Source organism: Chenopodium quinoa, unplaced genomic scaffold, assembly GCF_001683475.1.
Source record: "Chenopodium quinoa cultivar QQ74 unplaced genomic scaffold, ASM168347v1, whole genome shotgun sequence".
In the NCBI taxonomy this organism is placed as follows: Eukaryota; Viridiplantae; Streptophyta; class Magnoliopsida; order Caryophyllales; family Amaranthaceae; genus Chenopodium; species Chenopodium quinoa.
In genome coordinates, this window is record NW_018742309.1 from 1,365,369 (window position 1) to 1,437,457 (window position 72,089).

At 36.4% G+C, this 72,089-nt stretch overlaps 3 protein-coding genes across 4 annotated transcripts; 2 read left to right on the plus strand and 1 right to left on the minus strand.

The window, feature by feature from the left end:
• The first annotated feature begins 935 nt into the window (after positions 1–935).
• Positions 936–17,530, plus strand: LOC110687943 (dynamin-2B-like). Its single transcript, XM_021864596.1, has 23 exons — positions 936–1,128; positions 1,234–1,405; positions 3,608–3,658; positions 3,770–3,890; positions 4,017–4,109; positions 4,444–4,505; positions 4,633–4,750; positions 4,846–5,185; positions 5,598–5,745; positions 5,885–5,986; positions 6,092–6,211; positions 6,522–6,605; positions 6,745–6,872; positions 7,526–7,610; positions 7,765–7,918; positions 9,971–10,047; positions 10,691–10,747; positions 12,706–12,847; positions 12,952–13,100; positions 13,523–13,636; positions 13,721–13,788; positions 15,811–15,977; positions 16,973–17,530. The coding sequence occupies exons 2-23, from the start codon at positions 1,253–1,255 to the stop codon at positions 17,191–17,193; spliced, it is 2,754 nt and encodes a 917-aa protein (XP_021720288.1). The 5' UTR covers positions 936–1,128; positions 1,234–1,252; the 3' UTR covers positions 17,194–17,530.
• Positions 17,531–22,015: 4,485 nt separating this feature from the next.
• Positions 22,016–59,269, minus strand: LOC110687953. 2 transcript variants are annotated; one of them, XM_021864608.1, is made up of 12 exons: positions 59,099–59,269; positions 56,416–56,562; positions 56,099–56,281; positions 55,033–55,115; positions 54,735–54,933; positions 52,487–52,608; positions 50,790–50,856; positions 36,107–36,157; positions 28,504–28,556; positions 28,151–28,361; positions 25,004–25,174; positions 22,016–22,435 (listed from the first exon to the last, which is right to left on the minus strand). In XM_021864608.1, exons 1-12 carry the CDS (start codon positions 59,171–59,173, stop codon positions 22,361–22,363), a joined length of 1,437 nt encoding a protein of 478 aa, XP_021720300.1. In that variant the 5' UTR covers positions 59,174–59,269; the 3' UTR covers positions 22,016–22,360. The 2 variants fall into 2 exon arrangements, with proteins under 2 accessions (XP_021720300.1, XP_021720308.1); XM_021864616.1 differs by lacking the exon at positions 59,099–59,269 and having other exon boundaries at positions 56,429–56,521.
• Positions 59,270–68,444: 9,175 nt separating this feature from the next.
• LOC110687552 lies at positions 68,445–68,951 on the plus strand. Its single transcript, XM_021864213.1, has one exon. It carries the CDS (start codon positions 68,445–68,447, stop codon positions 68,949–68,951), a length of 507 nt encoding a protein of 168 aa, XP_021719905.1.
• Positions 68,952–72,089: the final 3,138 nt, after the last annotated feature.

Genomic DNA, 72,089 nt, shown 5'->3' on the forward strand with positions numbered 1-72,089 from the left:
GAAAGCTCATATCACCGGAAGCCTAGCTGGCAATGTCCATAGGGGTAGAGGGATGAAATTTGTGCCTGATGAGAATCAAGCCTCAAACCTCAAGGATGCGAGGTGACCTTTGGGCCACTGCTCCAAGAGGTCCTTCTCAAAAGCTAGTTAACTTTATATTTCTCCAATGTACTAATTTGCGATGAACATAGTGTTATTTTTTTTTAATAGTAAGATTAATTCATTAATAAATTATCATACGACATCTACAAAGGAGAATTGATTTTACAAATATATAAGATATTGAACTAAATAAAAAACTCCTTCATAAAACTACGATTGTCGAGTATATATTGCACTGTGGTGTATCTCCTGCTTATATCACTGGGAAATACAACATTGTTGGAGAGACAATCTAACGATCTTTTGTAGCCGTGAGGATGTTTTTCTTCTGATTCATTCAATTGTATTCGAAAACTTGATAACCTTTGCGATCTTGCAAAATTTTTTACCAATGAAATATTTTCATGACAATCCATTAGATCTATTATCATGGATTCAAAACTAAGAAATATCTCCCTCGAAAAGAGGAGATAAACCTTGTCTTTCGAAGGAGGTCGAAAAACCCTTGTCTTTCGAAGGAGATCGGGAACCCTTTCTTTTGAGGGAGAAAAGTTCCTCTCAAAAAGAAGAAGCATTATTATAAACCTAAAAGAACGAAAAAGAAACGAAACAAGAATTGGGGCTTTCCAACCGGTTAAAACCAATTTACCGGTTAAAATCGATGGAAGCCCCTCCAAAATTAACAATGGAGGCTAGGGTTTAGAAGAGAAGAAAGAGGTGAAGGGAGAGAGGAAATTTACTAGTTTGAATAATAAGTTGAAAATATGAACATAGTGTTATTAGAAATACAAGTGTTATTTTCACGCGGCTAAGTTACCTAAACATAATTAGCAAACCTGTAAAATAAAATCCGCTCCGTCAGCAACTTGGTGTTGTTGTTGGGTATATTTTCATCACAACCACCGCACCTCAAAACTCTTCCCCACTCCTTCAATCTGACTGAAAAGCTTCAAAAAAGTTTGAAATTCCAAAACCCCCAATTTGAATTTTCTCTCTGCCGATCTCCTCCTCCAAAATCAAATTAGGGTTTCTCTCTCTCCTCTCATTTCTGGATCTACTCTTTTCTTCGATCTCTTCCCCCTTTTTCTTGGATTCGATTTTTTTTAATTTTTTTTTTGTTTTAATTTGAAGAGGAAAGAAAGAAACTCAAATGGAGGCGATCGAAGATTTGTCGCAGCTTTCTGATGCGATGCGTCAAGCAGCTTCTGTGCTTGCTGATGAAGATGTCGATGATACTTCTGCTTCGGCATCGTCGTCTCGTCGGAACTCTACTTTCCTCAATGTTGTTGCGCTTGGCAATGTCGTAAGTTGCTATTCAATTTCTTCGATTTGGTGCTTTTAACCTCGCTGTTTAGTTGCTAAATGCTTGAGATCTAGCTCTTGATTTGCCTATTTGGATTCTGATTTGAAAAAAGTGTGATTTTGATGAATTAACTGTCAGTTTTTTGGATATTTTGATGATATGATCTATGATGATGCTGACACTATGATTTCGTGACTGAATTGCAAGTATTGAGATAGTGTCGGTGTTTATTGCATTTTGCAAATTGGTCAAGGATTGGTTGGCTGTCTTACAATTGATAGAGAATCGTAGTTAGGCCTTGCGTGCGTGCTTTATATCGTGTCTACTGCAAATCATTAGTAATGAATAGTAGGCGGCTTTATCGGCATTAGTGTTAATGAAGTTACTTCTGTTAGCTGAACACGAGCTTTAGTTTATAGTGATTCAGCTTATGATCAAAATTGCCTTCTCTATTAATTCATCAGAGCACTCTCTATTCTCTATACTAAAGAATTATAAAGTAGTTTATGATTTTGTTTCTGAAACATAGATCCACTCGGCCTAAAATTTGCAGTAACATAGGTGTCTATAATTTTTGGCATTTGTTATTAATAGCTTTTTTTTGTTTTTTGTTTAATCCTTTTTCCATTGTTTAATATCTGATTTAGGATTTCATTTAAAAAATGGGGTTATGATGAAATGAGGTGGAAAAGGCACATGTATGTAAGTGTTTTTTATATGTGCTACCTCCGTTCCATATTATGTGCATCATTTACTTAAAAACAGATGTTACACATTATGTGCAACAAATGTTTTCCTTCCTTTTTAAGTTGTCATTTATCTCTATCTCTCTCCTCATCACATACATCTATATCTTTCTCTCTCCATCTAACACTCACAAACAAATTTTGCCTAGGAGTCCGTGTCCGTGTAAATGCCTTTGTTGCGCATATGAAACAGAGGTAGTTTATTTCATTTTTTATAATTTTTTTTGGCAGTGTACAGAAGTATTTTAATATATTAATCTGGATCTGCCAGTAAATAAGATATTTAATATACCTCATAGAATGGATCATCTATGTTTCATCACTTAAGTAATGTTGATTTGCCCCTTTTGGCGAATTCGTATTCCTTCCCAAAGTTGATGGGCATTTCATGCAGATACGGCAGGAGATCATTGTAAAGACTAATTAATCCTCATTAAAGGGACATAGAACATTTGGTTGAGTGGTAGGTAAAAATTGGTATTTGTATCATCATGATGGTCTGACTGCATCTATATCCTTGAATATGAAGCTCAGAAATTTTTTGTAAAATATAGATAATTGTAGCAAAGGTTTAATTAAAAAGCGAGTGGCTTAACATGCATGGTTGATTTTACATGATTATTTTGAAACACTGCATGTATTTTATTTGAGGCACAATTAAACAATTTTATGGCTTCTAGCATTGAGCGTGAACATATGATATATGATGAAAATAAAAGAATCCATCACCTATTTTATTCGAATCACTAGCACTTGTTGCCTTAAGTTATTTATATTGTTCAGTTGCACCACCATACACTGGCTTCTACCACCTAATTTCATCACAAACTTTCACTAGTTCAGAATCATCTTCTTAAAACTCTATTAAAGTTTTTGCTTTTCACCTGTTAGTTTTTTAATTCTACTCAAGCTGATGCCTCTATAAGTGTAACTTGTTACAATATTTGCTATTTTGGGTCTCATGTTTTATGAGACTCTAGAATTTTAGGCATTTAAGCCTTCGATGCTGTTTTTAACATTTATGACAACTTGTCTTGCTCAATGGATTTCAGAAAGACCTCAAGTTTAGTGAGGACTGGAGTAACTTTGGACTTTAATCGAATGCTAATGACTCCTGTTAATTCTAAGTATTTTTCTTTGAGTATGAATGTTCCCGGAACGAGAAAATGAAATGAATGCAACAATTGAATTAGGAAACTCTGTATCGAGATTTCTATTTTATCATTCTGCACTGTGTGATAGAATAAAAAACTGTGATATTGTAAAATTTTCTTGAGAAACTTTTTTTTTTTTTTACTCGTGAACCACCATATATTAGATACCTTTTAATTATTTTTGGTGCCAAGATCACACATGATGATTTTGATGGTTAAATAGTTAAAGCTTGTTGCTGGTTTTTCCCTTTTCTTTTGGGTTTTCACTGAGTGCAGAGTTTTTCCTTCTTATAATTGTACAGGGTGCAGGTAAATCAGCAGTGTTGAATAGTCTGATAGGGCATCCGGTTTTGGTAAGAAATTTCAGTTAGAAGTGAATTTTTTTTCACTCAAAACTAAATGCATGTTTGTTGTATTTTTAATTAATTTTTTTAATCTTTATTTATATATTTATTTTTGGATAGCCAACTGGTGAAAATGGAGCTACACGGGCTCCCATAAGCATTGAATTAAATAGAGATGGCTCTTTAAGCAGCAAATCCATTGTTTTGCAAATTGACAATAAAACTCAGCAGGTGTCTGCAAGTAAGGCTACTCAACCAAATAAAATCTGATTGCTTACTCTAACTTATATTTTATAGTATATAAGTCATAATGATTAACAAAATTCTTGCAATTAACCTTTTTTTGTACCATATTGCTTCTTAACAGGTGCTCTTAGGCATTCTCTTCAGGATAGGCTCAGCAAGGGCTCATCAGGAAAGACTCGTGATGAGATTTACTTGAAGCTGCGTACAAGTACAGGTTATGTTTACCTTTGGCCTCTTCTTCTGGTTGGTATTGAATGCGTGTTTTGTTTCATGGCTTTTGTAATTTTTAGGCTACCAGTCTGGAATTGTTTTAGTATTTTAGTTTTCTGTTTCTTGGCTTTAGTCCTTGTCAAATTTGTGAAGGTGAATTTTATTCATGTGGTAATAGAGGCCCTAAATTATAATATATCCTTTGGGACTATGTTGCAAGTTCAAGAGACTGGACTTCTGAAGTACACAGAGATAAGACAATTTTGATGTCATGGAGATTGTCCTTTTGTTTTCTCTTGTTGGGCTGCCTTTTGACGATTTTGTATTTATTTGTTCAGCTCCACCTTTGAAATTGATTGATCTGCCTGGGTTGGATCAACGGATTGTGGACGATTCTATGGTGAGTCGTGTAATGTTTAAATTATGTGTTTGAGCCAATAATTAGTAGTACTATGTATCTTTTTCTAACTTACTTATTACTCTGTATTGGGTGAATGGTCTTAATCTCCTGATCTATCTCACATTAGGTCAGTGACTATGTGGCGCACAGCGATGCAATTTTGTTGGTGGTAATTCCTGCTTCTCAGGCACCAGAAGTATCTTCAGCAAGAGGTCTTAGACTTGCCAAGGAGCATGATTCGGAAGGCAAGTTTGAGAATAGTGCTGCATTAGACACTTGCCATTTGTGTTGGTCTTTCCTTGTTATATAGCTCAGTCTTTCAAATTTTAATTGTTTGTAGGAACGAGAACTATTGGTGTAATCAGCAAAATAGATCAAGCTGCCTCAGAGCCTAAAGCCCTTGCTGCTGTCCAGGCCTTGTTGTCGGGTCAGGGACCAAGAAGCACTGCTGATATGCCATGGGTTGCTTTAATTGGTCAGTCAGTGTCAATAGCTACCGCTTCTGGAACTGCTGGGTCCGAGAACTCCTTAGAAACTGCTTGGCGAGCTGAAACTGAGAGCCTTAAGTCTATCTTAACTGGGGCTCCCCAAGGCAAACTTGGTAGAATAGCTTTGGTAGAATCTTTGGCTGCACAAATACGCAACCGTATGAAAGTCAGGCTTCCTAGTATTCTTTCTGGGTATACTCTTTCAGCCATTGCTTATGGTCTCTTTGTTAAGGAAACAAACTAGTTTCCTAATTTTCCAATGCTAAGGGAGTGATAAGTTCAGTATAAAACATACCAAAACAGAATGTGAGTGCAATATATAGGAACTGAGAAAGTAATTAAATAGTTAAGTAGTTATAAAAAGCTGCTTTACCTCCTGAAAGTTGGCCTCTGTATGAGGGTAAAAAGCTAAGGGGGAATGTAGGCAGTTTTGTTGTTGAAAAATTTAGAAATGTTGATTACGGTGAGTACAAAGAGCAGTGAAGTTATCAAATAGTGCTCGTTAGAGCTGACTAGCAGTGGAGCGGTTCCATGCCTTAATTGACCCATTATTGTGTTTCTTAGTATCTACTTATTTATTATTGTGGTTTATTAAATTTCATAGACTTCAAGGCAAGTCCCAGATAGTTCAGGATGAACTAGTGAAACTTGGCGAGTCAATGGTTTCTAGCCCTGAAGGCACGAGAGCTTTGGCACTGGAACTTTGTCGTGAATTTGAAGAAAAATTTTTGAGGCATGTCACTGGTGGTGAGGTATATAATTTTCATTATGCTGGAGTCAATTGTATTGCATGGCATCACCTCCCTTGGTATTTGATGTGTTGACACAATTTCTGACATAAATAGTTGTTAGTGCTGCCTTTTAATTCAAACTGCATTGTTATGTTCTTAGGGCAATGGGTGGAAGATTGTTGCCAGTTTCGAGGGAAATTTTCCTAACAGGATAAAGCAGCTTCCATTGGAACGACACTTTGATATTAACAATGTCAAAAGGGTATTGCCCTTCACTTGGATTTGGTTTACCAAAAAAAAAAAAAAATTTGTGTAGAATTTAGATATCTACTAATTTGTTTTCCTTCTATTATTTCTCTTCTATCAGATTGTTCTAGAAGCAGATGGTTACCAACCCTATCTTATATCTCCTGAAAAGGGGCTGAGATCTTTGATAAAGAGTGTCCTTGAAATGGCTAAAGAACCATCACGGCTTTGTGTTGATGAGGTGAACATGCTCATGAATATTATGTATTGTCTCAATTAGTGCTAGGCAACATATACCTTGTTTGCTTCTATTTGTTTAGGATTCACTTTAGTTTGGGGTTTTCTGTGTGAATTGTCATGCAATAATTTGTTCTGGTATAACCACCACCACCACCCCCCCCCCTGCAATAGCCTCATCTGTGTTTATGTCCATCCTTCACTTAATTAACTGATTATTGCTAGTTTGTTACCAGTTGGGTATGTCAAATTTCTTGCACTTTCAACCTATCCATTCTGTTTTATTGACTCATTGGTAATATTTGTTTAAAAAGGTGCATCATGTACTGGTGGATATTGTTTCTCAATCTGCAAATGCCACACCGGGTCTTGGAAGGTACCCACCGTTTAAAAGAGAGGTAATGTGTGCCTTTGTGTTTTATTGTAATTTAGATTTTTAGACTTTTCTAAATTATGTGGAAAAAATAATGGGTGTTAACAATTTTAGAAGTTACAGGAATTGCCCCACACTTTCTCATTTTAATAAATTTGGAACAGGTAATCGCAATTGCAAGCTCTGCACTTGATGTGTTTAAAGGCAAAGCAAAGCAAATGGTAGTTGACCTAGTAGATATGGAGCGTGCCTTTGTTCCACCACAACACTTTATTCGTTTGGTGCAGAGACGGTATGTTCATGACATCAATATCAGTTTCATTCTAAGGACTGTCTAAACGTAATGTTGAGAAAAGTTTCTGGGTAGTAAAGGGCCACTTCTTGATATGGAGGTTGGGAGGAAAGGGAAGTAAGGGGAGAAAGCACTGAAATACTACCCTTGGATGAGATAGCTTGGCTGTATATTGTTATTTCATTGCAAGGCTCTATAGGCTATAGCTATGGGCACAAACTATGTGAACAAATGATCAGTGGTGAATCCTTTAATTTTTTTATTTTCTTTGATTTTACAAATTGTGTGGTATGGCTCATATGCATGGTTTTGAAAGAGAACTTCAAGCTATGATATGACCCATCTTTATCTGACCGAAGATAAAGTGCTTATTGAATTTCTCTTGAAACCATTAAATTGCTTAGGGTCTATAGATTAGCCACTAGTTAATCACTGTTCGTATGGGTGGATAACTTTTAGCTGATAAGTGATTTGCTCTATACCCTACCCAGATGTTACTGTCATAACCATTTACATGAATTCAGGCTAAGATTTACTATTGACCTTATTATAATTTGAATGTAATTCTGGTGACCAAAGTTAAGCTGATATTTGCATCCACACATTTTAGTATATCTTGACCCATTATTTATTTGATTCTTTTGAGCTGCTAGGATGGAGAGGCAGAGACGTGAAGAGGAGGTAAAGAGCCGATCTTCCAAGAAAGGGTCGGAAGCAGAGCAATCAATGTTGAATAGGGTAGGAACTCTATCTGGTTTGATTTTTTGTTTTGTTTTGTGTTTTGTTTATTTATTTATTTTAAAATTTTAATGATGTTTGAACACAGATACATGTTTTGGTGATTTTATAGTGCCAGTTTTGCCTTAAAATTCTGAAGTCTTTTCTTATTTAGGCAACAAGTCCTCAGACAAGCAGCCAACAAAGTGGGAATTCTAAATCAATGAAGGATTCAAAATCTGATAAAGAGAAAGACAAAGACAAAGACAAAGAGGGACAAGAGGGTTCTGGCGTGAAGACTGCTGGGCCTGAGGGAGAGATAACTGCAGGTTTGCCCTGACATTTTTTTTTGGTATAAACTTGATTAGCATGAATCTTGGGGTGTTTTGCATTGCCATTGATGCAATTAACCTTAGTTCTTTATGTTTTTTTCCCCTCATGATTATAACAATTTATCTCCAATATTATTAGAATTTGTAACCTTGCATCTGGAGATACTGCTGACTAGAACCTGAATTTCTATGAATGTCTTGTGACTGTTGACACTGTTAGTAGACTTGGTACTTTGTATTATATGTACTACCTTCGTTCTTGAAATATCTTGACCACAAATTCTCATTATGACATATTTTAAAACATAGTCATGTGGGATTTTGTTTGAATCTTCTCAATATCTATTTTCCAAAATATCAATTTTTTTTTATGATTTTTTTTATTTTTTTTTATTTTTTTTTATTTTTTTTTTTTGTAAAATATGAAAGTAGAGAAGTTAATGATTAAAGTTTGCATTGCAATCCGTGCAAATAGTAAGGGTAAAGAACTTTCGGGAATAGAGGTAGTACTTATTATTTATGTTTCTTAATGTTCTTTACACAACCTCCATAAGTTCGTTTCTTTATGGTCTTGAAATACTCTGTTTTTGGAAAATGATTTTTACTATTATACCCCATTTGGCTCACCATTGCTTATCTATTTATAGCATTTTAACATGGGGGCCCACCACAACTTAGTCACTCAAAAATAAACTAATCTGAGATTTGATCCACTTAATAGCCGCTCCTTTTCCCTGTGTTGGGACCTTCACACATTATTAATTGGTGCATTAATTTTTGTGCTAATAATAAGACCCTGTTCACTTCACCTTATATTTGTTGAACGGAAGTTATTTTTACTAAACTGAAATTATATTTGCTTTAGTTAAATTATTTTTACTAAACTGAATTAATATTAAACTGAAATTATTTTTGCTAAAATGAAATTATATTTTTTCTTTTATGTTGCTGATTTTTACTGAAATGTACTAATTTTACTCAATTGAATTTATTTTTATTGAACTGAAATTGTTATTACTGAATATCATTTTTTAAGGTGAAATGAACGTGGCCTAAGTGTAAAGGACATTAAGGAATGGTACTAGTAGTGTTTAGCATTTAGGGTAAGAACTAAGAAGCAGTTGCTTGAGATCCTTTAGGAGGTTGGAGTTGGAAAAAGTTGATAGTGCTTTGAGGAAGGCAATAAGTTGCTAATGGAGGTGTCTGGGGGGTTTTGGTGCTTGTTTTAGGATTTGATAGATGTGCAGAGAGGCGAGGCAAGGCAGAAGGAGAAGTTGGAGGATGAGGGATGATATTTGTTTTGAATTTTGATGTTAGACAAATGTGGTTGAGTGGCAGGGTTGGAGAGATGTGTTTGGAGGAGGGCAATTTGGTTCCTTGGATATACTATTTCATGTTCAAAGGCCTTGAGAAAATAACTTAATTTTGCAAAAAAAATTAATAAATAAAACAGTGTAAGAGGACAGCAAATTTATTCTATGTTTGGTTATGTTTAATTCTGCTTATTTAAGCAATTATTTGCTTCTTTTCATAAATGATTGGGTCACATCAGACCAGATTAACTCTTTTAATTTGTGTTTACTTATTGCTAAATATCTTTTATTCCATGAATAAAAAAAATTGGAAGGTACACCATACATGTTAATACATATTTAAACATCTTATGTGACAATATTTTATTTTAAAAATTAGTGTACATTATGCTCAAACTCAAAGTTTAGTCAAATCTGGAAAGTAGATCATGTCAAAAAAAATTCAGATCATGATCACTGAATCTAATTGTTGAATGCTTGGACTAAAGATAAGACATTTTGGATCAAGTTAGAGACGTTTGGGGGGTAAAGAAAAGGAAGTCTAAGAACTAATTCACTTTTTAAAAAATTAAAACCTTTCTTGAATGCCATGCCATTTATACCATTGATCATGAAGAACATGCGACAACTTTAATAGTTGAATTATCTTACATGATCATGACACTGTACCCATAGCATGCACTCTATAATGCTTTGTATCATGTAATGCTGGACTTAAATTTAAATGAAATTTCAGGTTTCTTATTGAAGAAGAGTGCAAAAACTAACAGTTGGAGTAGACGATGGTTTGTGTTGAACGAAAAAACTAAAAAGGTTGGTATATCCTAAACTTCTGTCTTTGTTGCTGTAGTGGTCTCTTTTGCAAAGATTTGGTGGTGCTTTGAAAGTTTTTGTTGGCTGAGTTAGTGTTGTTTTATTAAATCTTTGTTCCTATTTACTTCTCTATGCCATGATTGGTAGGCGGAGTTACTTTCTACTTTTTTTTTTTTGGCCAAATAATTAACCTTTCTCTGACTTATAAGCAAAAATAGCGTTTTTTTTCATGGAAATAATCCTTTCTATATTTAAAGTAACCTTATGATGCTAAATGTAATCTGGTTTTCCAGTTCTGGCAAATTTTTAATGTAATTTATTTTTGTATCTGAAGTAGCTCTTTTCGTTAAATGTAACCCCTTAAGACAAAAGAAAATGGTTTATCTTCGTTAAATGTGACCCTATTTCTGCTTAAAGCTCCCATTTTCTGGGGTAAGTAATATTAACTTATATTTCCATAAATGTAATTCATTGTATGTTGGAATTTATCTTTTATTCAATATATGTGATCTTGTTTACAGCTTTTAGTAGTAGGATAATTTTGGTGAATCTTGGATCTTGATTGCATACATAGGCACACTTAAGTACATATGTTAATTCAATGAATGGGTTGATTGATTTTTTATGTCTTTTTTTCTTGCAGCTTGGATACACAAAGAAACAAGAAGAAAGACATTTTCGCGGTGTAATCACTTTGGAGGTAAAAGAAGCACTGATACGATTACTATGAACTGTTAGTATTTTTTATACTTTTTGGTAGGAATCTGCTGTTAAATTTTTGCGGTAGTCTCCAGGCTATATTTTTTTACCCAATAGCTCCTGCTTGGAAATCAGGCTTAAACTTTTAAAGGCCTTAGAATTATATACTGAATGCCAGAGTTTCATGTCCTATCTTTTCGTGGATGTTAGGTTTATCCTTGGTTAATATGTATAGGATCAGGCACTACACTCATGGTTTGAGACAAGTCATACTTAATAACCTTAACCTTGATTCATGTATTTGGCATTTTTGTTGCATTAAAGTCAAAGTCAATCTGATCAGGCTGACAGGTAAACTTAACAAAGAAAATAAACAATTTTTTCTTCTCTCAATTTATTTTGCTCAAAATTTGCTGCTGACTTTATACATATAAAAAAATTAATAAATCTGTTGTCTGCATCACATTTCACCACTAAAATGCTCCAAACCATTAAACTCCTCGCAAAAGCATTGGAAAGGTTTAAGCAATTTTGTAAAAGCCATCAACATTAGAACATAGTACATTGTCTTTCCTTAAAACTCAACTTAAAGTCATAATTTGTAGAATATACAGTTTTTTGGTTATGGCGGTTGCTGTTGCTACAATGGTTGTTGATGGGTGAATAGGGTTGATGTGGCGGGGTAGTGGAAGTCATGGCTGAGCCTGCACACTCAGAGGTCGCTAAGTTACATAGGTTTGGTTACATAACTTAGGTTGAGGCATATAGTGTTAGAAATGAAGGCAATAGTGCACTGTTATTGAAAGCATAAAAAATTGTGCATACAATGTTTTAATTTAAAATTTAATTCATCTCCCTACAGGAGGTTTTGAACCCAATACTAAGAGGATTTTGAGATTGGGCATCTAGGTAAAATAATTGCAAAAATATTGAACCAAACACGTGGTATGGGTATAGAAGAATCCAAACCTATATTAAAGATATAAAGTCAATAAGGGGTATCTGGTTCACACAAATAAGTTACGCGCTTCATATGGCTAAATCCCATACCTAACGTTTGCCTAAAAAAATTTCAATTTCTAAACTCATACTTCAAACCCACAATGTATGGGGTTTTAGAGTGGAGTTGGATATGCTCATACCAAACATTCTAGTTATCCAATATAACTAAATGTTATAGATCTGTGCTTATGATCTTGTTTGGACTTTCAATGTACGAAATTGATGTATTATTTCAAGATGCAAATTGTATTTTTACTAGATAAAATAGTAAGGATAAAAGAATAAAATGTAAAGCCAATAACAACAATGAGGGTGAGTCAAGGTGGTACTAGAAACTAAAATCAAGACACCCTCATAATTGGAGGTGGAGAGGTGTCCGAAATGCATTGACGCTACTCCTAACGCTTCTAGAGCACCCCCATCTGCCAAACAAACAGGCCAAAAGGCTGCAATTAATAATATATATATATATATATATATATAATAAAACGTAAAGAAAGAAGGAAAATAATATTTTTCAAATTAGAGGGTACATTAAACTTCATTTAAGTTGGATTGAGTAATTTCATTAGAATATGTAGAGACCATCACTAACCAATTTTGTTTCCGAGAGGAGCTTCTAACTCGAACACCTGCAACAAAAAGGACATGAAAATTTCTAGTGTAATTATAAAACTTCTCAACTTGACTTAAGGGGTTTAGTTTATCAAAAATATTCAAAACAAATTGCTAGCAAAACCTTTAGTCAAGTGCAAATAAAAAGTTATAGCTGCCACAGTAATTAATTAATATTTTGCAAAAAATGCAAAGATGAGATACAATTTTCTTTCTCGCATGGAAACAGATACTGTTAACTCTAGAATGTGTCTGCTTAATATCATGTAAGCCAGCAGAATTACATTTGCTTGATCTCTTGCCACCAGCCCATCAAGTGATAAATTGCTAATGACTTTTCAGGAGTGTCAAATTGAAGAAATTTCTGATGAGGAAGATGCACCCCCAAAAAGTTCCAAGGATAAAAAGTCAAATGGTCCTGATAAAGGTCCCAGCCTAACATTCAAGTTGACGAGCAAAGTGCCATACAAAACTGTTCTTAAAGGTTTGGAAAGCATAGAATGTTTGTTTGTTTTTTTTTTTTTTTTTTTTTTTTTTGGTTGATTGATCAAGTTTACCTCTATAAGAATCTGTTCCTTTGCTGTGCAGCACATAGTGCTGTCTTGTTGAAAGCGGAGAGTATGGCTGACAAGGTTGAGTGGTTGAACAAGTTGAAGAACATTGCAATACTTAAAAGTGGTCAAGGAATGGGTGAACCTGGACTACAGATGCGTCAAAGTCATTCTGATGGTTCCCTAGTAAGTTTCACTCTCCAGTTTTTCTTCCTTTTCTTATATTGGTTGTCTGGGCTGGGTGTGTGTTGTTAGACCTTTAGGCATTGTTAGGCTGCCTTATTCTTTTTATGATTCATTGTATTGTTAATAAAGGAATCACTACTAATCACCTAAGAAAGTGACCATCAGTGTACTTATAAAGTATGCTGGGAAAGAGGGAAGTAAAAAGGGTATATTTCTCCTGTTTACTTGTGACGGAGCTGTGATACTTCATGATTAACAGTGACAGAATGAGTGTGATGTGTATGCAACATGGGATTTCCCCCATTTTCCTTGGATTATCTAGCCATTAGTTATGAGTGGTTTTAAAAAAATATATACAGTTTTTGGCAGCTTGCTGCAGTAATTGGATTGTATAAACTTTGCTAATTCATACAATGGTATAGGATACAATGGCAAGAAGACCTGCAGACCCTGAAGAGGAGCTTCGCTGGATGTCTCAGGAAGTGCGTGGATATGTCGAAGCTGTTCTAAACAGCCTTGCTGCAAATGTGCCAAAAGTCAGAATTCATCCTTCGTTTTCACTTAGCTTCCACCTTGACATGTTTTCATCCCCTCTTATTGACTTTTTGGCTATTGAACAGGCTGTTGTTCTTTGCCAAGTGGAGAAAGCCAAAGAGGACATGCTTAATCAACTGTATAGTTCCATAAGGTTAGGTCTTCTTTGTGGTTTCTTATATACATCCTCTGGTTTTTATTTATTTATTTATTTATTACTTACAACACTTCTCATTTCGTGTTTGCCAATGCCTAATTTCAATCACTTATATTTCTAATTTCCACTATGTAAATATTATAAAATTTTGATATTAGGGAAGTATGAATTGAGACGAATCAAACAAGATCCCACATGACTAAATTCTTCTTAACTATTTCCTCCGTTCCTTTTTAGTTGCATCATTTTACTAAAACAGAAGTTTTAAATTAGTTGCATTACTTTCCTTTTTAGTCAATAAACAATCTCTCTCTCCTATCACATGGGTTCATTCTTTTTATTCTCTCTATCTCTCTCATCTCCAAAAATTTCCTAGGAGTCCGCAATTTGCAAAGTGATGCAACTAAAAAAAAAGGGAGGAAGTATTTAATTATCAAAGCTAGTCATAGTGGGATATATGAACTGTGTGGAAGTAAAACTATTGCAAGTATAAAAAAAAGGGGAAAAATATAGAAGTAATATTTTGCCTTCAGTGCCAATTTAAAACTAAATAACTTAATTTGTGATTTCTGTTGAGTGATAACTGTTGAAAATTTTACTTGAGTATAAATTGGAGATGATTAGATGAAGATGTGTGAGCAATTCTATTAATGGCTAAGATACCCGGCTTTACTTGAGACCCAGATAAAGGATGGTCAAGTAGACCAAAGATTTGTTGCTGTAAGGCTTATATCTGTCGGATAGGTTGAAATCTCATACTCCTTCCGTCTCATAATGTTACTACTTTCACGGTGATCATATTGTAGAAAAAATCTAAATAAGATTTTTTTAATTTTTTTGAGTGATAGCTGTTGAAAATTTTACTTGAGTATAAATTGGAGATGATTAGATGAAGATGTGTGAGCAATTCTATTAATGGCTAAGATACCCGGCTTTACTTGAGACCCAGATAAAGGATGGTCAAGTAGACCAAAGATTTGTTGCTGTAAGGCTTATTTCTGTCGGATAGGTTGAAATCTCATACTCCTTCCGTCTCATAATGTTACTACTTTCACGGTGATCATACTGTAGAAAAAGTCTAAATAAGATTTATTTATTTATTTATTTATTTTAAATAGATAGTGGAGTATGAATTGTAATATAACCTGGAAAATTAAGACCATGTAGTGGATCAGCTGACAGGGTATGAATTTCATATTATGGTGGACAATGGTGACATTTTTTAGAGGATTCTTGTGCTCTTAAAGAATATTAATGCCTAACTAGTAGATGTTGTTCTCTAGATTCGTACGATGGAAACAGTTGGTTGCTTAGGTAGTTAGGTGCTGTGGAGCCTGGGCATCATGGTAATGTACGATGACCAGATAATGTCGTAAAAGATGTAACCTTGAGTTAGGAATTTGGAATATAACTTTCTAGTTTCTAGGATACACTTGTTTTCATTTGATTTTGTTTTTCTTTTTTTTTTTTAAATTTTTATATTTATTGGGCCTGAATTAATATTTATGTGAAAATACAAGTGCGTATGTTCGATTCTAATATAGTTAGGGTTGTTTTTACAAACTTGTCATTTTGTAAAGTTTCTTGTAGTTTTGAATTATGGCTATATATATTTATTTATTTTTAAACAATGATTGATTTATGAGAGTTAGTGGACCATAGGTCCCTTGTTGATCGTTTGGGTAAGATAGATAAGTTGTTTCGAGACATTGAGTACTATTATAAGTGGACCTATGTTTAGAGACATGAGTACAATTATAAGTTTTTTGTGCCATAAAAAGGAATAAAGAAAAAATAAGATCAATAAGGAACCACAAAAATGGAAAGTAGGAATAATGAATAAATGAATGAACAGCATATTTGGATGGTTAGTGATAAAATTTATATTCAGAGGTTCTTTCTCATTTATCTCTCATTAAATCGTTGTCTATGTAGATGTTTGTTTGTGGTTATATCTATTATTAACCTTGTATTCTTTATATCTTTTATGGGTTTGTATTAAAAATGCTCTACTCACAGTGGCCAGAGCTCTGCAAAGATTGAAGAGCTCCTTCAAGAAGACCAAAATGTGAAGCGTAAAAGAGAACGTTACACGAAGCAGTCAACTATTCTATCAAAACTGGTGAGGCAACTAAGCATCCATGATAACCGGTCAGATGGGTGGTCTGATGGTGGTAGTGGTGCAGGTAATTAATCTCTTCTTCTGGAGTTTCTTTCATGATAGCATATTAGTTTCCAACATATTGCATCCTCTTTCCTCTAATCCTGTCTGTTGGGAACTTGTGAAGCTCAAAAAAACCAAAATAACGAGCTGTTCTACACTCTAATTACCTGCAAGAATGCCAAATATGTATGTCAGGAAGCTAGAAAAAGTACATCAGTGAAGTATTCTATACTACCAAATATGGATCGAAAATTGTATGTAAAATTGTGACAAACCCATATGTGGAATCATAATGGGTTTGGTGGATACCACCCCCTAATTAGTTTCCATTTTGCAAGTACTTGTAGTTATAATCAGATCTAAGTTTGTAATGGAAGTCCCATGGCGATGATCTTAAAAATGTTTTACACAAAAACTTACATTGTCATAGAAATATTGAGCCATAGCCTTTTACTCAAACCAAAATAAATTGCCCATACCTGAAGTTTAGTTACTCTATTCTTACCTGAACTGAAATTGATCTTCTTAACCAAACTGATCCTAAATTTTTGTTTTGACGAATAATTACTGATTTTCATAAAAGATTACTAATTAGTTCATATGACTTCACCAAAGTTGACCTGAATCAAAACTTAATAAGTCATCAATTATTGATTAAGATCCAACTCAACCTGATTTGAGAAACTCATTTTTCCACGCTCACTTTGAATGGTTTTGCAGTTGCAAACTTTTCTAATAGGCATATCCGCGTATACTGTGATTTAATCTGAAACATGTTTGTGGGAAGGTTCTAACTCAACTTTCCCATATTGTTAAGATTAAATTTCATTGCACAACCTTGTAAAATTTCGTCAGTATTGGATTGTGCATTGTCTGTCACTCCCCCTGACATGTTGACCTGCTTCCTGCTCACTAATTTGTTCTAGTTTCTTGAACATTTGTTATTGTGATAATTTTTGCGCGTTGCCTTCAGGCTTTATAAATACGTCACTCAAGATTTGTTTTACTATTCTGCAGAAAGCAGCCCCAGAACAGGGGGCTCAGGGGCTGGGGAAGATTGGAGAAGTGCATTTGATGCTGCTGCTAATGGACCGACAGATTTCTCTAGGACACACAGTCGGCGGTACAGTGATCCAGCCCAAAATGGTGATCTAAATGGCGGATCTGGCTCAAGCTCAAACAGTCGTCGCACGCCAACACGATTGCCCCCTGCCCCACCTTCATCTGGTAGATACTAGATGTATGGACATGAAAGTAGATGGAGTTTGTGATGACTGATATTATGATTCGTGCAATTCTTGTTGGGGTGGGTGTTTTTATCTTGCTCCCTGATGTTGAGCATTTCTTCTGCTCTCCTTACATGTTATAATAGTTTTGTAGATTGGGAGAAAAAAGAATAGGTGATTCTTGTAGATAGATATTGGGCGGTGCTTCCTTTTTATCATTGATGACTGAATTTTGAGATGTATTAAATTTTCCTTCCTTACCTTTTCTTGGGGAAATGATGTCTTTGCACAATGATTGTAAGCTTCTTTGCGCGAGATTTAAGAAATTACAATTATAACAATTTCTTCATTTTAAATTGTCGATCGGGGGTTTATGCAGGGATTTAATTGCTTAATTGCCTATGCGAGAGAAATAAGCAGTACTATCCCAGTTTGGCGTCATCACTGTACCACCAATCCACTATCATTACTGCAATGCCATCATACACCAACCCAATGCTCCTGCTACAAATCGATCACCACTCATCGCCTCTGTATCACCTTCAACGGACACCCATCCCATCATCAGTGGATGTCACAAGTGATGCCCTGCCACGAGCCACCAGGAAACTTTCATCAATCCCATGACATCTATTAGCCTTTTTCCACATCCACAGCAGATGGCTGACCCATTGCCCGCAGCATTAACACAGCAGATTAATAAAAAAAAAAACCAAAAAAAATTGATCAAGCATGATAAGAAGGGGACTCCTTTGACACTAGGTCAACAGATTGAGACATACTTGTTTGCAATGTTTGATGAGGATCTAAAACCTGGGGATGAAACGGAGCGTTTTTACGGGCTTTTTACACCCGATCAACAGCCTAAGTATGGCATACTCGACATTTGTTGATCGATTGTAATAAAAAAAATCGAACAAAATTGGAGAAAGGAGACCGAAATGACAGAGAAGAGAATTAGAGTGTGCACCTTGTGCTACTAGAGGAGGTAGGTTTGGTGGAGTCGTTTTCCCAAACTAAGCCATATTTGCTAAATATTTACGAAAATGGTTGCGTGGAAAAAGTATTTACCAAACTAAGCTTCCAGCGTAAAATGCTGTCTCGGATAGCGTTTTATGCCCTGTTTTTTTTTTTGAAAAAAATAAATTCAACTTGTAATTACCAGGTTTTTAGTTATTGACTTTTTTTAAAAAAAATTGTAATTACCAGGTTTTACAAAGAGTACTAAAACGCTGTTTGAGACTGCGTTTGTTGTTGTTAATGCAACGTTGTCTCAGACAACGTTTCTTTCGTTTATATTTTTTTTGCCGTAAAACAAACAGCGTTTGTTCCTCCCTCCTTCATTCCCAAACTTCTTCATTCCCAAACTCCCCTTAACTTAATCCCTCTCTCTCTCCAAGATACTTGTGCTCCTCCCTTCACGCCGCCGCCGCCGCCACCACCTCCACCGTCACACTCCGACGACCAGACGCCGGAAGCCCAGTAAACCTAGCCTCCCTTCACCCCGAAATTGGTATGTACTCAATCTCTCTTTGTTTTTTAAATTCTAGGGATTATGTTGGCGGTTTCTAATTTTTTTTGGAATTGTGGTTAAAATCTTGATAATGTTGAGTTGTTAGTGTTAATAATGTTGAATTGTTAGTGTTGGTATTGTTGAATTGTGAGTGTTGGTATTGTTGAATTGTTAGTGTTGGTAATTGTTGAATTGTTAGTGTTGATATTGGTAGTGTTGATATTGTTAGTATTGATAATAGTTTGGATAATGTTAAATTGTTGTTGTTGGTTATGTTGAAAATTGTTGATAATGGTTGATAAATATTAGTTTTTGAACAATTGTCATAACCTATATTGTTGTGTAATAATGGTGATTTAGGGGTTCTTAGTAGTTATTTTGTAAAGTATGTAAACATTTTTTGTTTGATTGTGGTAATTTAGGGATGGTTTAACGTCTTTAAGTAAAATATGTTTTGGTTGTTATGTAGAATATGGTTGGACAAAATGTAGTGTTGTTATGCCGGTGGGGGGGGTGAAATTCTGTGCGATGGATCAACTGTTGAGTATAGTGGAGGAAATATGGAACCACTAACACTGGAACCGAACACTGGAACCACACATTACCATCAAGCATATGACGTCATTAACGGATATGTGAGTTTCTTTTATTCTACTTATCGTCCTCATTTTTTATTTTTTTATACATCATGTAACTGATTGATCGATGATTACTGCAGGCGGCGGATATGGTGGGGATGTTTGATGCACTGTCACTTGCCCTTGCAGACGGACCCACCAGAGCCCAGGTCGAGCGGATGCGAGATATGTCCGTGACTTCCTTATAGAGACATGGTCACAGTTATCTCGTCCACCAGCGGGACGATCAAGATGGCCACTCCTTCCATTCACAGTTCGACCCCGGCCAGAGTAGCGATGGAGGTGATTATACGACACCCACAGACGCAGAGGAGTACATCATCCACAGTACTGCACCCACCGGGACCCAGGAGGACACATCGTCCAGCCAGCTCACTCCCCCACCGCCCCGAGACCCATTCACCACCATTTCTCATTACAGTCGGCGTCGTAGACGAACGGACGACAGTCAGGCTAGGGAACCTTTAGGCCCAATTAATGAGTCGGGATAGTATTGTATGATTTATTTGTTGTAGACAAACATTTTCTAGAGTGATGTATATAACGATTACATTATTAATATAATACATGTTTGTTGAATGAATCTGTGTGCAGTTTGAAGTTTAGTTTCCTTATTTATCCAAATCGGACTTATGTCAGTCAAAATAGATTCTTCTAGGCCAATATATATCAAACAACAGACATTTGGGATCCATAATCAGAAACGGGGTAGAAGCGATGGCCCGTGGTGGTTAATGTGGTGGTTCAAGGTGGTTTTAGTGCGGTTGGTTGTGGTGGGTGGTGGTCGACGGTGGAGGAAAGGTTGGGGCTGGTGGTGGAGGTGGTTGAAGTGTTGTTGGGGGTAGTTGGACTATTTTGAAGTGCATAATGGTGGTCGAAAGTGGCGGAAGGTGGTGGTCGACGGTGGGGGTTGGTGGTGGGAGTGGTGGTTGACTGTGGTGGCTTAATCAAGGCAGGGGTAGTGTGCTGAGGCAGAAATTAGAGAACAAGGGCTGCTGGCTGTTGGTGCTGCAGACCAGCAGAGAAACGCTGTCCCAGACAGCGTTTTATGTTGTACATATTAATTTATTTTTTTTCTTTTTATTTTTAAAAAACAGAAATTACAAATTTTTTTTTAAAAAAGTCAACAACTAAAAACGTTGTCTTTTAGGTTGAATTTTTTTTTAAAAAAAACCAGGGCATAAAATGCTGTACGAGACAGCGTTTTACCGTGGAAACTTAGTTTGGTAAATACTTTTGCCACGCAACCATTTTGGTATTTATTTTGTCAACTGGGCTTAGTTTGGAGAAAAATCCGGAGTTCTGGGTAAATATTATTTAGACGGTGGCACAAATTTTTTATTTGAAAAGATGTTCCAAGGTTGGAGAGCATAGGAGTATTATACTATTGATTCTTAAACAACTTCAGGATGAATTTATTTCAAAAAACCGTCTCTTTCTAGTTGCACTTTTGTCGATCCATTATTGTATCAAAAATTTTTGAAAACAATTATTCGGGCATTGAGTTTTTCAGTTCACTCTGGTTGGATATTCGTTCAATTTGATTTGAAATTTTGCTAAAATATAAAGCCACTAAAAGTTTTAAGGTTAAAGTTCTACATTTATCCATAAATAAAAAGGGTCTAATAACAAGTTTACATTACATTTCATGACCTTAAATTCTTAAAAAAAATATTTATCCATAGTAGGATTCATATTATAATTAGTAATTGGACAAGTCCATAACACAATTCCTTCATTTAACTCATCCAATCCCATATCTCATAATCAATACAATCAATATCTACAAACCACAATGAGATTATTTTAATATTCTCTCTATTCCTAATTGATTGACACATTTAAACTTGAAACACAAGTCAATTCACTAGTTAAAATAAAAAAAATAAAAAATAATTTGATATTACTCCCTTCGTCCCCTTTTGTTTGTCACTTTTGCCATTTTGGGTGCTCCTAAATGTTTGTCACATTTCATATTTTCATAATTATTAAGATACATAAAAAGACTTTTATACCCTTATTTTTTTTGTCCTTATTAAGTCCTCTTCCTATTTTACCGTAACATTTGGCATTTGACTAATTTAATGTTTTACACTCTTGAATCCCTCAATTTCTTTTTCCCATGTACTATTATTATTTTTTTAATTGAAAGTGTCTCTTTCCCATGCACTTTTATTACTTTATTAGATGGGAATTTCACTTACCCAAATACTTTCATTACTTCACATTCTCCACCTTAATCCCGTGATTTTCCTTCAAAAGTGACAAACAAAAGGGGACGGAGGGAGTATGAAACTTTATATTAATATCTATTTAACAATATATTTCATGATAAAATTTATTTATTGTATATTATTAAAAAAAACCATAGTTAAAACAATTATATGAATAGTTAAAAAAAAGTCAAACGTGTCACTTATTTAGAAACAGGGAGAGTAAGAACTTCATGAGTAATTATTATTCATACTCCCTCCGTTTTTTTTATAGGCTAGATATGAAATTGCACGGAGTTTTAGGTGGTTTAATAAAATAAGATGTTAGTGGGTTATATAAGGTTATTATTTTATTGAAAAATAAAGTGGTGTGAGAGGGAGTGAGTTTTATTTTATTGAAAAGTAAAGTGGTATGAAAGGGAGTGGGGACCATTGAAAAAGTGAGAAATGATACAATTAAAAAAAGTGAGGACATTAGTGGGTAAATATATATTACTAAATTATAAGAGATTTCCAAAAATGGAACTTTAGCTTATAAAAAAAAAATGGACGAAAATTATAACTCTAACTTATAAAAAAAGCAGAGAGAGTAATACATCTATACATCCTACACATCCTGAACATGAACAGGTTGTGGACCGTGGTAGTAGATTCTTTTAGCAATGTACATACCCTAAAGAATAGGTTTCATGGTACGTAAAGGTATTCATTTTTTGTAATTTACAACCTTCTCTTTTCTGCATATCTGCGCATAGTAGTTCTCTGAACTCAGCTGTATCCTGTCCCCACAATGAATCTAAAGGAGAAGCGCGAATTTATTCTTCAATGTCCCATTTTATATCATCTTTGAAGGGCCCCGATTCACGCAATACCTTCATCACAAGCATCATCTGAGGAATAATCAACAGATCATTAACCCAGAATAAAAATAAGAAGATTTCGTTTTGTTTTGTTGTGGCCATCAATTCTTGTATCTAATAACATAACACAATTACTACATCTGTTTCATAACAATCGTAATAGTTTAACTTTTGCATCATATATATATATATATACAAAAAAAAAAAAAAATGTTAGCATGCAATTTTTTTTTTTTTTTTTTTTTTTAAGTCTGTAGGTATATTTTCATTATGCCAACCTTCTATAATTCTTACTATTATATAATTACAAGTATAAATGGTCAAAGTTATACACTGACTTGTCAGTCAAAATGTTGCGATTATTATGAAATGGAGAAAATATCGTTTAAAACCATCAACCCACATTTAGAGGTGTCAAAACCGAATCGATCCGAATAAAACCATCCGTTTTAAACTGTAACCAATCCAATTTGATCAGAGAAACTCAAGACCCAAACCCGATCTGTAACCACCCATATTCGAATTAGACCCGAGTTGAACTTAACTCGGCACCGATTTAACCTGACTTGAATTCAACCCGAAATCGATTTGACTTGACTTGAACTCAAATCGAAACGATTTGACCCGACCTGAACTCAATCCGAACCGAAAAAATCGACCCGACAAACACCCGATTCAATCCGATTTGTTTTTTATCCGAACTGATATTAACCCGACCCGATATTGAGAAAATACAAGTTTATCTTCATGTTAAACAAAAAAGTGTTTATCTCGTGGCATTTTTGTAAATAAGTCGACAACTATTATTAAATGCAGGTTTCACAAATGTTGATTTATTTGCAAAAAAGCCAAGCTGATTGATATGTTTTGTTGACTTATTTACGAAAATGCCACTAGATAAACGATTTTTGTTTATCATGAAGATAAACTGGGGCTCCCTTCCCGATTTTAACCCGACCTGATTTTGACTTGACATGATTTCAAACTAACCATAATTTTAAACTTAACTTATTATTTACCTTTATTTATTTATTTTTAATTAAACATATATTAATGACATGATATGAAAAAATGACACAAGAATAACTTAATATCGACCCAATAACAAGATAAAAAACTCAATAATTACTATAGTTTTAAAAATGTACTTATTTGAATATTAAATTTGGTCAACCAGCCAAAATCCAGTCAAACACGAAAAGTATCTGAACCAAAATTAATCGAATACTTTTTAACTTTACTAATCAAACCAAACTTAACAAAACCGAAATCAACCGCATCGGAACCAATCCGATCCAAAGTCATCCGACCCGAAATTAACCAGGTCAAACCCATTTTGAACCTGATCGGATTTTATCCGAACAAAATATGGACCGATCTAAAATTGACCTGAACCAAACCCAATTTGAACTCGAGAGATCTTGACCCAAATTTGACCCGACCCGAAAGTGGCCCGGTCCAACCCAAAGCGGGTTTAAAGGGTAATTTTGAATCAAACATATCCGACTCGAACAGATCCAACCCGAATAGACCCGACCCAAACTCTATCCGCTTATCCGAATTGACACCTTTACCCACATTTACCTCTCTACAATTTTATTCTAAGTCTCTTTACTAAGGGGCATTTGGTTCAACTCATTCTTACCTCATACTCCCTCAGTCTTCTTTTTTTGGCACCATGGACCCACTTTATGTGAGAGAATATTAGTCAAATGGGACAATAAAAGAGGGATGGAGGGACTGCTTCATACCAAATACACCCTAAAAGTACTTGGTAAGCAACGGATTACAAAACCCTTCACCCAATCAAGAGTCCTCATAGGCAAGTTAATTGAATAAATTTGGTGCAAATCTACGAGTCAACTATAGTAGACTTTTTTCCTCAAAAATACCATAGTAGACTTCTCTAATATTCTCATGGCCAAATTTTCTAAAGGAATACTGGGTACATTTTTTTTCAACCCTAGTTATTGTGGATAGTTTTAAAAGACAACTCCCATATTAACATTATTTTAAATTCTAACTACTTTTTTGGAGAAGTTACCACCAATAAATCCTGTAAGAAAATACAGAATCTATGTACACTCGTATCCTCCAAAAGCAACACGATACCTTATTTGTTTGGATTGAGAAAATTGGAAGGAAGTGAAGAGAAAAGAAGGGATTTATCCACCCTTATCTGGGTACCATTTGGTGGGAGGGAAGGGAAGGAAAATGGAAGGATTCATTTTTCCTCCCTCTTTAATAAACTAAATCCTTCCAATGTTGAAAAGATAAGAAGAGAAAAGGTAACCTTGTGTTCTCCCTTATCCCTGCCTTCCTTTCCTCCCCCTTTCATCTTCTTCCCTCCCTTCCCTTTCCCTTCCACTTTGCCATCCAAACCAGTGGCAGGGTAATTGGAAGAATATGACCATCCATGGGCTTAATCATGGTTAAAAAAAAAAAAAAAAAGATAGGTAATGATATAGGCTGAGAATAAATGATGCAAGAGTAGCTTTCACATCCAATTCAAACTCCGAGGAACACTTTATTAATTCGCTAACAAAAATGAACTGGTGAAAACTTAAGTCGAGATAATTACATTAAATGTAATAGTACCTGATCTGTTTCCCGCACAAGAAAATCTTTTATAGCTTTCCGAAACTCATCGTCAACAATGTAATGGCAGCTGTAAGTTGTTACAGGTAGGTATCCCCGCTGGATTTTGTGCTCACCCTGAGCTCCTGCTTCCACCTTGTCCAAATTGAATTCAATAGCAGCTTCTATTGCCTACAATACCAATAAGGTTATGGACAGACTAATTTTAATTACTGAACAAAATGATAGCAACATTTTCAATAAGGCAAAAAAAAGTATACATCCAATGGTGGCTTAATAAAAAGCAGCTAAACAATTTATTAGCTTAATATCTGAACAGTCTATCAAGCCAATGTAATCAGCCATTGATTGTACAAGTTCAGTTTCAAGATTTACGGCTTCAAGATTTTCTAATGTATTCCTGCTATTGATCCCTATTACAGTAACTAAATCAAATCAAATTTCTTTTCCAACCGTCCCAGATTATTTTTTACACTTCAAATTATTTTTAAAAAAGTCCCAACATCATTGTGATGAACCTGGTTGGTGGGTTGGGCGGGCCACCAAATCAGCCACCTATGCAAGTTTACACTCAAAGGAGGAGGCACCTTGAGATACAAGACAAAAAGGAGAAGCAGCCAGCACTAAGTGACAAAGTAGTTTAATGAAGCACTATGGCACTATGGGGAGTGACTACACAAAATGGCAGAACTGATTCTGTGTCGCCAGTTGTAGGATTGCTTTTGAGTAGAATGTTTGTAATATTAAAATGATAGGGAATTTTAGTAGGAGGTTATGTAAATTTTGATGAGAAAACTTTGAGAGAGAGTTGTAGCCTAAAGCTTATTGGAGATTGATAGCCTAAAGCTATCCACCATTTGTATCCCCTGTTTCATTGCAATTCCAGAAAATCAAGCTACAAGTATTTTAATAAAATAAGTTAAGGTTCCACACTCTCTCCACATTCTAAGAAAAAATCCTCACTATTGACTTTGTGTGCTGTGCATAAATTCATTTTCCACAAATTATATGTTCTGCAATGATGTAAAGTCTATAAAAGAAACAAATGATGAATGTCATTGGATTAACAAGGTTCATGGAGATGTAATTCAAATTAAGCATTTCATCAAATGAAAATACAATAAGTTGCTTCTTTGATGTTACTTGCTGGTGACACACTTTGCTTCGGTTGGTTAGTGACAATGTGACACGTAAAGTTTAGCTTCCTAGATACTTTTTTAGTCTTAAAGCTATTATGAGTGATGAACATATATTATATAACAAAGATGATAATGAAAAGTCTAGGTTACGATTCCAGTGGAGGAGGTAGATAAAACCCGTGGGATTAATGTATTTTACATTCTTTCAAGCACTCTTCATTCAATTATGATGATGAGAGATGTCGATACTAAAAAAAATCACAACTTCATTGTTGGGGAAATGGGTGATTAAAAAGGTCATGGGCGCATCCCGTTACTATTATATCTTAATTCCTTCTACAATGTGGTGCACGGGCGCATCACATTACTATTATTTCTTGTATGGGGCACAAAGAGCTAGCATAACTCTAGTTAGCAAGAGGAAAAAAGTAATAAACCTCTTCATTGTTTAGCTCACTTGTTTAACCAAGGCAAACTCATGTTACGTCTTTACTAATACATGCCCTCATTTTGTATCTATATTTGTATTGTCTAAAGAATCATTCACATATAGATGATCCTGTGGCTTTAGAAAGTTTATACTGATTGATGGTTCATAAGACTTCTTTAGAGTCTCAAAATGATTAAAATTCTTATAAAAGAAATGCTTACTCAACTAGCTTAGTTTGGGATGAATTTGGTGAAATGTCTAGATCCCCAGGAAAGTTCAGGTAACTATAGTACTCCTTTGCTTCAACCATGGTCCTTCAAAGTATTGGGTAAACCAATTACCTCTTTTTGTTATGAGAAAAATTGGAGTATTTATTTTTTGATTCAATTACTTGGATGAAACAAATTATTTCATGGGTAGAGGATTAGATTGATCCAGAATTTTGTTGGAAACATGATAAGACTAATATTTGGGATGTCGTGGTAAATTTAGTAATGTGAAAAAGATTGAAATTTACAAAAAAAATGGTATTGTTGTTTGTTGTCATTTTTATTGTTTACTTGTGGACTATTCTTGTGTAAGACATTTTTAGTTTTCGACAAGAATTTTTTGGTTTATTATCCGTTATTTTAATAGGTCAAAATTTCCCTATTTATGTTAATATATTTGTGCTACATACTTCATCTTCTTTAATTTACTCCTTAAATTGCATGCCATGGGACTATAGGTCAAGTAAATAGAAACGGAGGAAGTAGATACCAACGAATTATGCAACCATTAACTCTTGGCGACAAAAATGCCTGGTCAAAAGATTCTTCACTATCAGGATTATCAGGTTTTAAAAACTTGACAAAAGGATGCACCACAAGTGCATTGCCAGAATACTAATAACTAAGTGAATGACACAGTGATTGTACTATTAGAAAAGAGCCAAGGCAAACTGAAGAGTCAACATTATACTACAAGTATGATAAATTGATTACAGGCTTACAATGGAATAAGTATAACATTAACAAGGAACATGGGTGGACTAAAACACAAGGATTCAACGAGGAAGAAATAGATGAGCAGAAAGAAAAAAAAAGGATTTGGAACCGTCCTTAGAGGCTATGTAATAACAGAACAAATTTCAGTAGCACAAGTAGAAAACGGAGGCATACTCCCCATTAAGAGTAAAAATTAAAAATGACTCGGAAAAGGGTGGCATACTCCCCATTAAGAGTAAAAATTGGAAATGACTCAGAAAAGGTTAGCATACTCCCCATCAACAACAAATCCTAATGTTTGTACAACTAACAAATGTTTAAGAAAGTAGTAACAGACATAGATAGTACAATAAAAATTCTTAAATTAACATATGTCATTCCTGTAATAGTCTCTTCAATGCTAATGCACTGATTGGAAGGAGCTGGATGGTAAAAAAAAATTCATGCAAAGACTCAGAATCACTATATCACATTATGTCCCAACCTTTGACAAAAGTTTGAACTTCGATATGGAAAAAAAAAAATGCAACCTACAGGATCAATTTCGAAGGCATATATCACATATTCACATGCCAAATTAGGTTAAGCAAACCTGGTAGTAACATGCTTCGAAATGCAAACTTGGATAATAAGATTCTGGAAGACAACCCCATAGGCGTCCATATATGGTATCACCACCAATAAGATTGAGAGCCCCAGCAACAAGTTCATTCTGTTCTTCAGCGATAACTAGAAGTACTTGATCTCCCATCTTTGATGCCATGTTGTGAAAAAAATCCCTCGTCAAGTAAGGAGTACCCCACCTACATATTAAGAGTAGCATAAAGATGACTTTTCTCCTTATTTGAAGTGCAATATTAAATGACTTAAAAGTTAAACCTGTACAAAATTATTTTAAATAGAAAATCAATTCCCGTAGGAAAAATGCAAGGCCATGAACTCTACTTGTTGTCAGTAGTATTCTTGTAGAATTGATAGAAGGTGTCCCAGTGTTTTGCCTGAAAAATGCAGATTTAAAATTAGATAAAGTAACTTAAAGCAACCAGCAATAACAGCAAAGGAGAATATATTAGTTAATGCATGCATGGCATGATAAAACTTAAATGCTACCACAATAGTTGCATTGAGTGTCCTAGTTTTCTGGAAAACTAACACTTATCTCCGTTCATTGACAGAATAAAGCCACAGTAAGGATTCATGAAGTAGGAAAAAAAAAAAAAGTCATTAGGTTCCACCATGATGATGTTTTCAGCTTTTGGAACCTGTATGAAGAGCCAAAATAAAAAATAAAAATCTACTGAAGAGGACAAACAGAGACAAATAGTGGCTGAAAGTTCCATGCTTCAAAGGCTTTTTTGACCTCACTCAATTTGCACCCAAGTGAAATTTTTTCTAAGAGACCACCCATCCTAAGGCCAAGTTATGCATGCTTAAACCAACAACGAAAAATGAAGATTATCAGCACAAGGGTTCCCAAAGTAGTAATTGTTTATTGATACATACACTGCCATCAAAACCTTTAAGCTAAATGTGTCCATAACCCTGAGTATCATATACATCCAAGATAAATTAAAATTTTCATAATATACTCGGCTGTATCCATGCACTTAGCCCACACTCATTTTTTTGATCAATTGCTCAAATGAAGACCTCCAAGTGAGCTACAAAGTAGCTTTGGGTGAACAAAACATCCGGGTCTATATAGAAATGGCAAAATTGGCCGCAACACTTTGAATTATGGCTTAGGTGCACTGAGCACCCTGAACTTTGCGTAGTAGCCAAGACACCACCAACTATGGTGTTAGGTGTGACGTGTGCCTTAAATGAAAATTTACAACCACTTATTTCACCGGAGAAGTTGAATCTTCACTCTCCAAAACAATTATACAGTCTTCCATCCACTTGGCACGTGTGGATTCAAATCCTCTAGTGAAATTATTGGCCAGAAATTTTCATTTAAGGCACGCATCGCACCTAACACCTACAACGGACAGCGTTCTAAGAGACTAAGGAAGATAATGTAACACAAGAAAATGGAAGAGGATACAAGATAGGTTAATGACTTTAGGCCATTAGTCTCTAAGAGTTTCCAACACAACTTTCTGAATACCTTCCCACTCAAATGCTACTACTACTTATACTACTCATCCTACTCACATGACTTGGCAAGTGCCTTAATTACAACCATCACTACTTTTATTCCTCTTCCTAAAAGCAACTAAAGCAATAACAAAAGTAAGCTAATAAGCCAAAGTGGCAGGCTGCAGCTCAAGGTTTGCTTGTACCTATGCTTGTGGGTGTTGCGGGTTGGTGGTGTCTCCTTGTGCCTACTGAACCTGACCTTGTCCCCTCTGCCTCCTGCTGTACGTGTACCATATGAGTGGTGTAGGAGGGTTCATTGCAATACTGCCCCCCAAAAGACCCACCTTGTCCTCAAGGTGGAAGTCGCGAAACCGCGTCTTGATCCAATGACACTCTTCCCAAGTAGCCTCACATGCAGGAAGTCCCTTCCACTTTAGCCTCAAATGCAGGGAGTCACTAGGACCTCATGTGTCCTCCCCTTTAGCCCATCTAATCGTGCAGCTAGAATTTCCTCGGGTTCCACCACCAATTCCAAATCTGGTGTGATTTGGGTGGGTATGGTTGGCGAGCTGCTCCTGTCCCCCATTGCCCGCCTTAGCTTGGAGATGTGGAACACTGGGTGCACTCGGTAGTCGTTGGGAAGCCGCAACTTGTAAGCCACCTTGCCCACGTGTTGTATGACTTCGAACGGCCCATAAAAGCGCGCAACTAGCTTCTCAAAGGGCCACCTTGCCAGTGATCGCTGCCAGTAGGGCTGCAATTTAAGGAACACGAAATCCCTAACTTGGATTCTGCGTCTCTTCTCTTGCGATCCGCTTGATCCTTCATGATTTGCTAGGCCCTTAGCAGATTTAATTTCAATTCCTCGAGCATATAATCACGTTCTTGTAGCTTCTCCTCCAGGCTTCCCACCACCACAGTTGGAATCGCACCAATCTTCAATAGCCTTGGAGGATCCCTCCCATATACTACTTTGAACGGAGACATCCCCGCGCGAAACATCGGAGGTAAGTCTCCAATGACTTGTTCACGAGCTCAGTTTGGCCATCAGTTTGTGGGTGGTACACGGTGCTTCGCCAGAGATCTGTGCCCCAAATACAGAATAATTCTCGCCAGAAAATACTCAAAAATACCCAATCTCTATCCGAAATTATGCTACTTGGGAACCCATGAAGCCGGGCCACCTCTCTTACAAATGCCTCTGCCATCGTTGACACTGAGAACGGGTGTTCCAATCTTATAAAGTGCGCGTATTTTGACAGGCGATCCACGACCACAAAAATCACATCCACCCCTTTCGACTTCGGCACACCTGCTCCGGTGGCGGCTGTGGTTGTAATAGCCTCGCCGGTTGTTGGTGGGAGAGTTTGTTGCGTTGACAGACTTCGCAACCTTGGACATACTCCGATACATCATTCCTTGCCAAAACCACTCTCTAGCTAACCGCAAATAAGTCTTAGTTTCACCGGCGTGCCCTCCCTCCGGTGAGTCGTGGTAGACCTTGAGGAGGTTCCCTTGTGACTCGAATTCTTTGGTATTACCACCCGCCCTTTATGCAACAACTTGTTCAGCTCCACCGTGTACCCCACAATAACCTCTCCCTCAATAATACTCTGTTGGTTAGCATCGATTTCTTGTTCCAGCTCTCCCTAATCCACCTATTGCTTCGTAATTAACGAACCCAATTCTGATTCCTCTCTCTCTTTCCTGGACAAGGCATCGACAACCTTATTCGAGGCTCCCGGTTTATATTATATCTCAAATTCGAACCCAATCAACTTCCTAATCCACCGTTGATACTCCATCCCCACTTCCCTGTGTTGAGTAATAAATCGAAGGTTTTGTTGGTCGCTCTGGACTACAAATTTCCGGCCAAGGAGGTAATGCTTCCACTTTTGCACCGATAAGGAAACCGCCATCAATTCCCCTTCCCACCGAGCCTAGCACCTTCCTAAAGAAAGCAATTGGTCTCCCTTCTTGCATGAGCATTGCCCCCAACCCAAATCCCGAGGCATCGGCCTTCACGATGAACAATTTTTGGAAGTCCAGCATCGCTAGTACTGGGGCGATGGTCATTGCTTGCTTGAGATTTTCGAATGCCATTGTCGCCTCCTCTCCCCAATTAAAGTTATCCTTTTTAAGCTGCTTGTTAGAGGGTGAGCTATACGCCCGGCCTTAGAGATCAAGCTTCGAAAAAATCCTTGATCCTCCCAACTCATCCAACAACTCATCAATGACGGGAATTTGGTATTTATCGGGAACAGTTTCTTTGTTCAATGCCCGATAATCAACACAAAAGCGCCACGATCCATCCTTCTTCTTAACAAGTAGAACTAGCGAGAAAGAGGACTAGTGGATGGCCGGATTATTCCCGCCTCAAGCATCTCTCGAATCAACTTCTCTATCTCGTCTTTTTGAAATTGGGAGTATCTATAAGGCCAGACACTAATCCGGTTGCTCCCCTCCTTAAGCACGATGGCATGCTCATGCCCTCGGGATGGTGGCAAGCCGGCTGGTGCTTCGAAAACAGAGGGAAATTTGGCTAACACTGATTGCAAATAGGCTGGGGTATCGTCTTCACTACACATGACCCCTTCTAATTTCCCGAACTCCACTAAAATTCCCACTTTTTCCTTCTGCAAATTTCTTATCATAGCCTTAAGAGTCATACTTCTGGTTGTTGCAGCCAATTTTTCCTTTAAAAATTTGCTTCTATAGATCCATATGTGATGTTCTAATAGCACTACGAAACTGTTTTAATACCGTATGCAAAACCCTAACCACCTTCAAGGCTACGAAACCATTACTACCAAAAGAATCATTCCCAAAGGCTCAACAATTACAAATTGTTTTAATATTGTATGCAAAACCCTAACCACCTTCAAGGCTACAATTAGTTATTAGAAATTGCAACAGAACTAAAGACTATTTCACATATCAATTCGTCCAGCCCACTTTATCATCTATCATACAAACATTATCAAACTTCCTTAGAGGCCAAGTCAATCATGCTTATATATGAAATACTTAAAACATATTAAGTTTCCTGATAGAATGCAGCTTGTTGGTATAGCTTAGTTTATTAAAAATTCTTGTAAAGACAATTTACCTCTAATTGGGATGTTACATTAAAAGTCATAATAAAGCTTAATGGTACAAATTCTGATTTAGGCTTTGTTCTCTCCAACTTATTATTATTACTTGTTCATGTTTAAAACAGACTAGATCAAAAAAATTTAGACCACGCCACATCAAATTCTCTTAATTCCGTTTGCTTATTGTGATATATCTTTAACACTATATTTGTAAAAATTGTTATAGTAGATAATACACATTGAGACATTTAACGAGATCCTACTTGATTTTATGTTTCTCATACATTAATATACAATTAAGGTAAAAGTTTAGTCAAATTAGACAATCAGCTCATACCAGACCTTAATTAACTTCATATTGCAGTCATTTTTATCACAAATCATACTTCCTCCGTCTTTTTTTTAATCGCACCATTTGGGTTGGGCACAAATATTAAAAAAGGAATTAAGTAACAAAAATGCCCCTTTGCCTACAGACTAATGAAAGAGTATAAAAGTGAGGTAGCAAGGTAAATTTTTAAGTAGGTAAGGGTAAGATGAGTATTTGGTGTGCAAACACAAATAAAAAGTGTATAAAAATATACCTAAAAAGGAAATGATGCAATTAATATGCAACTTCCTAAAAAGGAATTAAGTGCAATTAAAAAAAATGGAGGAAATATTATTTTTAGGTTAGTGACCGATTTTAATCCCATTCGAAACCTTAAGGTAAGGTATCATGTAAACTGGGGTTTTCTTCAATTTAAAGTTATAGACATGATTTTGGGGTAAAAATGGAGTAAAAACAAGGAGGTGGAAGGTATAAAGCTCATATCGCATTATAAATTACGTTTTTTGAGTTTTGGGTTTACATTCATCATATGGGGGTTTTTGGATCTCCTTATAATTGAAAATCAAGCAAAAAGGGAGGGAAAAGAAAAGAAAAAAAACACAGTGAGTGATGAGTGTCATTTATGGCACTCAAATGGTAGTATTTTAGGATGTTTTTGCTTTCTTTTTATAGCTTTCTTTCCCTTTATTTGTTTAGTTTGTTTATTTATTCCTTAGTTTCTCTATTTTTTGCTTATTTTGTGTTTTCGTCCCCTTTGTGGATTTTCTCGTGTTTTTCCCTTTTATTTGTTCTTTTCTCTATTTGTAGGAGTAAGGTGAAGCTTGAGACCCGTCATGATTTTCCGGGTTGGAAGAGGCTTAAGGTGCAAGGTGAAAGCTTATGTATAGCTCAAGGCAAGAGATGGCTAGTTCTAAGACTTGGTGTTTGCACTCTCATGCTGTGCTATCATAAAATCACGATGTTACCCACCGTAAACTCCATTTCGAAACTGCCATGCTTAGTGACGATCATGAGGAGCGCATCATCCACATCATGCACGCACCGAAGAGGTGCCTTGCTCCAGGTGCGCACAATAGATGCGTGGGCGCGGAGGACAGCCGCGCGAGCGCGCATCCTTTCTTCGCGGGCGTGCCACCTGATCTCTGCTTCGTACCCAGATTTTTGCGGGCACGCATGCTCGTGAGAGGGCGCGCCCGACTGGGTTTAATTCAGGATATTAGTTATACTATAAATAATTTTTTCCTCTTATTTTTCATTTTAACACTTGATTAAGCAATTTTAGAATTCAGTTTTTAGAGAGAGATTAGAAAGAGAAACTAGAGAGAGAATTTGTTGATTACAACTTTGATCTTCATTTCAATTCAATTCAAGCACAATTTCCTTTGATCAATCAAGTTTGTGAGATTCTTCTACTTCTTATTTCAATTCCTTTGCACTTTAATTTTGTTGATTGATGCAATTTCAAGTTACTTTGATTGTTTGATCTTGATTAATTTAATTGATTTAGCATTGATTTCAATTGCAATTATGATGATGTTGATGATGATTAGCTTAGCCTTCTCCCTTCAATCCAATATGCTTAGTGAGTAGTTTACTTAGCTAGGGTGAGGGGGAAGTATGCATGATTGATAGATTGTTGTTAATTTTGGGATTTTGATTTATTGATTGTTGTGATTAAAGTGATTGATGGATTTGTGCATGTGTTTGGTTTGATAGGAGTAGCTAACCTAGTTTTCCATGCTAGATTGCATTGTTGATCCTAATGACATAACCACTTGATTTAGGATTTTCAATTATCAATTGGTTTGAATTGTGATTCTACTAGTTAGTCATTCGTAGTGAAAGCTAGCTTTGACAATTAGATGATAGCCTTTTGAACTCTTTGATTGCATTTGCCATTAGTCTTTGCAATGTTCTTCTAATTCAATTTTCCCCAAATTAGCGAATCTATCATGATTGTATGCAGAACCTAACCCCTAGCATTTTAGTATTTGATATATCCTTGAATTCTTGAGTTTGTTAGCTTGGTTCAATCACAATCTTACTCCCCTTGCTTCGAAGTAGCTTAACGTTGGACTTTAGCATTGGACTCCCCCATTCCTCGTGGATCTACTTGGACTTGCCCCTATACTAGGTGTAGGTTTGATTCTATAAATTTTGTTGACATTGGTAAGCTAGCCCAACGACCTAGTTTCCACTCTTTGTCAGTGAATGGGTCCTGCGTGGTCAGAATTTTGCCGGAAAACAAGCTAAGGTAGTAAAACTTAGAGATTCTTCTTCTTCTTCTTCTTAATCCCATAAGTGGGGTCGGCTACATTTCTTGAACGCCTTAATCCCATAAGTGGGGTCGGCTACATGAACCAACATGAGGACTTCTCAGGAGGTTGTTGAAATCAATCATTGTGGCTCATGTCAAGCGTAATATACTAGAAAAAAAAATTTTGTACTAAAAAAAATTATAAGGTAGTAAATACTAAAGAGTAATATTTAAAAGGTTCTTAAAATCAAACCATCCTATATTTTATATCAAGTGTAGTCTATTTTTTCAAATTTGTTGTTCATCCAATATATTTGTTACATTTCCCAAGGCTCCCAATTAAAAAATAATTGTAATCCACAAACACCCCAAATAAATCATTAGAATTCCTTGTATATAAGGATAAGCAAGAGCAAATAACACCTACAATGGAAAATATATAACAAATGCACTGAAACAGTTGTTGCTAACATATAACAAATGTTAGTACTTTCAAGACGAAGATTTGATTTTGAGGACATGGTAAGCGTAAGGAGGAGAAGTGGTGGCGCAATGCTTCTATGACAATCATGTGGTCTAAGTGGCTGGAGAAGAATTCAAGGATATTTTTAGAAGTCTCTTTGTCTTTTCAAAAGCCACTTATTTAGCTTTGTTATTAGATAAGACGGCTGGGGTTTTTAAAAACGGGGCAGATTTAAAAACACTATGAGTACCTTAATATGTGCAATTTTACCTCCATCTATGTTAATAATCTTAATATGCAATTTTAGTTCTAATGAGTACCTTAATCTCATATCCTCGAAGACGCTTCATAGTCAAGTTTTGTGCAGAAATCTGTAACAAATAGAAACAAGAAGTTATTTAACAATTCAGTTGAATTAGCACCCTCCTAAACATAGTATTATTTAAATAAAATACTACCTCCATTTCCTATTATTTGCAACTTTGATGGGCACTCATACTCCTAGGCAAAATTTGTTTGTGAGTTTAAGATAGAGAGAGAAACATAGGGATGTGTGATGAGGAGAGAGAAATAAATATTTGATGCAAATATGTGTAGCATCCATTTTTAGCAAAAATTGCAAAAAATATGAAACGGAGGTAGTAAATAAGATCTATTAGCAAAAGATATACATAAGGATGAAGAATCAATCTAACCAGTAGTACAAAAAAGGGACATATTTACATGAACAGAGCCTTTCAATTCTAGTTACCACATTAGCAAGACACTAAAATCCTACTTGCTCTCAGAGATTAAAGGAATAAAACACAAAAAGAATTGTTGTGACTTCGGTCCCTCGTAAACCTATCAAGTGGGCAGGTCATGCCGGGTTCAAGTAGCTTATTTTGGGATCAGGTCCAGCATGCCGGCAACATTCACTCCTCGGCAGGCAGTCGATAGGACACCGACAAGACCAACTCACTATTTCGAAATCACAGAAATATAAAAGGCAGAAAAGTGAGAGACGTGAGACTAAGACAGTGAAAATGGTTTTATAATCGGGTCACTTTAAGTCACAATGGGTAGAAAATCTTCTTTTTTTCTACTTATGATTATCAAAAGTAAGATTTTCAATCAACCGCAGTGCTGCCTAGTGCCTACACATGATTGATTTTTACAAGTGGTGGAGAAAAGTGATAACACGCCAAGCATTTGAGAACTTTTCACCTATTTTAGATGTTTTACAATCAATGTATAAAAAGTGCTCATAAGTCACGCCTAGGCTGCTTTATCTCGCTAGGCTATAAGGGTAAAGGGTTTTTTTGCTCTAGGTGAGACACATACAAAAACGAGCACCAAAGGCGACACACAAGGTGCACTTCACTCAAAATTTTGAAATGTCTACATAATGTGCCTAACTTTAAAGAGGCCCACGAAACCCACCTTTTTATGCATTGCTTGAATTGAGGAGAAACATGTTAGGGTGTGTTATCTTCACCTTATTGGACTGAATGTGACTTGACTTGTTGTTGTTGGATTAGCCACGTATATCGGTTATGCACTTATGCTTAATCTTGTAATTTACCATGGGTTATTTAGATAGTTTTTCAAATCAATCAATCAATTAAAGCCTTAATCCAATAAGTGGGGTCGGCTACATGAACCAAAAGTGATTATTCCGTATAATCATCCACAAAAATCTTCCTCTCCATCCCTTACGATCAAATACCTAATCTCATGCAAATTCATATGTTCATATCCTTCCTAACTCCTTCCAATCAAGTCATTTTCGATCTACCTCTACCTCGTTTAACCTCTACATGATCCCACTCTTCCACTCTTCGTACCGGTGCACCCTGGGTCTCCGTCTTACATGCCCAAACCAAATGCTGACAATTTTCTTGCAATGCCTTCGACACCCACTTTCTTGCGAATACCTTAATTTCATATTCTATCTTTTAGAGTGTTCTCGCACCCATTTTAGGATGCGCATTCCCATAATTTCCATCTATTTAATGTGCTCCTAAGAAACCAAATATTCTGTACCATAGAGAAACACTGGTCTTATGGCAGTCATATTGAATTTCCCCTTCAACTGTAAGGGAATGATTCGGTCATATAAGACTCCCGTGGCCGTTCTCCATTTAAGCCAACCCGACTTAATCCAATGGACCACGTCTTCATCAATGTTACCACTCTTCCGTATGATGATTGACCCAAGATATTTAAAATACTAACTCATGGTCAAGTCCTTTCCATCCAAACTCACTACATCATTGCTTGTCCCCCTTTGTGTACCAAAGCGGCATACCAAATATTCAGTCTTTCTCTGATTTAGCTTAAACCCTCTAGATTCCAACTATGTTACATTGACACGGGTACGGGTATCCGATATTGGTACGGATCCGAGTGTCCGATACGTCATTTTCAAAAATTTAGGACACGGGGACACCGTCTTAACTTTGGACTCGGGTACGGATACGGCAATAAAAGAGAAAAAAAAAGGGATAACCGTGGCAAGTCCCAAAAAAAATGTTAACAAGTTTTATTTTAAAATACACTATTAGACTTTATGATGTAGTATTGTTTACCTAATCTAAAGATGTCCTGCCAAATTTAATGAAAAAATATAAAGTACTCTTATCTATATTGTACAAGCTTTAAAAAGCATAGTGTAATGGACTACACCCTCACACCAAATATTCAGACAATAATAATAAGTAGAACACACAAAATAGGCAGCAGCAAGATTGATTGATTGAAATAACTAAGTAGCTTGAGGCTACAACTCTCCAAGGCAATATCTTTAGGATACAAATCTCAAATTCAAAATGTCTAATCTCATAACCTTCACAGCTATTCTCTTCTTAATTTATACACAAGGAGGTACACAACTAGCTGTTACTACTACTCTTGTCCATACTCTCACAATGCTGCTTGCCATGGTTACACTACTTGCTGCTGTACTGCTGCTCTTCAGAGTTTAATTGTTTTTGTCCTCATCTGACAAGCCTTCATCCCCTGCTTTCACCTTTTCCCTCCTCTTGTAGAACCTGGTGATTGGCGGCTTTGGGCCCTGGCCTGGTGCATTACATCACTCCCCCGCATGACCTCCACCTTGTCCTCAAGGTGGAAGGAAGGAAAGCGCTGACTGATGGCTATCCCTTCCTCCCAGGTTTGCTTCAAATGCTTGCAGCCCCTTCCATTTGATCAAGACCTCAACCCCCTTCGCTGTCTCTCTAAGATCCAGTAATTCTTCCGGCTCTGCCACCATTTCCAACTCAGCAGTCAATTGAGTTGGCACCGTGGGGTATACCACATTGCTCCTGACCATTTTCTTAAGTTGAGATACGTGAAAACAGGGTGAATTTTGCATTCAGGTGGCAAAGCCAGCTTATATGCCACCTTTCCTATGCGCTGGATGACTCAAAACGGCCCATAGAACCTCGATGCTAGCTTCTCATAAGGTCTCTTTGCCAAGAAGCGCTGCTTGTAAGGCTGAAGCTTCATATAAACCTCATCCCCAACATCGAATTACTGATTAGTTCTCCTCAGATCGGCATTGGCTTTCATGATTTGCTGTAATCTCATCAAATTCACCTGAAGCTCATCCAGGACCCAATCTCTCTCTTTTAGCCACTCATCTGGGTTGTCTACCGCCGTCTGCACGGCCAACCCTCCAAAGCTTGGGTGGGTCTCGCCCATAGACTACCTTAAAAGGAGTCATCTTGGTAGAGGTTTGGGGAGAAGTATTATAGGAATTCTCAGCCCATGCCAACAAATTTGCCCATGATTTTGGTTGCTCCGAGGTGAAGCAACGCAAGTACGTTTCTAAACACTTGTTTACAATCTCAGTTTGGCCGACAGTTTGAGGGTGGTACGCCGTACTCCTCTTCAATTGAGTTCCCTGAAGGCGAAATAACTCCTTCCAAAAATTGCTCATAAGCACCCGATGTAACATCCCGTATTTTCGAACCACTATTTAAACCTAATTTCTAATTTAAATCTCAATTTCTAAATTGAAATGTTAATTTAATTATTATAATTATTATTTTGATTAAAGGGTCATCCCAAGCTTTTGAAAACCCTAATTATGATATTTTGACAAAGTAATTGAAAGTAATTATTTAAAAGGTTTTATATTTTAGCTTTAATAATTTCAATTATATTTGATTTGTCTGAATTGATATTATGCTTAAAGGGTGATTCCTCAAGCTTAAGCGTCAATTCAGTAAGTGTTACACTTAAATTGTATTTTTGATATTTAACCTATTAAAATTGATACGGGTCATCATGGGTGATTCCTTGACTAAAGTGCCAATTTGATAGGTATGAAATGATTTTATGGTTCTTAAGACGTTTAACGTTCAATTGTATCAATATCGATAAATAAAGTTGTATTGGGTGATTCCATCAACTCGTTTATCAAATTGATATTGTTTAATCCTTATATTTATAAAACTCATTATAATGTCCTTTTAATAATTAGGTCATTATAAATGAATAATATTATTGGTTTCACATTTCGTTTTTATGTTGCTTTTGTGTAAAAATGAACTTTATATATATTTTTGTATCGTGATTTAAATTATTGTTTTCATTATTATTACTTTAATTATAATTGAGATATCAATAATATAATCTATATTATCGTTTTTAAACGCGTTTCAAAATGCCTCCCGTTATATTCCTTTCTTAGTCTAGTTTCGGGCCAACTAGAATTTGTTTATGGGTCGGGTTTTGCATTAGAACTTTAATGACAAAATAGATTAAGATAGACTTGTTTATTAGCTTCCTTAATCCCATTCTTAAGCATAAATTAATCATTCAATTAAGCTCATTAGTGTAGCTTAAGTTAGGGGTTTGCATGAGAGCTAATTTAGCCCATTTTCTCCCCTCTCTTACAGCAGCCTTAAGGCTGATTTATTGATCAGTTTTTAAAGCCTAAAACTCCCTAATTACTCATGTTATAACATCCCTTTACTCCTCTCAAGTGGCTGTCCAAGACTCTTCTCCTCCCCCTCTTTTGAACGTACAAAATAAGATGGATGAGCGTTCTTTTTGGCTGCTCACATCTCATCGGTTTCTCTACTTTCCCTCAAATTTTTCATGCAACGTCAAGGCTCAAAGCAAGGGGTTTTCGAGGGTTTCTTGCTACTATTTGCTGCAGCTAATTCGTGCACCAATCTCAGTCCATCATCATAAAAAAAATGAAGGCAATCAAGGTTAGCAAGGGCACGGTATTGGAGCACTTGGAGGGATTCAAATTACAATTTTTTCCCCCTTCTTATTCTGGTTTTTCTTGTCTCCTAATCAAAGGTAACTAGCCTTTCTCCTTTAGGTTAGAATTAAGGGATTTTGGGGTTGGATTGATGGGTGGAAACGTGACTAGGGTTAGTTTTAATATTTGATTTTCGCACACAATTTTCTGACAGATTTTCGTGTGAAATGTTGGAGTAAAGGAAGAAATCCAAATAACCTGATCTGGGCGCCCGACCGAGCAAAGTTCTGCCCGACCGGGAGCGAGAAGAGTCGAAAATTCTAAGGTTCTGTCGACCGGCCGGGCGAGCTTTGCCCGACCGGGCGCGAGAGGACACTTGTAAAAACAAGTGTTGTTCGCCTGACCGGGCGAGTACCGCCCGACCGGGCGCGGGTTCGGCTGTTGGGTTGCCTAGCTTCCTTGGATTCTTTTCTTCTTCACTCTCTTGTAACCCCTCACTTAAGAGGTGTTTGATGTTGATTAAAACACATGATTATTTCTGATTTCTCCACCCTTTCACTTCCCTTGATCTTCCATCTTCCTTCTTGTTTTCTATATATTTTGAGGTCAGAAAAATTCTGATATACTATTCTATTCTTATGAGCTAAACACATGAGTAAAACACAAAAGCTAAACACATTAAGCTAAACACTCTCTATATTCTTTGGGCATAAGTTTGCATAGGCTCCACCACTCACTCTAAAGTGCCTTAGCGTGAGAGTGGTGTGTAACCTTAGGGGATGATCCGGCGAATACAACTGAGCACCCCGGTTGCGCCGGAATTCGTTTTCAAAGGCAGTGAATTATCACGCCACACCAAATTTCCTTTCTTTCTTCTTGTTCATTTAGTAGACTATTATTCTAGACCTCTATTTTACAAAAATTTTGAAAACGAATTATGTCTATTACTAATAGTATTTTGAGCAAGACTCTTCCGGACCTCTCTAAGTTGGAACCACTCGATGGTAACAATTATAAGAGATGGTCACAAAAGCTGCTAATCTTTTTTGAACAGTTGGAAGTTGACTATGTGTTGATTGAAGATGTCATCGAGACCCTCGAGAATGCGGAAGAAGCTGCCAAGATCGCTACTGAGGTAATCCCGGCGGCCATAACGGAAGCTTTGAAGAAGAAGGAGAAGGACAACAAGCTTGTTCGGGGCCATCTCCTCAACCACATGAATATTTCAGGTCAAGCAAGATTATATGGGATTCCTTGGAAAACAAATATGGATCGGATGATGCCGGTAAAAAGAAGTAAGTGGTTGGCAAATGGATCAATTTTAAGATGGATGATGAGAAGCTGATCATGTCTCAAGTCCATGACTATGAAAATTTGGTGACCGAAATTCTTGGTGAAGGCATGAAGATGTGTGAGACTCTTCAAGCCAATGTTCTCTTAGAAAAATCCCCTCCTTCTTGGAATGACTACCGCAATTCCCTGAAGCACAAAAAGAAGGACATGACCCTTCAAGAACTTATTAGCCACATGAGAACCGAAGAGGCCAATCGCCTTAAGGATAAGTTTGAAACTTTGTCTCTTAATTCTTCCAAAGCTAACCTTGTTGAGTCTTCTTTGAATGTTTTTAAAAACAGGAAATTCTCCAAGAAAAAGGGAAGCAACAAGTCCAAAGACAATTTTACTCATAACAACAAAATCCACAAGGCGAAGGTGACATGCTATGTGTGTGGAGTCATAGGTCACAAAGCCTACCAATGCACCCACCCGTAGGCATGGAGCCAAGAAAGATGGTTCTATCTCCCAAGTTAATCTTGTTGAGAAGAGGACATCATTGTAGTAGTGGTGGTTGAAACCAACTTGGTGGAGAACAAAACTGAGTGGATTTTGGACACCGGAGCATCGAGGCATTTTTGTGCAAACAAGGCCTTGATGACTGAGTTTGAAGATGTATCCAACGGCGATCATGTCTACATGGGCAATAGTAGTACCGCCGGAGTCCTTGGCAAAGGGAAGGTCCATCTCAAGCTTACCTCCGGAAAAACTTTATTTTTGAATAATGTGTTGTATGTTCCCTCTCTTAGGAGAAATCTTGTTTTGGGAGCCCTTCTCAACAAAGCCGGCCTAAAACTTGTCTTTGAGGCCGACAAGATTGTAATGTCTAAAAATGGAGACTTTGTTGGGAAAGGTTATCTCAATAATGGTTTGTATGTTTTGAATATCATGAATGAGAATGGAAGTACTTCTTTTGCTTACATTGTTGAGTCTTTGGATGTTTGGCACAATCGTTTGGGACATTTAAATTCTTCTTATTTGAAAAAGTTAAAGGACATGAATTTGATTAATTTTTCAATGGATGATATACTTGACAAATGCCAAATTTGTGTTGAGGCCAAACATACTAAGAAACCATTTAAGCAAGTGGTCTCAAGAAGTAAAAAATCACTTGAATTGATTCATTCAGATTTAGCGGACTATAAAAGTTCCACTAGTAGGGGTGGGAAAAATTATTATATAACCTTTGTTGATGATTTTTCTCACTATACCAAAGTTTATTTGCTTAAAACAAAAGATGAAGCCGAAAGTGCATTTTTAAAGTACAAAGCCGAAGTTGAAAACCAATTGGACTTAAAAATCAAAAGAGTTAGGACCGATAGAGGTGGTGAATATGGAAAAGATTCTTTAAAAGATTTTTGTGAAGCAAATGGCATCATACATGAAACAAGTCCACCTTACACACCCCAATCAAATGGTATTGCCGAAAGGAAAAATAAATCTTTAAAAGAAACTATGAATGCCATGCTTCTTAGTTCCGGTTTATCCGATAATTTATGGGAAGAGGCGATTCTTTCCGCTTGTTATGTTCTCAATAGAGTGCCCCATAGAAAATTGGATAAAACCACCTATGAACTTTGGAAGGGCTATAGTACAAATTTAAAAATATTGAAAGTGTGGGGGTGTTTAGCTAAGGTGGCCCTTCCGGATTTTAAAAAGTCCACCATCGGGTCTAAAACTTTTGATTGTGTGTTCATTGGATATGCTCATAATAGTGCGGCCTATAGGTTCATGCTTTTAAATGATAGATCGATTTGTGAAGCTAGAGATGCGGTATTTTTTTAGCATATTTTTCCTTTGAACAAGTCTTTGTCTTCTAATGTTGGTATGCATGCTAGTGAGTCAAGTGTGAATGTGCCGTTGGTTGATTCTTTGCCTAGTTCTAGTCTCCCCCCTTCTTCTACCAAAGTGGTAGAAGTTGTACCTAGGAGAAGTAAGAGACCTAGAGTAGAGTCTTCCTTTGGACCGGACTATTTGACTTCTTTTGTGGTAGAAGACTTTGATGTGAATTGTTTGAATGAGCATGTTGTGTCTTTGTTTCTCTTGGAAGAAGACCCTAAGACTTATGTTAGGCAATGAGGTCTATAGATGCTAGTTTTTGGAAAGAGGCCATTAAGAGTGAACTTGATTCTATTATGTCCAACCATACTTGGGATCTTTGTGACTTGCCTAAGGGTTTTAAACCTGTAAGTTGTAAGTGGATTTTCAAGAAGAAACTTACACTGGATGGGACTATAGATAAGTTTAAGGCTAGACTTGTCATTAGAGGTTTCACCCAAAAGGAAGGTATAGATTTCTTTGACACCTATCCTCCCGTGACTAAGATTGCCACCATTAGAACCTTGGTAGCCTTTGCGGCAATTCATGACTTAAAATTCACCAAATGGATGTTAAAACAGCTTTCCTTAATGGAGATCTTGATGAAGAAATCTATATGATTCAACCGGAAGGGTTTGTGGTGAAAGGACAAGAGCATAAAGTGTGTAAGCTTAGAAAGTCTCTTCATGGTCTTAAGCAAGCTCCTAAGCAATGGTTTGAGAAGTTTGATAGTACTCTGAGTTGTGGCTATGTTGCTAATTCTTCGAATTCATGCTTGTACTCTAAAGAGTTTGGGTCATCATGCGTTATAATTTGTTTATACGTTAATGATATGCTTATTGTTAGTACTAACCTTGTTGTTGTGAATGATGCCAAGGCTATGCTTTCTACTAAGTTTGAAATGAAAGACATGGGAGAAACCGATGTTATTCTTGGAATTCAATTGAAGAAAACAGATAATGGTTTTTCCATGAGTCAATCTCACTATGTAGAAAAGATTCTAAAGAAATTTGACTCTTTTGATGTTGTTCCTAGCAAGGTACCATATGATGTCAACACCAAGTTAGTAAAGAACAAAGGTTCTAGCGTGTCTAAAGAACTCTATGCAAGGGTGATTGGTAGTGTTATGTTCTTGATGAATTGCACTCGACCCGACATTGCCTATGCGGTGAGTAGGCTTAGTAGATATACTCACAATCCAAGTGAAGATCAATGGGTTGCTCTTCGTCGGCTACTAAGGTATCTCAAAGGTACCATGGAGGTATGCTTACATTTTAATCGCTTTCCTAATGTTTTAGAAGGCTATTATGATGCTAATTGGGTAACCGATAATGATGAGGTTGTCTTTACTAGTGGGTATGTTTTTGTTTTGGGTGGAGGAGCTATTTCATGGAAGTCCTCAAAACAACCATGTTTAGCTCGCTCCACCATGGAATCTGAATTCATTGCTCTTGAGTTGGCAGGTCATGAAGCGGAGTGGCTTAGGAGTCTCCTAGCCGACATTCCATTGTGGGGGAAGTCTTCTTCTCCGGTGTCCATACATTGTGATTCTCAAGCGGCTATTGGAGTTGCCAATAATAACAACTACAACGGCAAAAAGAGACATATGCGTATGAGACACAAAGTTGTGAGGCAATTTCTAAAAATGGAGTCATTGCATTGGACTATGTAAGGTCCGAAAAGAACTTGGCGGATCTTTTGACGAAAGGGTTAGCAAGAAAACAAGTTGAAGAATCATGAGATGCATGAGATGCATTACCTTGTCCTAGTTCCTATGGTGATGGTGTTTGTAATGCATGTTGATTTGTGAGGTTGAATTGTTTAAACTCTTAATGGGTCCTTGTGCTATTGAGACGCACTGTGTGGTTGTGAAGACTAGCCATCTTCAATGAAAACTTGGCCGGTTTTCTAGAGCCTCCACTAGACCCAAGGTGAATATGCTTGGCTATAAAAGAGCATATCTCTTCGCGGAGTCTATGTAAATTTTGGAGTGATGTATGTGTTGTGAGGTTTATTTATACTATAGAGTAATTACAAAGACGTTTGTTTAGCCTAACTAATACAATAACAACCTAATTTTATGTTAAAGTAATCTTATTGTCTGCCATTTTGTGCTAAAGTGTGAAAAATATAAGTTCTCATTGGTTAGCCAATAATTAATATCATAAACTCACAAATTCAGGAGTGAATTGCTTAGTTTCTCAAAATGGCAAAAGATGTGCTAGCACAACCTATTAGTAGTATAAATTTAGCTACTTCATAAGACCATAATTAAATTTAAAACACTGATGACCAAAATTCAACTTGAATATGAATCCATGCACTTGAATTAATATTCCTATTGTTTTAATCCGCCTAATTGTTGATAATCCTTGTGTCTAAAAGTATATTCAATATGTGCGTACATTTTGCCAAAGACAGTGGTATTGCTAAGTATGATTGGGATATTGTCACAACCTCTTTGGTCGACCGAGGCATAAGCTTCGACCAACCCGCATATGCACGCAAGGCCTTTGGGATACCGCTTGCCGCAAAGGCAATCGAATGCTCGGTTCAAGGAGAACAAGCCAAGTGAGGCTAAAGTATCTCTCACTCATTTCTTTAAGAGGTTATATGGAATGACCCCCATGTGCTAGACCTTGGTGCTAGCAAGTGCTCAGACCTTGGTGCTACCAAGTGCTTAGCCAACTAGACCTTGGACTTGTGGGTAGAGCACGCGCCCGCAGAACATCGGAGTGCGGACAAGCAAAACTCCATAATAGCCTATGATAATTGATTAATTGAGGGGACTTATTAGGGCCCCAATAGATCATACATGGCCTTATGCTCAAGGTTGAGTTCAAGGGATGGGCCCGTAAATCCATTATCGTGTTACTGTGAGTTTGGGTGTTCTCTGAGCCAGTGTAAAATAATGCTCTACAGGGAGGAGGTGGGTTGGTGACCGATCAAAGGGTGGCCCTATGCTTATAAGCCATGGGCATAGTTTTGGACATAGGAGAGCTTATGGGGACTATAGCACATGATGGTAGTTAAGGTGAACATCCGATAAGACAAACTCGGTGGTCTTGACTAAGGCGGACGTTGGTAGGACCAGCCTAGCCAATGGTTCGGTACGAAGCATGTCGACCCTACGGAGCGTGGGTTGATGGAGTATGTGCTTGGGTTCATGTGAGGACTTCGTGGTCACTACTACGGTGGAGACCACCCCATGAAAGGACAAGCAACTTAATCAACACTACAATGGCTATGGATCCTATAATGGGGGGAACCATGGACACCCGTGGCCATGGGATGGGTGCTATGGAAGGACCTTGGAAATAGGATGGTCTAGCCATCACGAGGACCATAGTAGTAGGGATTCCTTGACGGTTAACTTAGTCATTGTGGGAAGCATGCGGTTACCTTGATTTTAGGATGGGCCGAGTAGTGGGATGGTGGGCGATTATGGTAACGACCCACGTTGCACCACTTTCCCTAAAATGGTGGGATAATTATGCTGAGTTGGCACGTGACTAAGTATGGTTCCTAAAATATAGGACCATGATGTTAGTGGGTTGACTTAGGGTTATGTTAACCAGAAGTCAATCGGTAACGCAGTTACGCCACTAACAAGGTAGTTCCTATAACATAGGAGTTCCAAGTTAATAGGGTGTTTCCTTGGACATGGGTAGTTATTGTTAGAGGATGATGCAACATCACCTAGCAGTTTTTCCACTAGCTTAGTGTTCCTAACTAAGGGAGAGTGGGCAGTTATGGTGGGTAGATGGTTAGATGCCATATAAGCACCATTGATGCATGGCTCTGAAAATGTAGGAGCATGGCATAGTGGGGTGCGACAGTTACGTGACGATAACTTGGTCAAGCAAAATGTGGATAACTTTCCCCTTGTACGTGTACAAGATCATATTCATCCAAGTAGTTAAGTAATGGGCGGTTACTTAACAACGGGTTTAGTGGGCGTAATGGGTGCAGAAAGTGCCTATAAATAGAGCTCTAAAGAGAGATTCCAGAGAGAGAAACTCATGGTTATACTTGTGAACCACGAATTAATAATAGTGTTCTTGTTCTTACTTGTACTTGTGTGCTTATCTTACTTGTGTGTGTCTCTTATACTTTGAGTATTGTTAGGCTAGTCTAAACGTGGTATAGGCGCCATCATAGGAACCTCTAAGGTCTTAGTCCACAAATTATCCAGTGATAGATACAGTAGGTTACGTTTAAATGCACAAAGTGGGGAAAATTTTGAAAAGAAGGGGTGGGAAACTGTGACTGCAATTTAGGATGAATTGAAGACCAAGTGGACTGGAATTGGATGGGATACAATAGGCGTCCAAATACCAATCCAAATGACAAGATGTGGAAATCATTTATACAAGTATACATACCTCCGTTTCAAATTATTTGCAATGATTTGACATAAAGAGTGTGTAAAAATGTCTAATCGTTGCATATAATTTGAAATGGAGGTAGTACATATTTTTTATTACAATTTTGTGTCCATGTGTTTAGTCACTACTTAATGTTCTACATTGTCTTATTACTCGTAGGTTTATAAGGGGAGGCTTTCATCCTTCTTGAAGAGACCTTTACCCTTTGAACGGAAGATGCATCAACTCTTCGTCGAATTTTTCTTGACTAGTTATATGGCTTGGGCTAATAATGCCACGAGCCTGAGTTTATTTTACATGAAGAGAATAGAGGATGTTGAGGAAGGATCAAGGGACTGTGAAGATACAGAATTTGTTGAAGATAGAGAATATGATGATAGTTCTCATGTAGCTGGTAGTAAGTCCCAAAAAAACGCAAAAGCATCCTCCTCTTTGCCTTAGAGGTTAATTTCAACCTTGCAAGACATTCCCGAAATTAAAGCTCATGGGAAGGCTTTCATTACTAATTGCTTAAGAATGTAGAATTTGTGGTTTGCTCTCCATGATAATGAGAATAACCTAATTTTCTTGAGGAAAAAAATTTGTTTTTTTGATGATTGTTACCGTCCTCAATTTGATGATGGCAACAATGTTTCATTGTTAAAGATAACTCATGTTTAAGACTTCTTCTCATGGATGTTAGAGACTACCTCCCTGGGGTTGTTTTGACTATGGAGGTTAGATACTACTATGAACACTTAAATTCTTAACAATCATTGACATTATTAAGTTGGTTATCTATAATTTCTTTTCAATATTTGGCTTATAGAATGGATGAATCGTTGATCGAAAATTATATGAATTACATAGCCATGCATGAGCTAAGAAGGTTGCTTACAAGCATGGATCGAATACCATTGTATTGCATGCTGGAGGTAAACATGGTTCTCACTGGATAATGGTCGGCCACAATTATGCAAAGAACAATTAAGGTTGATAAACACATATTCATCCTTGTGAGCATGCTCATGGGAAAACAACTACTCTGAGATGGGAGGTTTCAGGTTGGCATATGTTTATACATCCTAGCGAAAGCGCAATCATGTCGTGATGCACAAGATTATAAGTATGTCTACAAGAACTATTTATAAGTATACTTATAAACATTAAGTAGTGACCAAACATTGTCAAAGGATGTCACTCGACCAATACTTACAAGAACTGTTTGCAATACCCTTCTATTATACTTACAAGAACAATTTCAACACTCAATATCAACTGTTTATAAGTATAATAGAAGGGTATTGCAAGCATTGGTCACATTGTCAAAGGATGTCACTCGACCATATCAAAGTCTAAATGAAGTTCCACCAAAGCTTTCCGAAAACGCTAAGTATTGGCTTTTTTCGAAAGGTTATAATCTCTTCCATTGTTTGTATGTAGGATGAGTTAGTTCTTTAGATGGCACTCATATAAAGGCAGTTGTGGGAGACAAAGTTAGACAAGTATATAAAAGCCATAGTGGATACAAAACATGGAATATGTTAGCTTCTTGCTCTTTTGATATGCTTTTTATATATAATTGTGTTGAATTCAAAGAAAGTGCACATGACACGACAGTTTTGAGGCATTGTTTAGGAAAACATGAAACAGGCTTCCACCACCCACCACCAAATATTTGTTATGTTTTTTTTTATTCGAAGTTGATAATTGGAATATAACTTGAGAATTGTTATATTGTCAAAATATGTTCTTGATAATTACTTCCCCTGGTATGTTCTTCATGATAATTGTTGTTGATTGATTGTTTATGCACCATGTTTGAATCCCCCAATCCCCTAGCATTTGTTAATCTTGTTAAAACCCGTGTTTAAATTGTTTCTTGTTAGTTTGTTTTTAGTTTCTTTGTTTATTCGAAAAAATCCCGAAAAAATATGTCACCCTTTGGCTTGATTTTAATAGTGATTTGACTTGGATGACATGCTTGCTTCTATGTGGAAATATGACCCTACTTGTCAGTTTACTCGAATCTTGGTAGATAAGTAATTTGATAGGTGAATTTATTTAACGACATATATCTCGCTCTATCACTAAACAAATTGGCATCTACAACCACGGAATATTTTGCCAATTTTGCAAATGGAAGAGAAGCAATTGCTTGGAAGCCTCACCATTGAAATCCAACGTTGAACCATGAATGACGCTATTAGACAATACTTTTATTAAATCAATTTTTTTATAGTCTAGGAGAAAGAGAGAGGATATCCTAAGTATCATGGGTCTGACCTTTTTTCGCTCCTGGCGAATATTTTTTCTTTTGCTTTGCTTCAAATCCATCAAAAATCCATCAAAACTGTTGCCAAAGAAAAACAATTGAACACGATCAGGGTTTAGAATTCAATGCAATGTAAAATGATTTTTACAAGAATTGTAGACACAATTAGTTAGGTCAGGGGAAATCTAATATTTGCAAGTTTCTCCTTCAGGATAACCTTTATAGTCTTTAAGGCCCAATGCATATAGTGGTTTTAGTTTGATTATAGGCCCACTACATCGAGATGATTGAATAAATCTTATTTTCAACTTTTGGCAAAGTAGCATTAGCAATCTGAAATTCTTTAGTTAATCATTAAGCAAATATCAGTCTTTTTTTTATATATATATATATACATTTTTTTTTTTTTTTTTTGTGTGTGTGTGTGTGTAGAAAATGGATCCTTAAACCTTGTATACATGCAAGGGAGAGGGAAGTAAATGTCCTTATAAGTTTTAGGTATTAATGCATTATAGAAGAACATAGAATATAGAAACTATGCAGTGTAGTATCAATCCTAAAAGGCTAGTTACAAAAGTTAATGTCCAAGATGCAAACTTATACATTCTTGTATGGTTATATCAATGCAATAAAGTTTTAATGTTAACTACTAACATAATTCTTCATTTACAAACTATTCAATAAGTTATTCTAAATTAGTTAGAGGAAAACTTTATTTGAAAACACAAACCATATCTCATAGAACACTTTCCTTTCTTGATTAGAGTAAGAACATTAGATAAAGGTAGAGGGCATATCCTTAATATTTTTTGTTTTCTTTCAATTTTTTGGTGTCAATAACCTGCTTATATCAAGTGATTTTTTTGTTATGAAGGTTGATAATGATTTTTACCAAAATTTCCTTGATGTAGGAAACATTGGCTACATGTCCTTTTAAAAAAATTCACCATTACTTTGTGAAGTATTTCTACCAATAGTTCCCTTCTCTTTTTATACTTACATTCCCAATCTTAGGATGATTCTAGACTATGCTTTTGTCTCATGTGCATAGGTGGCATCTCTTGGTTCATTGCATATTTTCTTTATGTACTACAATAGATGACTAAACTACCCATAATGCCTCTCCCCTAAGTCAATTCATTACACATGCATAAAGTGCTAGTCATCTGTATTCTAAATTTAGAGAAGAGTTAAGAATACATAAAACATGTAGAAAGGTTAGGACTCCATACTATACTTCAATAGGGTTTCGGTCTTCTTGACTCTATTCTAGATTTAGAATACAAAAGACTAGCACTATATGTTATGTAGGTTTCAACTTTCGAGAGGGTTTGGAATACAAAAGACTAGCACTATATACTATACTTCTGGAGGGTTTCGGGTCTGGTATTGTTAACTATGTTAGTTTACAAACTCTATTATGATAGAAAATATAGTCCGGAGGGGAGGGGTTATATTGCCCTAGATGGGTGTGGGAAATGAGAGGGTTTCTCTAATATATGTTGAAGGATAAGTGACAATTGGCGGGTTTTGTTTGTGAGGGTTTCACTTCCGCTGCCCCAACAAATGGTTGCAATATTTACCACTTAAGCCAATCCTATGCCAATTATCAGAATATCACAACTACATCCTTTGTTCTATTTTCTTGGTTAGATGTATATTTGAGGGATGCATATAGTAGTAATTGTATCAAGTATGCTTCACTTACTTCTTGTAATTCCGATTTTTCCAGTGGTATTGCATGCCTATTCTCTGAAGGAAGCCCTTCTCTTTCATCCTCTGCCACTGACTTTCATTCGGAAATGTAACATGCATTGATGAGACCTGGAACTGGAAAACGAAATATAGAATTAATGACACTATGCATAAAGTTTTTTTTTTTTTTTTTTGGTAGAAATTTCATTACCAAGGGAACTGCAAAGCAGCAAAACAGGAATACAAATAGCCTGAAGGCCTAAACTCCAAAACACCGAAAGCCCCTAAGGGCACACACCCACCAGCCAATGACCAAGGTCCAAATGCCACCTTCTAGGAAGGGTTCCAAAGAACCTTGGACCAAACACGGCTCTTCTAAACTCAATGGAAAAGAGCTACCCGCTAGGAGGGTTACCCAAAACCAAAGGAACAGGACAACACAACAAGCCCAAAAGCAAACAAGGGATGGCCTACAAAAAGAAAAGGAAAGAAGAACAAAGCCCAAAGCTTCAACATCAAGGATCTGCCAATCAAAAAATTCAAAGCAAATAGGCAGCAGCAGAGCAACAGGAACATCAGCTAGAAGATTACACCCCTATACAACTCAGCAGCAAGCTTGCAACACCAAAAAGCACACCAAAGCGACCTTTGAGAAACCAGGACAGCAAGCAAACAATAACAGCACTTCCAGCAGAACAGCAACAGCAAAAACAGAACCAGCAGCAACAAACCCAGCAAAGCATCAGCACTATGCATAAAGTTAATCAACACTTTGGGTGCTCATTATTGGCCTCTTGAAGTAAAATTGCTTGTACTCATCAAATCTAAATTCATCGATTTTGTTCAGGTCTAGTTTAGTGATTCCACTTTTCCCCTTCCAATTTTTCAAACCCCCACCCCAAGATTCAAGTTCCTCCTTGGAAAAAAACAAGCAAACAAAAGGCTAACCAAATTATAAAAAATTTAAAAAAAAAAAATGCCACTTCCAAACTTAGAACTGCCAAGGCACCAAACCCACCCTAAACACCAAAAGCATCCTAGCCAATAATCACAGCCACATCTCACTCACCATTTCAGCCACTATCAACACGTCCACAACAGTGAACTTGCTCTGAACCACCAACTGCCCCCACTGAGTAGGTGACAACTTTGATTCCTCTGTAAACACCGTCAACCCTAGATCTCATCTTCCAGCACAGCTGACACCATCCCCTCCACTCAACCACAATTACAATTTGATGTCCTGCCATGAATCATCTCTACCTCATACTTGCCACAATATCACTGCTCCTTCCGCTTCTAAAAAACCACAATAGCAAACAAAATCCAGTGACATAAAAGAAGCAAAGGGGGGGTATCTCTTCTCATTTTCCTTTCCTTTAAGTAAACCAAGAATTATCTTCATTACTTTCCAAATAATGAAATTCAATAAACAGAATCAAAGGTATAGATTTTCTGTTGTTATGATAAAAATCAGGACTCAACCAGTAAGCCACTTTTCCACAGTTTTAAAACCAACCTTAAAAGACTCATAATGTCAAGCCTTTTGAGTTTCTTCACTAACTCCTTCCAGGACAAGAAAGAAAGATAATCTGGTGTTCTAGTTTCAGAACTTTCCCTTTTCTGTGTTTCCTTACTAGCAGGTAATTTTTTATACAAGTCTTTGAGGAACAGCCCCTTTCCACTAGGCTTGGGGGGTTATCAGAATTCAGTAAGGCTGGGCACATAGGAAGAACACTGGCCACTGGCAGGATCCCTACTTAGTGTTGTCATATTCTACTGGGTAGTCGCCAAAAGTAGTCTTTTAAGACAGTTCTCAGTTTAGACAGTTAATATGCATTGAAGAGTAAAATATCATAGTAACAACTAATAACGCGCTATTACTTTTATCAATTTGCAAAATTTTCAAAAAGTAGTCATCTCAAAGCACTTGTATTTTAGTTTAGCAAATGTCAAAAAAAATGGTATCTATATAAGACCATGTTTTTCAGTTTGATTCCCCCATTTAAGCATACGATTAAGTTAACTTCAAACTTGGTACTCCGAATCTGATATGGTTTTCGAAATATTAGTAAGGACTGACACATAAATTTATCTTCCTTAATGGTTTTCTACAATGAAAGTGTGGTAAACTTGGTGGGATAGACATTGTAAAAATAAGTTAGCACAGGAAACTTTATGCTTGTTAACAAGTCAATATTCAATCATAAATATATATATGTAGCACAACTGATTCCATATAACATCATACAGACATGTACCTTCGTCGTTAGATCTTTTAATGCAGAGACCATAATATCAAAAATCTCATCTTTGCAGGCCGTATTACGAAGTAAGATTCTTGGACCAGTAACTGGAGTGAATGGGACACAACTTTGTAACTTGGGATAATACCTCGAACCATAACTATAGTAAGCATTGGCCCATGAATGATCAAAAACATATTCACCATAGGAATGACTGCATGCCCATTTAAGGAACAAACAAATCAAAGTGACTACGTCAGCCAAGAAATTAATTGACAAATACTCCTTTTCGAACAGCTTTGCATGTAACTACCTTTTAAGGTACAGTGGAACCACACCAATGACATTGTCAACTTCATCCTTAGCAATAATGTGCTTTGGTGCCCATCCTGTTTCCTGAGTAATTTTTAGTCATAAGAACAAGTTCAATGAGATACTATAGCAAATCTAGATCAGCTATCGATAAGTATTTAGAAGAAACCACAAAGCAAAAGATGGAAAGAGGGTGGGAAATTAGTATTAACTTGTAAAATGAAAGCATTCAAGTCTGCATAACTTGTGAGATCTTATGATAAAAAGCCCATCCATTGAATGACACTTAAGAATAAGTTGTAAACAAAATACAAAAACATAAACTTTCTTTATTTTAAAGGAAGACTCACACTTTCAAGAATTGGTATATAAAAACCTAGGAAACATGATCGTAAGAATTTTTAATCTAGCTTGCACAATAAACCCTTCAGATAAGCAAAAATGAAGGAAATCTTAGTGACTTTGTGGATCAAATCCATATTTTTGGTGAAAAATTTGATGTGCAAGTAATATTCTTGGGACTTATGGTTGTACATAATTTTGGAGGTACCAAGTGATGCGAGAGCATCCATGAAACCTATGGATTAAGACCTTAAACTCAAATGTCTTCGTGTTTAATTTTGATTTGAGATCATCCTTTGTGCTTGATTTTGTTCAACATAGTTCTTAAATTATATGACTCAAGTTCATAACTTTGATTTTTGTTCAAAACCACAAAATCCACCAAAAAAAAAAAGTAAATAAAAACTACCTTTAGCTCAACAAAATTGAAATTTCCTCGTTTTACACCAAGCTACAAAATTTCTAGCCTCTATTATAGTGATGGATGAGAAAAGAAAACAGAGCCTTATGAATGAGTAATGAAAAGGAGCACTCGTACTTATTTCATGCAAAGTGAAAGTGATTGGATGAGAAAAGAGAACAGAGCCTTATGAAAGAGTAATGAAAAGGAACACTCGTACTTAATTCATAAAACTTCACTTTGCATAAAAGAAGCAACACGGAATTAGCAAATAAATAGTGCATTCCCTATAGAATAAATTGTAGTATTCAAGAGATTGCCAGACCTTCACAGCACAACGAGACTCCTCTAAGCTTGAAAGAAAACCATGAGAAAGAAATGGATTTAACTTTTCAGGTCCATTCATATCTACAGCACATGCATCCCATTCATCTGATGAAACCTCAGAGATAGATGAGATAGCAGATATAGAAACCTTCTTGGGTAATAATGAATCAGTTTCAGCACTCTGTCAGCAATGAGACAGAAACAGAATCAGATGTCAAATTCTGAGGTGCTTTTCAGATTCAGAGATCATATTGTTGTGCTTTCACAATGAAAAGACCTCAAATAACTCATATAAAAGACCAAAACACAAAACACCTCTGAGCCTGACCCTGTCAAAGAGAATTCTCCTAGTAAAAGAGATGTATCAAATTGCTCGACTGCCTTCTTGGATCCCCAAAAAAGAGCATTAATTCTTGGTCTGCGTCTATAGTTCTGTGCCATGTGCTGAAATGGTTTTTTTTCCTACATTTGCATTCAAGATCACAATCAAACAGCATTTAGTATCTATGCTGATAATGTAACAGACACAATAGAATGGACGAGATGAAACACAGTACCACCAAGCAGAATAATTAATGATGTGGGAATTTGCAAATTGTAACTTAATTTAATGGACTAGAGGAAATAATAAGAATGCACTTATCCCCAATAAATGTCCCATCTTTCACTCTGGATCCACAATACTACTTTGTTCTTTCCAATGGCTATTCACCTCATGCAAAGCTTTATCCTTCTTTCAATTAGGACTATAAAAATGAAAAAAGTTCTTGGAAAAAGGAGGGAGATTATAGTAATGCAACACAATGGCAAATTACCTGGTCGAAAGAAGGGCTAAAGGTGTAATAATATAAAATTTCAAGTCATTTTAGTGTAAAAAATTACAATGGCATCTAATTCATTTAAATTAGGAATTGATACGTGTATAGTACTATAGTATTTGACTATATTCTCCTTTTTCAACACATATTTGTTCTAAATTTGTAATATCAACTCCTTAGATCACAAAATTAATTATTCAACAACTAAAACATATAATTTCTCAGCTACCAAAAATCATACATATCACCAAAAAAAATAAAAAATAAAAAAAAAATTTAGGAAGTTCGTATTAAAATATCACAATTAAGTAAAAAGAAAGTTAGCCAAGTACTGTGAATGCACCATATCAAGATGCATTTAAAGTTGTCGTTGTTGTTTATACTAACCTTTTTTGTTAACTTCATTGTTGAAAATTCCCTAATTTCTATAAACCAATTTGGTACAGCAACACTATAAAGGAATCCCTAGTCATGCTATACAAAAGGTATTGAACTGCAAAGTATAATACAATTGCCTGTAGCCTATTAATAACAGGTGTTGCAGAGCTTGACCGACAAAAAGAATGAGATTAATTATTGGTTGTTGCTATAAACTGCTTATAGTATACTAAGGCTTTGTCCTCTTATCATTATTATTAATTCTTCACTTAATTATTATTACTTCGTATTACTAATCACTGTTACAATCAGATTACTAATCATTGATTGATTGATTGATTGATTGTTACAATCAGATCAAACTGGACTGCGTCGTAAAATTTCAGACCAGACGAAGTGAATTCAACCTCAACATAAAAATGACGCCAGACAAGACTAGAACTTCAAAATTTTCAAATTAGAGAATATAGACTAGAACACTAGATCATTCTCTTTAGAAACGCACCCCATATAATCTATTGTTAGTGAGAGACCTTAAGATGCAAACACAATTCAATTGACAGGGATCAACATTCAATAACCCGATGCACACGTAAACAAACTTGGTCAAATATCTTTCAATAGTAATAGTAAATAAATGAATCTGAACAAAGTTTCAAGATCATTAAATAAACGAGCAAAGCTCAAACTCTATTGTTCGACTCGCTCATGAACAACTCGTTTGTGTTTGCCTATAAGATTGTTCGTGTTCTTTTATAAAATTCATTTAAAACCCTTTCAAGCTTGAATTTTAACAACCAAAACACTAAAGAATAATATTTTACTGTAAGTTAGGAACAATACTTTTATAGTAAATATTACTAAAGTGATCAGAATACATATTATATATAGCACTTCCTATAATAAAGGTTGGAAAAACAATGAAAATCTACATTTACTTTTCATTAAGTTCCCAAAACTCCTAATTGTATTCTAAAGTTTACTCTATGAGTTTATAAATAGTATTACTATGCAAATTTGTTATAAGATTGAAATTTTCAAGATTTAAAAGCATGTACTCATATATTAATGCACATGCTCGTTAAAAGTCAATCTTGCTCATTTATCATTACCAACGGCTTGATTAAATTCGATCAGCTTGGCTAGAGCTTGAGCTCAAATTTAAACGAGCTACTTGTGAGTCAAACTCAAACAACAAAATACCTAAACAGGCCAAACTTTGAACAATCAAATTTAAAGCTTGGTTAAGCTAGACTCAGCTTGAGCTCATGTATTATCTATCAAGCCTAGCTCGAACAAACTAATATTTTGCTCATCTCAGCTTGTTGACCTATCAGTTGACAAAAAAAACATCTGTAAGGTCATAGAAACAATTTAAATTCTCTAATCGAACCCCTTCAAAGATAACCTTATCAAACCGAAAATTCAGACACAATAATTAATTCTAGAAACTAGCCTATAGTAGTCCCTCTCGCACAAATTATAAGCCACATTCAACATTCGTATCAGCACAATTTTAAGCAAATTAATTTATGTTCTGCCATTTTATGCAAGTTTTCAGATAATCATACGATTCATTTCAATGCATATAGCAATTTCAGTTCTAAATCATAAACAAACTTGCAAATTTCATGAATTTCACCAATAAATTGTGCCAATCTCACTTCTCCATAAAGTTTAACCAATAGCTTAGCCAAAGACACGACTGCAAAATGACTAGAACTAATTGAAATTAATTACTTTAACAGGATAATTAAAAGTTAAAATAAACTATCGGCAGCATAAAGTTAATTTGGGCTTACGAGAAAAGAAAGGGTTCGACCCAGAAATTGCGAAGGTTGAAGCTCGAGTGGGAAGTAGCTGCATACTGCTGCCATAGCTGCCTGATTTGTTTGCTTGATGAAGGTTTTTTCTCTCAGTTCTCTCAACACAGTAAGTTTGTGGTAGTGACAAGTGACAAATAATCAGTGATGACAAGTATACAACTGAACTATAACCGCAGGTAGGGATGTCAATGGGGCGGGGCGGGGTGGATGTTGGTCTTCCCATCCCCATCCCGACCTAAAATTTTCATCTTCATCCCCATCTCCATCAACGCAGCGGATCTAAAATTCATCCCCATTCCCGCCCCCACCCCGGCGGGTACAATTCTAAAACCATCCCCACCCCAACCCCCACTTGGATATCCACCTCCACCTAATCCCCACCTAAGACCCTCCTAATCCCGGTCTTCCAAATACACAATCCTTCATAATTAATAAAGATTGCAAAAAGAAAAAAATTAGTGTTAATATAAATGATTTTTGTTTATAATATAAGTGTATTACAAAGTATTATATTTACTATTTTATATTTACATAATTTTTTTATAAAATAGTATAAAAGTATATAATTTTGTATTTAAAAATATATGGATGTGGGTATAGAGCATACAAAGTGGGGTAAGTGGGGATAGGGCGGTTACGAAGTGGGGTAGGTAGGAATAGGGTGGGTACGAAGTGGGGCGGGTACAACCTAAAATCCACCCCCGTTCCATCATCATGGCGGGTATGGTTTTTATCCCCATCCCCGCCCCATCACCCCAAACCAAGACCCCAATGGGGCGGGGATGGGGCGGGTCTCCAATTTGATCCGCCCCACTGACATCCCTAACCGCAGGGAATATTACTCGTATTTTATTTTTTTCCAATTATAATACAATCGACGGGATCGGGTTTATCAATTTTGTTTATCAAGTGGTAGTGTTGTAATTTTTTTGCATGTGATGCTGTGCTAGGTGATTATAAAAACAATAAATATTTTTTTAAAATAAGGAAAATGTGCTAATATTTCCATTGTCCGTGAACTAATGACTTTAAAAGATTTTCCTCCAAATTAAAAGCTCCTCAACTTGTTTGAATTTAGAGATTAACTAGGTTAAGTCCCGTATCATACACGGTCATAATTACAGTTTACAGTAAATAAATTATAAATAATGGTGTTAATTCATAAATTATTTATCCAAAAATAATATTTGTAACAAATTAACTTGAATATTAATTTATACTAATACCAAATACGTAAAGGTTATTGAATTGGATTGTATAAAATAATAATAGAAATTAGAAGCTATAAGGTTTTATATAAATGAATGAAAATATTAGCTTAGGTTAAGTACCGTATACAAACTCATATACATTTGCCCTTATATTTTGTTGACACACTTTGACCGGCATTATATGAAAATTTAGTTAAATTTATTTTACTTTAGGATAATTAGTATTCCATAATCAACTTTTTTAAACATATTTTTAGTGAGAAGTAAAGGTTTTAATTTTCTTTCTTTCTTTTTTTTTTTAATAATCACATAAATGTTTATAGTAATTAGATTGAATTTTTCAATATAAATGATTTTGTTCGGTTGTTCTTATAAAAGTTATATATAATTTTAAAATTTACACAAAGTATGCTACCATAATGATTTTTCTTTTTTAATTAAGATAAATTTTATTGTCAAATGTTAAAAGTTGGAGAAAAAAATTTGATAATCTATTAACTATTAATAAAATAAAACGTTGTTGACATCATCACTATCCACGTGTCACTCAGATAATAAATTTTTTCCCACCTAAATGCAAGGATGATGTCATTTTTTTATTTTTTTTTTGGTGGAGCTACCATATTTGACAATTTTGAAATTTGATATTAAAACCTTCTACATTACAAATACAACCTATCAATCTATCTTTTAAAAATGAAACAGTTGTAATAGCACACTAATAAATGGACTCCTACATTGAAATATGTATTAGGCGACGTTGAACAGGTATTATATCATAATTTTGATGAAAATCTAAAACTATAAAATTACAAATATTTTTGTATAAGGTGCATAATTCTTATTTATATTTATCTATTTTTTAAAAAAAAAAATGTACAATTTATAAAAATAGATTTTATATAAACAGTGAATCGCACGGGTTCTAACCTAGTATTATAATAATCTTGGATAATAATATATTATAAAATATTACAATACCTTATTTTTAATCTATGTTAGTATTTTTGTAACTAAAAATTTCCTAGTATATACAGTAGAATATATGTAAAAAAAATTAATTGAGTATATTGGATTAAATACATTGTCAAAATGGAAATAAGTATTATTGTAGGTTATAAAATGGATGTCATTAATTAAAAAAAAAAAAAAAGCGGAAAAATTTTTAACCAAAAAATGACAAGTGTCATTTCTAATTTCGCCTTTAGTATAAAGTTATTGATGGAATGGTGGAATTGAATGAGGGGGTTTTAGGTTTTACAAGAGCTGCCATGAAAACCTTAGAATTGGTGGAGATTGTTCTTCTATAAAAACCTCAAAAATGGTGATAAAAAGGAGAGAGATGAGGAATAAATACCAAACCCGCCATCTCTACCACTGATTACAAAAATATCTCAATCGCTTCGCCGTCGAATTTACAGAAAACCTAAGAAAAAATATGTAAATAAGGGGAATGGTCAACCTTAATATAATAGGTCATGATTCTTGTTTAGAAGGTCAGTGGCTGGATGGGCCGATGAATCAATGGTGGAGGAAGATATGACTATTGCTCACGGATTCCATATTTGCCATTTAACACCATTTACCTCCATTAGTTACTATACTTGTCAATTACACTTTATACCTGATGCGGATCAAGCATCAAGAATTTAGGAGTCTAGATTTATTTTCCTTAGGATTTATTTTATCGTATTCATATGATTTATTTGGGATAAAGATTATGAAAAATTATCTTTTTATAAGATATAATTAGAGTTTTTGAGGATTTTATTTTATATATTTAGATTTGTTTATCCTATCAGGCATGGGATTGTATGCCTATAAATATTTGTTTTCATTAATGAGTGTTGAGAGAGTGATTGAGTTTATGAAAACATGAAAATTGTGAGTTAGTTCGTGTAACACCCTAGAAATTTCTTTCCTTAAAAATACATGTTTTTCTTTTTTTAAAATACGAAATAGGAAAATATAAGACATTACCGCCACCGTGAAAACGGCTAAGGCAATTATCAAAGACACATAGCGGAAGACTATCTTTAAAACCATTTAAACAAATCAACTTAAAAGTCAAACCAAAGTCAAATGAAGTCTAACAAATTCAACCTACAACTTGGAACCATTGTAGACCCTCATGAAAACCGAACAATACTCAAAAACCTTTGCGTCAGTTTCACAAGCATGATAAAATAAATAATATTCAAAGCATTTAAAGCACATCATATTCCTATAGAAACTAAGAATGATTCGCTCTTCACTCACGCTCATCATGAAAATGCTCCATCACCTGAAAAGCTCCTCTTTACTTGTCCCCACTACTCACCATTAGAAACGGGTCGTCGTAGGGCCAAGATAAAGACAAGGCCAAACAAACATAAAAACACATAATCAGCAATGCTGAGTACATAAGCGTAACTAAAACACACTAACATGCTTTCATCCTATCATCACACAACTTACCTTATTGCACCTGTTTACAAGCATACAACGTACAACATATATAGCCACTCAATAAATAACTAGTCTAATTATTTAGCTTGATTATGCATCGAACGGGTTTCCCCCTAACCTGCCCCAATAAAGGGGTACTAACACGGGAGCTAACCGTGCCAGTATAAAAGAACCACTTTTAAGTGACGTGATTCCTGCTCATAATAAAAAGGAATATACAGCGTCCTGTACTCCCAGTAGAAGTTATGGTCAAATATAAAGTCGCCCCCCCATATGTTCATACTCAAGGTATATACGTTCCAAGAGTTTTGGTACGTAATCTCTTTCACTTTACGTTGTTTACAAATTTTTTTGACTTGGTAATGACTCTCAAACCATAATACAATCAATCATTATAATTCATTCAAGCAATCAAACATACCAATTTAATTCTTGAATAATTAGTGACCACATAAATTTAATGTTGAATCCTGTTTAAACTACCTTAGTGTTAGATAACACCTTAAGCGCATAAAGCACCACAAATCCTATCCCTCGATATTTAGAACACCTTAAGTGAACTTAGGCACCAAAATATAATTTAATCCTCGTGTACATAAACACTTAAATAGCTCCTTCTTCATGCTTATCACATCAATAAAAATTATGTGAACCATAATAAAATTCCTTTTCAATATTTCAAACCAAATTAAAAACTTAGTCTAATTAAACATGCTCTCAATCATGCCAATAATAAAAGTGTGGTTCATATTCAACATGCCAACATAATTTATTCCAATCATCAATTCACCACAATATAATTCATACTTCACAATTCATTTACCAACATCAATCCATACAACAATTCCACTCAATACCTATCATGATACTACCCTGGAATTAATTAACCAAAGCCTAGCATGCTTCTACATACTCAAATAATTACTAAGTACGAGAACGTACTTTGAATATGATCTCAAAATCGCCACGACTAAATGAAATCACTCACTTGGAAATCTCCTACAACCCCAAAAATACAAAGAGACATTAATACATATTCAATATAAATTTCCAGCTATATACACTCTTTAAATCACTCATAAAACCTCTAAAACAAGCTGCAATTTAGTTTAAAACCCTTACTCTTATTCCCAATTAATGGGTAATTAAAAATCCTTTCAAGAAACATAATTATAGTTTATATATAAAAATTCCAGCTTTATTAAATCATTTAAAATTGTTCTAATTGTGTTTTAAAACACTTATTTCAATAATTTAAATCATCCATAAACAATTTCCATCAATATACATAAACTTAGAAACCTAGGGTTTATAATTTGGGGCTTTTAATTCAAAACCAAATCTGAAAATTTATATACAAAATACTTATAATCAAACATCATAAAAATCATCACACAACCCAAAATCAATGATTAAATCAAGGCTAGATTAGGATTAAAAACAAAAGAGATTTTTTTTTTGTTTTGTTCGAACACCGCTCAGCCACGACATATGGCTGGGCTGCTGTTGCGACCGTCGGTGTCGCCGCGGCTGTTGACGTGTTCGTTGGTGGCTGCGGTGACCGATCGGTGGTGGTTGCGGTGGTGGCCGGCCGGCCACGTGTGTGCGTGGGTATGTAAAATAAAAAAGGGGAGGGGGAAAATTAAAGGGGAGAGAAAATAAGAGAAGAGAGAGAGAGAGAGAGAGTTACCTTTAGGTATTCTCCACCTTAGGCAAAGTTCAATTTTCCCATGTGATGGGTATTTATATCCTCTCTCTAAACACCCTCCTAAGCTTAAATTACCTTCCTACCCTTAATGATCCCTCTCCTACTAAAACTAGTATTTTGACTTTCCTTAAGGGGGGTACTAAACCACGTCGTGTATTTATCAGGTAACGCCCGTATTTTTATATGAACTACCTTAATTAACCCCTTTTAAAATTACTCTCCAACCTTTCTCTCTCTTACCTTTGTTTTTACTCTTCTCTCTCTTCACCACAATTCAACCACCACCAAGCAAATCACAACAATTCCAACACCACCTATCAAACCATCACCAAGCAAACCACCATCACCACCAGCCAGCTAATGTAGAGCACCAAGCAAACCACCACCACCAGCCGGCTAATTCCACCACCACCTCTCTTTCTTCACCCTTTTCACCTACCTTTCTCTTTCACCCAAATTCAACCCCCAAAATCAACCACCACCACCGGTTACTACCAAATTCAACCACAAAGAAAACTTTTTTTTTCTTTTTTTTTAATCTTAGCATCGACACTACAAGGGAGGCGCGGATGTCGGGAAATCGCAAAGACAAGGGAGTCGTCACCGGCAAGCAGGTGAGTCGACTTTTCTTTTTTTTTTATTTTCCGCCGATTTTGAGGAACGCTTGGAGATCTGGAATCTCTAGGCTACGAACGCCCGAAAGTTTCGGATCTCCGGGGGTTCATTCGAAAATCCCAAATGTTTGTGAATAAAAGCAAATGTAAAGTAGAAAAAATCGTCCAAAGTTAAATGAGGCAAGGACAATTTAATAAAGTGAAAAAAAGGAACAAAAGCAAATGCTTTGAAAAAGTAAAAACCAAAAAAAAAAAAAAAAATATTTGAAAAGCACAAAAAGATTTTGATGTGGTTATTTTTCTCCCTAGTTTAGAGCATTGAGGACATTGTTTCATTTATGCTTGGGAGATGCGTATCCACGCTTTTTGTATATATGATTGTGGTGTTGCTTTGAATAAGCTTGGGGGTGTTGGTATTTTTGTTTGATAATTGGTGAATCCTTAAGTCGGTTTTTGGGAGATGGACACTCTTTTGCTTCACTTAGGAAATACCACCAAATTTTCAAATTTTAGCCTACTTTTACCCTTTTTTCTTACGTTACAACCCTTCAAAGACCTTTTGACCCTTATGGTTTAGTCAAAAGTCGGTGGAGGGAGATATGAGTCAAGCTTATGGAGCGAGTTTTCATAGTCAAGATGTCGAGTACCCTTTAAATCTCTTCTCTTCCGGTTCCTTCAAAGAGCCATTGAGATGCTCACTTGATTTGAATTTGAAGCTAGTAGGGAGAATGCAGTAAGATTGGTTTGGGACGTAAGGTGAATTGTTTCTTATTATTCTCTATGCTTAGCATATCCTATGTTTCAATCAACCTTTGGTATCTTGAAACGTGCGCTCGTCTTCTTGTTTAGAAAGACTTGCATCCATTCGTGCTTGTTCATTTAGAAAAGTCCATTTAAGAGCATTTGTTTTTCTTTTGATTTCTTTTTCATGCTTTGCCTTTTATGTTTGGTTTGCTAGAGTTATGTGTTAAACTCTTAGGAAACCCTTACGAGACCACACTCATCCTCAAAGGCAACTTTGGGGTTTTAAGGGCTTATTGTAGCTAAAAACAACCGTGATTCCTACGACAATGAGTTAGTGTACATCCTTTCCCCCTTTGTTTCCTTAGTTTTAATAAATGTGTCGTCTTCCCTTATGTTTAGTTCTTATTTTGCTCGAGGACGAGTAAAACTTAGCTTAGGGGAATTTGATTAGTGACATTTATGTCACTCTTTAGGGCAGTTTTAAGGCTTAATGTCTCTTATTTTCTTAGGCTTTTCTATCTCATTTCTTCTCTTTGGGTTTTCTTGTGTGCTTGATGAAAGATGTACTTATTTGTGCTCATTTTAATGATCTTTATGCATCCCTTTGTCATCCCCTCGCTCTTGTGATCTTTGTTATCTTTTTGCAGTTTCCATAGTGAACCCGAGCATGGTGGAAGGCCCCTTGGTCTAGCTTGGAAGCATGGATGAAGGAAAAAGAAGCAAAGAGAAGAGTAGAAGACAAGAAGAGAAGTTTCAAGAAGAGGTTTAATCAAAGAGAAGTGAAAAGTTTGGTCGAACCAAAAAGGTTTGGTCAAACTGCCAAAAGAGGCAAATTCAAGGAGGATTCTCTCATTTTTGTAGGAGGGGTCAAACTGCCAAGAGTTCGACAAAATCAAGGGCAGGGGTGTTTGGTCGAACCTACACATGGTTTGGTCAAACTCTTCGACCAAACCTACCTAGGGTTCGGCCGAACCTTTTCCCAATTTCAGCTGCAATTTGTACGGGCTATATAAGCCTAATTTTTAGAACCTTTTTGGAAAAGTTTTTATTTTCTAGATTTTATGAGGGCTTCTCTCTCTAGGTTTAGCTTAAGATTAGAGTAGTTTAGAGAGAGAAAGTAAGGATTATTCAATGAAAGATTAAAGATGATGAAAATTCTAGAGTGACAATTGTATTATAAGCTTCAAACATCAATCAATGAGGAATTCTTACCTTCTCTTCTCTATCTTTATTGCTTTATTTTGATTTTGCTTTGTTGATTTCTTGTTAATCATGCTTCTACTCATTGATTTGTTGATTAGTTTGTTGATTTCCATGATTATGGAGTAATCTCTTTTCTTAAGGGTTTTGGGATGGTATAATTAAAGCTTCAGCATGTGTTAGCTATAGAATTTGGTTTGATCAGTATTAAAGTCTTTGCGTGTTTGATATTCTTCAATTTTCTAGCAAAATGCATGTTATTTGTTAATTAAGGTGAATTGATGCTGGATGACGTGATAGAAGACCTAACTAGATTCATTGTTTTCGATTGTGCTTGATTGTACCTACGAGTATGTATATGGTTCTAGTGCAATAGCATAGAGGCTATGTTAGAAACCTTTTGATCCCGATAGGAGGTTGGGTTAGACCTTAATTCGACATTTAAATATACTTAATTTGTGATCAATCCGATTATAGTCCTATGTATGCTTAAGTGAAGCTTATACCTACTCAATTCCTTAGCATTTTATCTTTTGTCTTAGTCTAGTCTAGTCTAGTCTTGTAGTATTAGTTGTCATTTCTTACCCCTTTTTGGCCTGGCTTAGTTGTTGGTGATGACTGTGGTGATTAGCCATTCTCTGTGGATTGACCCTTGACTTGCCACTAGACTGTTGTTTAGTGTTAGGTTTAGGTATTATAAATCTTTGTTTGATTAAAGGAGTTTTAGAATCAAACGACCGTGTTACAAACCACAATACATTTTATTGTGGAGGGTTTAATTATGAATATGTTGCAGCTATGAGTACAAGGCAAGATGGGTATTGAGACAACAACATGAATATGGCATGTCTGACCACCACCCGGATTTGGTCCAAAAGCCAATATCAACCCCAATAACAATGGCAAGCCCAACCCCAACACCAACAAAGGCAAGGGAACTTCTCCTATCAACAGAGCGAACCTACCATCAATCCAAACCAAAATGTACCACACCCTTCCAATCAAAGAGGGACCACAACCAAAGGCAATACCAAAACCAATCCCCTCAAAAGTTCCTTGAGCAACTCCAACCTGAAAACACACAAAGCCAAATCCTTCAACAACTCCAATCCATGAATCAAAAAATCCATGAGATCAAAGCTCACAACAAGATGGTTGATTCTTAATTGGCTCAAGTGCAGAAAACTCTTCTCTTAACTCACCCATCTCAAAACTACCCAGACAAACCTCTACTAACCCCTCACATACCTAAAAACCCGAGTCTTTCAAGGCCATCACTTTGAGGTCAGGGACTTCTTATTGTGGTCCCAAGGAGAATGAGGCAAAAAAGAAGAATTGTGAGGAGGAAATAAGCAAAGATTGAAGAAGAGGTGGTAGAGTAGGTGGCTAAGAAGAAGATGCCTAAGGAGAAGGAGGTGCCTATTGATCTTAGTGTGCCAAAAAAATTTGACGGCAATATTGCTTACCCTACTCGGCTAATTAAGAATAGTTTGAATGAGAAGTTTGTGAGGTTTTTTAGGGTGATGAAGGGCCTACACATCAACATTCCTTTCCTTAAGGCGATCGCACAAATTCCTTCGTATGAAAAGTTCCTAAAGGAAATTATCTTTAACAAAAAGAAGATTAATGAAGATCTCATCACTCTTCCTCTTCAAGTTATTGCTTTGCTCCAACATGAGATGCCGAAGAAGCAACAAGATCCGGGAAGTTTCACTTTGCCGGTTAAAATTCGCAATTTGGAGGTCAAGGGTGCTTTGGCCAACCTTGGAGCTAATGTTAGCTTGATTCCCTCGTCCATTTCTAAGCAACTCAATATCGAGATAATCCCCACAAGAAAGACCATTCATCTAGCCGATAGATCGGTTGAGATGTCTTATGGTGAGCTTGAAGATGTTCATATTTAAGTGGGGCACATCTATGTTCCATGTGATTTTGTGGTTATGGATATGGAGGAGGATGTAGTCACTCCATTGATTCTTGGTAGAGAAGCTCTCAAGACCTTGGGTGCGGTGATAAATTGCAAAAACAACACAATCATTTGTGAAGTTGCCGATGAGAAGATTGTTTTCGAGTTTTCAAAAGCATTCAAGAACCCCATGGTTGAGAGAGATTTTAGAGTTGATGTGGTTGAGGGGTTGGAGACTTGTTTGGAGAAATCCCATTTGAGCAATGTTCAAGAAGAAATCATGGCTACTGAGAACCCACCTCCTTGTGATACATGTAAACTGAACCAAGTAACCTTTGAGGAGGGTGTCATTGCCCCTCCAAAGATTGAAGGTCCAAGGTTTGGTCCCCTTCCTAAGAAGAATAAGAAAATGGGAAAAAAGAGAAGAAGCAAGAGCAAGAAAAAGAAGAAAAATAGAAAATATGAGCTAGCATTTGCTCTTGAGATGTTCCCGCCCTGACCGCAAAAAGGGGTCAATATGAACTTCAGAAAACTCAAGAGGGCTAGCTACCCTGAAAGTTCCAACCACGGACTTGGAAGAGACAAAAAAAGGGTGAGCATAAGCTTCTCCAAAGTATTGGTTCACACAGCGATTAAGATCGTTGGAAGCAGGAGCACCTCAGCCTTGAGAATTTAGCACCTTAGTAGGCTCACAATGGCCATAGGTTGAAGTAAATAACTCTTTCACAGGAGGAATCCAACGACTCTTAGGAGAAGGCTCACGTGGAGAAGAAATAGGCTCCAGGTCAATAACAATAGTGGGGCTTCCTCTGCCAGATGTGCTAGGCATACGCCCACCACGACGGTGGCTGCGCAGACGATCAAGGTATGTAGGGTCTAAGCTGAGAAAGGGGGTTGTGAGTTACTGTGGAGCTAGTAAAAGAAGAAGTAGACCTAGGAAGTTCAACAATAACGCCTGTAGAAGCAGGATTTTTGAGTAGAACATGCTCAGTAAAAGTAGAAGTAGGGAGAGGTCTACTCTCCAAAATCGAAAGAGAAGTCTCCTTGAGAGAGGGCAGAACATGCCCAATAGAAATGGAACCCTGCGGTTCAAGCCCAGAAGATACATCAATTTGCATAGGCTCGGATACCCCACCATCACCACCAATGGATGGAGTGTCAAACGGCGCAGCATTCAGCAAGTAATCTGCGAACTCGTTGTTGCTGTGACCTGTGCGGTCTTAAGTGTCTACAGCGTTAGGGACCTCTTGGTCATGAGCCTCATACTTGCTATCCTTAGTAGTATGGAGTGTCCACCAACCGGAGACCACAACCGAAGAATTCGACGCCATCAACGACCCAAACTTTAGAGGAGAATCAACATTTCCCCTAACTTGATCACTACCAGTAGTAGAAACTTCAGGATCAGCCATTGCTTGAATGGTGGGAGTAGAACGAGCAGAAGTACCAGCAGTAGTTGGACCATGTGTAAACTCAGTAGGAATTACGCGTGTCTCACCCATGCGAGCACCAATGTAGACCTCCAACACCTTAAAAAGGTACGGGATTTCTTGGAGTCTTGGTAAGAGGCTTCCAAGTATCGTCCACACCAAATAGTGCCTTATCCAACTTTTCATAGCCTGGAAAGAAAGAAAGAAAGAAGTTTGTCACAACGCCATAAAAGCAAAACAAAATTAACAAGAAAAACGTTAGGCAAGGAAGGGAGAATCTTACCAAACACATGAGTAGAACATAGATGCATGGCAGAAAGTTGAGCATTCCCTATAATGTACAACCCATTGGGAAACCACGTTTTGGGTGCATAAGTCTCACCCCCAAAGCGGGTTTAAGCGTGAGCTTCTTTGGCAGTGTCAATTGTCTGCAAGGTGATACCCCCCATATTTGACCTCACACAGCAAAAAGAGCGAGGGCACCCAAAATTAGCAAGGACGCGTAACCAGAAAAAGTTTCCTCGCCAATCCTTGAAACAACCCAAATTGGGGTAGGACATCACCCTTTTAGGTTTGGGTGCAAGATAGAACCAACCAGAATCAGCACCAAAAGCACTCCATTTGAAGCTGAACAGAGAATGAAATAGAGACAGAGACTCAGGGAAGTGTTTGTAGTGTACTGTCAAAAGTAAAAAGATTAAGGTGTGCAAAGACGCTAGCAGAATCAGTGAAAGAGGAATATTAAAAGCACGCAACATCTTGTCCAAGGATAGGTCCAGGAGAAACCTTAATCCCACAACCAAATGAGAAGCAAACACAACAATATACCTAGCAGGAGGGCTAGACAGGCTGGCCCCAGCTTTAGGGAACACCAACTCATAGCCTGATCCTAACCCATAAAACGAATTACCACACTATGCCAGCTTCAGACGCACAACCAATAACCGCCAGTCAAAGCTCAAAGTTCAGAGCCAAGGACCTTTAGTCTTCTCTTCCAAGGAGAAGGTAGCATCACCTAGAGGAACCACCTCATTTACATATCGGGGCTAGCAGGCATTAAGGGCAACGTCTTCAAGAGACTAAGATTGAGGAGTAGCCATTGAACTAACAATGGGAGTTAAGCTGCGCACTACATAATGATCAAAATGGTGCACATCAGATATATCATCCAACCAAGTAAACTCACGCAAAGGAAGTACATCAGGAAAAGGACTCTTAGAGGCATCAGCAAAAGGGTTGGCCCTAACCTTAGCTGCTAATCGCGCATGACGGCCAGAGCGCAGCCGTAGATGAGGCAGTGCAACCCCCCTAATCATTAGGACCCTCTCACAATAAAGGTAAAAAATGTCGTCACGAACCCTACCCGGAAGGTAGGGATGAAAGGTGCTGGGGGCAAGCGACCACCGCTGGGCTCCTCGGCACGAGTAAATGCACCACCAGCAGCGTAATTCCCGCAAAAGCATCACAATCAGGGGGAAACATAACTTGAAGGGGAGCAAGAAATGGGAGAAGAAAAAGGGACATATGACCTGAGAGGCTCACTTGAATGAGATAACTCGGAAGAAGAAGTAGACTCAGACTCGCTACCATCGCCGTTAGAGCGGGAGGAAACATTCTGACTGTCAGAAGCGTCTAACATGGCCAAAAAATCAAAACTTGGAAAATAAAAGAGAACACAAATCTCCAATAAGAAAGCAAAATCAAGA

Excerpts from the sequence above, each read along its gene's own strand:
- LOC110687943 (XM_021864596.1), top strand. The coding sequence starts at position 1,253 with ATGGAGGCGATCGAAGATTTGTCGCAGCTTTCTGATGCGATGCGTCAA. Across the intron at positions 4,110-4,443 it reads GAAGCTGCGTACAAGTACAG|CTCCACCTTTGAAATTGATT; the intron begins GTTATGTTTACC and ends TTATTTGTTCAG. Across the intron at positions 10,748-12,705 it reads GCGGTGTAATCACTTTGGAG|GAGTGTCAAATTGAAGAAAT; the intron begins GTAAAAGAAGCA and ends ATGACTTTTCAG.
- LOC110687953 (XM_021864608.1), bottom strand. The coding sequence starts at position 59,173 with ATGGCAGCAGTATGCAGCTACTTCCCACTCGAGCTTCAACCTTCGCAA. Across the intron at positions 28,557-36,106 it reads TTCGAGGATATGAGATTAAG|GCAAAACACTGGGACACCTT; the intron begins GTACTCATTAGA and ends TGCATTTTTCAG. Across the intron at positions 28,362-28,503 it reads AAGAATACTACTGACAACAA|GTGGGGTACTCCTTACTTGA; the intron begins GTAGAGTTCATG and ends CTTAATATGTAG.
- LOC110687552 (XM_021864213.1), top strand. The coding sequence starts at position 68,445 with ATGCCTAAGGAGAAGGAGGTGCCTATTGATCTTAGTGTGCCAAAAAAA.